The sequence below is a fragment of the Pseudophryne corroboree genome, chromosome 6 (assembly GCF_028390025.1).
Source record: "Pseudophryne corroboree isolate aPseCor3 chromosome 6, aPseCor3.hap2, whole genome shotgun sequence".
In the NCBI taxonomy this organism is placed as follows: Eukaryota; Metazoa; Chordata; class Amphibia; order Anura; family Myobatrachidae; genus Pseudophryne; species Pseudophryne corroboree.
Genome location: NC_086449.1, coordinates 793,554,244 through 793,626,332, shown reverse-complemented (window position 1 = coordinate 793,626,332; position 72,089 = coordinate 793,554,244). Strand labels below are relative to the sequence as shown.

The 72,089-nt window shown below is 45.4% G+C and overlaps 1 protein-coding gene across 4 annotated transcripts; it reads right to left on the bottom strand.

Moving 5' to 3' along the window:
• Positions 1-20,995: 20,995 nt before the first annotated feature.
• On the bottom strand, positions 20,996-36,822 carry RESF1 (retroelement silencing factor 1). 4 transcript variants are annotated; one of them, XM_063928862.1, is made up of 4 exons: positions 36,685-36,822; positions 23,013-27,833; positions 22,601-22,678; positions 20,996-21,722 (listed from the first exon to the last, which is right to left on the bottom strand). In XM_063928862.1, the coding sequence occupies exons 2-4, from the start codon at positions 27,808-27,810 to the stop codon at positions 21,565-21,567; spliced, it is 5,034 nt and encodes a 1,677-aa protein (XP_063784932.1). In that variant the 5' UTR covers positions 27,811-27,833; positions 36,685-36,822; the 3' UTR covers positions 20,996-21,564. The 4 variants fall into 4 exon arrangements, with proteins under 4 accessions (XP_063784932.1, XP_063784933.1, XP_063784934.1 ...); XM_063928863.1 differs by lacking the exon at positions 36,685-36,822 and adding an exon at positions 36,473-36,671; XM_063928864.1 differs by lacking the exon at positions 36,685-36,822 and adding an exon at positions 34,996-36,432.
• Between the last annotated feature and the right edge of the window lie 35,267 nt (positions 36,823-72,089).

Below are 72,089 nucleotides of genomic sequence, written 5' to 3'. Positions count from 1 at the left end.
CATAATGTCTAATGAATGTGTTAATGGAAGACCATGTGGCTGCCTTACGTATCTGTTCAGCTGAAGCACCACGTTGTGCTATCCATGACGGACCTACCTTACGAGTAGAGTGAGCAGAGACATTAGCCGGAATAGAGATTAGCTTGAGAATATGCTTCTGAAATCATTATCCTTAGTCACCTCGCCAGTGTCTGCTTGTCAGCAGGCCATCCTCTATTGTGAAATCCATAGAAATCGATGAGAGTGTCGGTCTTTCTGATGGCACTGGAACGATCCCGTAGATCCTTAAAGCACGGACTATGTCCAATGATGCATCTCCTGCAGAAAGGTCCGGCCCTTAGAAAGCCGGAACTACAATTTCTTTGTTAAGGTGGAATTTAGACACAACCTTAGGACGATAACCAGATTTGGTTCTGAGAACCGCTCTATCTGGATGAAATATCAGAAAAGGAGGATGACATAACTATGCCCCCAAGTCTGAAACTCTTCTAGCTGAAGCAATAACCAGCAGAAATAGAACCTTAGCTGTCAACCATTAAAGATCCACTTGCTTCAGTGATTCAAATGGGTCAACCATACAGTCAATGCTGACACCTGAACTTTCAAGGAAGCAACCCATAGACCTTTTTCCATTCCTGCCTGAAGGAATGCTAGGACTCTGGAAACTCTGAAAGGGTCAAATTTCCTGTCACTGCACCATTGAATATAGGCTTGCCATATTCGGTAATAAATGCGAGCTGAGGATGGTTTCCTTGCTCTGAGTATTGTTTGAATTACCTGTTGTGAGAATCCTCTTGCTTTCAGGATGGAGGTCTCAAGAGCCACGCCGTCAAAGACAGCCGATCCAGGTGCTTGTAAAAGTAAGGACCCTGAGACAGTAGATCTGGACGTTGAGGGAGTAGGAACGGAGTGTCCACCAACAGCCTCTGCAGATCTGTGTACCAATGTCTTCTGGGCCAAGCCGGCGCTATTAGTATCACGGCACCTTTCCTAGTTTTACCTTTCGCATCACCCTGGGCAGCAGGTTGATCGGTGGAAACACATAAGCCAGATGAAAGTCCCATCTTACCGACAGGGCATCCACAAAGGTCGCTCTGGGAACCTTTGTCCTTGACCCGTACGTGGGAACTTTGTTATCCTGGCAGGAAGCCATGAGATCTATCTCCGGTAAACCCCACTTGTCCACCAAAGTCTGGAAGACCTCAGGGTGTAAAGCCCATTCATTTGCATGAATGGCGTGTCCACTGAGAAAATCCGCTTCCCAGTTTAGGACTCCCTGAATGAACACTGCGGTCACGGCTGGATGATGAAGTTCTGCCCACCATAGAGTGCGGCTTACCTCCTTCATCGCTTTTTGGCTGTAAAGTTCCTCCCTGATGATTGAGGAACGCTACTGCCATTGCATTGTCCGAGCAAATTTGAACTGGTTTCCCCTGAAGACTGTCCTTTGTCTGCCTGAGTGCCATATTTATGGCCTGAAGTTTCAATATATTTATCACCAGGCGACTTTCTACCTTGGTCTACTGCCCTTGGAAGCATCTTCTTTCTGACATTGCTCCCAAGCCTTGGCATCCATTGTCAGAACCTCCCAATCTGGGATACAAAAGGGTTTCCCTTTGTCCATATAGGATGTCTGTAGCCACCAGGCTAATGACCTCCTTACTTCCTGAGGAAGGACCATAGTCTGAGTTTTTATTGTCTGATGTAACCCATACCATTTGGAAAGGATCAGATGTTTGTAGAGGCCTCGAGTGGAATTGAGCATACTCCACCATGTCAAATGTCGACACCATAGATCCCATCACATGCATCACTGCATGAATGGATACCCTTTGAGTAGCAGCTCCTGAATCCTCGACTGAATTTTGGATATTTTGTTCAGAGGTAAAATTAATCTCTGAAGACCTGAATCCAATACAGACCCCAAGTGTGTCATCCGTTGTGACGGAACCAGGGATGACTTTGCCCAATTTATGAGCCAACCCTGTCTCTGCAAACAAGTTATTGTCTGTTGCAGATGACCCTGAGATTGTGCCAGGATTAATAAATCGTCGGAAGTATGGAAAAATCATTATCCTCTGCCGACTATAATTTTGGTGAACACTCTTGGAGCTGTGGCCAGTCCATATGGTAGGGCCTGGAACTGAAATTATTGCTGGAGGACACCAAACCTGAGATAGCACTGATGGGACTGTGCTATAGGAACATGCAGGTAAGCATCCTGTATATCCAGGGATACCATAACCCTCCAGCTCCATGGCCAAAATAATGGAACGTAAAGTCTTCATATGAAACGAGGCACCCAAATGTACTTGTTCAGCACTTATAGATTGAGTATGGGCCGGAATGACCCATTTGGCTTCTGAACTAGAAACAGGTTGTAATAAAAACCTTGTCCTCATTGCGCAGGAGGAACTGGAATTATCACTCCTGATTGAAGTAACTTCTGAACTGCCTCTTGCAAAGCCCTGGCCTTTGTTTACACTGAAGAAGGGCTGGTACAAAAAAACCTTTGTGGAGGGTGTTTCTTGAAGGTAAAAGCATAATTGTGAGATACCGCTTCTTGCTCCCAGCATCTGTAGTGGACTGTTGCCAGATCTGTGCAAAATGAAGACGTCTGCTTCCCGCCCTGGGATCTCCCAGGTGGAGGCCTTCACCATCAGGCTGATGGCTTAACTTTTGGCTTGGAAGCCAGCCCTCTGGTAGCCCAATGCTTTTTAGTCTTACCAGACTTGTCAGATTGAGACTGTTTGCCATAACCCTTTCCCTTAGCTTTTCCCTGGGTCCGAAAGGGCCGAAAAGCTGTAAATCTAGGTTTGGATTTGTATGTGGAAGGAAACTTCACTTTCTTGGAGACCGCTTCTGACTCCAAAATACGGTTTAATACTTTACCAAAAAGAATATCTCCAGTAAAAGGCAAAGACTCTAGACCCTTCTTGGATTCTGAGTCAGCCTTCCATGCACGTAGCCAAACAGCTCTGCGAGCTGCTACTGCTGAGGCTGATGCTTGAGAGGCAATAGTACCCATATCCAAGGCTGCTTCTTCCATAAAAATAGCCACCTGTTTAATTTGTGCAATATGGGATATTTGCTCTCTAGATGCCAATGATAGATCATCCTCCAATGCATCAGCCCAGGTTGACACTGCTATTGCCATCCATGCTGAAGCCATAGCTGGTCCTGCAACTGCCCCAGACCAGGAGCATTTTTTTTTAAAAACATCTATTTTCCTATCTGTAACATCATTTTATTATGTTGAAGGCAGAGGCAATGTAGATTTTCACACCAATCAAATGACATGCATATTTACTTTGGGAGCCACCTCCCTTTTAAACAGTCCCCAGAGGATAATGGGAATACCATTTCTTTGGAATTCTAAACTTCTTACTGGGTGTGACCCAAGCCTCTTGCATAATCTCTGTCAGCTGTTCTGACCCAGAAAATTCAGTCCTGAGTGTTTTGGGACTTTTAAACATAGGTGCCTTAGATTTTAACAAAGGCTCTGCTGCCTCCTCTAAGGATAGAAAGGCTTTCATAGCACTAAATAGCTCAGGTATATCCACTGAGCTGAGATCATCATCCTTGTCTCTGTATGCAGACCCGGAATGCAATGAATTCTCATCCTCAGACAAGTATCCATCTGAAACATGTGTAGACTGTGAAGATGTTGTTTCATGTCTGTGTAATTTACTTTGTACAGGCCTTTCAGCCTGTTTTTGTTGAAAGACAGCAGATTCCTGAATTGGATGCAATAAACCCAAGGGGGAATGTTGAATGTAAGGGTTAACAGAGTAACCTATCCATGGTATAGGAGCTGGCATTATCCGCTCAGCTATATTGGATAATGTCTGTGCAAAAGAAGCCCACAGGTATTCAACTTGACCCTGTGCATGCCTTGATTAAGGTGGTTTTGGTGAAAACGAAAACAATTTGCACATAATCCATTTTTAACCAAATCCTGAGAGGTTTACTCAGCTTTGCAAGACAAACATGAAATCAGTGTTGGTGCTGCTGTGGAGAGTGTATCCTTCTCACCCTTGCCTCTCTTAGGGGGGTAATTCCAAGTTGATCGCAGCAGGACATTTTTTAGCAGTTGGGCAAAACCATGTGCACTGCAGGGGAGGCAGATTTAACATTTGCAGAAAGAGTTAGATTTGGGTGTGGTGTGTTCAATCTGCAATCTAATTTGCAGTGTAAAAATAAAGCAGACAGTATTTACCCTGCACAGAAACAAAATAACCCACCCAAATCTAACTCTCTCTGCACGTTATAACTGCCCCCCCCCCCTGCAGTGCACATGGTTTTGCCCAACTGCTAAAAAATTTCCTGCTGCGATCAACTTGGATTTACACCCTTAGATCTTATAAACAAATCACACACCTGTACCATGTTAACTACACAGTTTGTGACTGAAATTAAGAATTTACTTACCGGTAATTCTGTTTCTCGTAGTCCGTAGTGGATGCTGGGAACTCCGTAAGGACCATGGGGAATAGCGGGCTCCGAAGGAGGCTGGGCACTCTAGAAAGATCTTAGACTACCTGGTGTGCACTGGCTCCTCCCACTATGACCCTCCTCCAAGCCTCAGTTAGGTACTGTGCCCGGACGAGCGTACACAATAAGGAAGGATTTTGAATCCCGGGTAAGACTCATACCAGCCACACCAATCACACCGAACAACTCGTGATATGAAACACAGTTAACAGTATGAAACGATGGAGCCTCTCAACAGATGGCTCAACAATAACCCGATTTAGTTAACAATAACTATGTACAAGTATTGCAGATAGACCGCACTTGGGATGGGCGCCCAGCATCCACTACGGACTACGAGAAACAGAATTACCGGTAAGTAAATTCTTAATTTCTCTAACGTCCTAGTGGATGCTGGGAACTCCGTAAGGACCATGGGGATTATACCAAAGCTCCCAAACGGGCGGGAGAGTGCGGATGACTCTGCAGCACCGAATGAGAGAACTCCAGGTCCTCCTCAGCCAGGGTATCAAATTTATAGAATTTTGCAAACGTGTTTGCCCCTGACCAAGTAGCTGCTCGGCAAAGTTGTAAAGCCGAGACCCCTCGGGCAGCCGCCCAAGATGAGCCCACCTTCCTTGTGGAATGGGCATTGACAGATTTAGGCTGTGGCAGGCCTGCCACAGTATGTGCAAGCTGAATTGTACTACAAATCCAACGAGCAATAGTCTGCTTAGAAGCAGGAGCACCCAGCTTGTTGGGTGCATATAGGATAAACAGCGAGTCAGATTTTCTGACTCCAGCCGTCCTGGAAACATATATTTTCAGGGCACTGACAACGTCTAGCAACGTCCTCCAAATCCTTAGTAGCCGCAGGCACCACAATAGGCTGGTTCAGGTGAAACGCTGACACCACCTTAGGGAGAAACTGGGGACGAGTCCTCAATTCTGCCCTATCCATATGAAAAATCAGATAAGGGCTTTTACATGATAAAGCCGCCAATTCTGACACTCGCCTGGCTGATGCCAGGGCCAATAACATGACCACTTTCCACGTGAGATATTTCAGATCCACGGTTTTTAGTGGCTCAAACCAATGTGATTTTAAGAAATTCAACATCACGTTGAGATCCCACGGTGCCACAGGAGGCACAAATGGGGGCTGAATATGCAGCACTCCTTTCACAAATGTCTGAACTTCAGGTACTGAAGCTAGTTCCTTTTGAAAGAAAATCGACAGAGCCGAGATCTGTACTTTAATGGAGCCTAGTTTTAGGCCCATATTCACTCCTGCTTGCAGGAAATGCAGAAATCGACCCAGTTGAAATTCCTCTGTTGGGGCCTTTTTGGCCTCGCACCATGCAACATATTTCCGCCATATGCGGTGATAATGTTTTGCCGTAACATCTTTCCTGGCTTTAATAAGCGTAGGAATGACTTCCTCCGGAATGCCCTTTTCCTTCAGGATCCGGCGTTCAACCGCCATGCCGTCAAACGCAGCCGCGGTAAGTCTTGGAACAGACAGGGGCCCTGCTGTAGCAGGTCCTGTCTGAGCGGCAGGGACCAAGGGTCCTCTGAGATCATCTCTTGAAGTTCCGGGTACCACGCTCTTCTTGGCCAATCCGGAACCACGAGAATTGTGTTTACTCCTCGCTTTCTTATTACTCTCAGTACCTTTGGTATGAGAGGTAGAGGAGGGAACACATACACTGACCGGTACACCCACGGTGTCACTAGGGCGTCCACCGCTATCGCCTGAGGGTCTCTTGACCTGGCGCAATACTTCTCTAGTTTTTTGTTTATGCGGGACGCCATCATGTCCACCTGTGGACGACCCCATTGATTTACAATCATTTGGAAGACTTCTGGATGAAGTCCCCACTCTCCCGGGTGGAGGTCGTGCCTGCTGAGAAAGTCTGCTTCCCAGTTGTCCACTCCCGGGATGAACACTGCTGACAGTGCTAGTACATGATTCTCCGCCCATCTGAGAATTTTTGTGGCTTCTGCCATCGCCGTCCTGCTTCTTGTGCCGCCCTGTCGATTCACATGGATGACTGCCGTGATGTTGTCTGACTGGATCAGCACCGGCTGGTGTAGGAGCAGGGATTTTGCTTGACTTAGGGCATTGAAAATGGCCCTTAGTTCCAGAATATTTATGTGAAGGGCAGTCTCCTGACTTGACCATAGTCCCTGGAAATTTCTTCCCTTTGTGACTGCCCCCCAGCCTCGTAGGCTGGCATCCGTGGTCACCAGGACCCAGTCCTGTATGCCGAATCTGCGGCCCTCCAGAAGATGAGCACTGTTCAGCCACCACAGAAGAGACACCCTGGTTCGTGGATACAGGGTTATTAAACGATGCATCTGAAGATGCGATCCGGACCACTTGTCCAACAGGTTCCACTGAAAGATTCTGTCATGGAACCTGCCGAATGGAATTGCTTCGTAAGAAGCTACCATCTTTCCCAGGACTCGCGTGCAGTGATGCACCGATACCTGTTTTGGTTTTAGGAGGTCTCTGACTAGAGAAGACAACTCCCTGGCTTTCTCCTCCGGGAGAAACACTTTTTTCTGGGCCGTGTCCAGAATCATTCCCAGGAACATTAGACGTGTCGTGGGGACCAGCTGTGACTTTGGGATATTCAGAATCCAACCGTGCTGGCTCAGCACTTCCTGAGATAGTGCTACTCCCACTAACAACTGTTCCTTGGATCGTGCCTTTATTAGGAGATCGTCCAAGTATGGGATAATTAAAACTCCCTTTTTTCGAAGGAGTATCATCATTTCCGCCATAACCTTGGTAAATACCCTCGGTGCCGTGGAGAGTCCAAACGGCAGCGTCTGGAATTGGTAATGGCAATTCTGTACCACAAATCTGAGGTACTCCTGGTGAGAATTGTAAATGGGGACATGTAGGTAAGCATCCTTGATGTCCAGGGATACCATGTAATCCCCCTCGTCCAGGCTTGCAATAACCGCCCTGAGCGATTCCATCTTGAACTTGAATTTTTTTATGTATGTGTTCAAGGACTTCAAATTTAGAATGGGTCTCACCGAACCGTCCGGTTTCGGTACCACAAATAGTGTGGAATAGTAACCCCGGCCTTGTTGAAGTAGGGGTACCTTGATTATCACCTGCTGGGAATACAGCTTGTGAATTGCCGCTAGCACTGCCTCCCTGTCTGAGGGAGCAATCGGCAAGGCGGATTTTAGGAAACGGCGGGGTGGAATCGCCTCGAATTCCAGCCTGTATCCTTGAGATACTATTTGAAGGATCCAGGGATCCACCTGTGAGCGAACCCACTGATCGCTGAAATTCCTGAGGCGGGCCCCCACCGTACCCGGCTCCGCTTGTGAAGCCCCACCGTCATGCGGCGGACTTGGAAGAGGAAGCGGGGGAGGACTTTTGTTCCTGGGAACCTGCTGTTTGCTGCAGCCTTTTTCCCCTGCCTCTGCCTCTTGACAGAAAAGACCCTCCTTTTCCCCGCTTATTTTTCTGGGATCGAAAGGACTGAACCTGATAAAATGGCGCCTTCTTAGGCTGTGAGGGGACATGGGGTAAAAATGCTGACTTCCCAGACGTTGCTGTGGAAACTAGGTCGGAGAGACCATCCCCAAATAATTCCTCCCCTTTATAAGGCAAAACTTCCATGTGCCTTTTGGAATCTGCATCTCCAGTCCACTGGCGAGTCCATAAGCATCTCCTAGCAGAGATAGATAGTGCACTTACTTTAGATGCCAGCCGGCAGATTTCCCTCTGTGCATCTCTCATGTATAAGACTGAGTCTTTTATATGGTCAATTGTTAACAGGATCGTGTCTCTGTCTAGTGTGTCAATATTTTCTGACAGGTTATCTGACCATGCAGCGGCAGCACTGCACATCCAAGCTGACGCAATTGCTGGTCTGAGTATAATGCCTGAGTGTGTATATACAGACTTCAGGATCGCCTCCTGCCTTCTATCAGCAGGTTCCTTAAGGGCGGCCGTATCCTGGGACGGTAGTGCCACCTTTTTTGACAAACGTGTGAGCGCTTTATCCACCCTCGGGGGTGTTTCCCAACGTAACCTATCCTCTGGCGGGAAAGGGAACGCCATTAGTAATTTCTTAGGAATCACCAATTTCTTATCAGGGGAAGCCCACGCTTCTTCACATACTTCATTTAATTCATCTGACGGGGGAAAAACTACAGGTAGTTTTTTCTCCCCAAACATAATACCCTTTTTTGTGGTACCTGGATGTAAATCAGAAATATTTAACACCTCTTTCATTGCCTCAATCATGCAGCGAATGGCCTTAACGGGCATTAAATTTGACTCATCGTCGTCGACACTGGCGTCAGTATCCGTGTCGACATCTACTTGTGCCACCTGAGATAACGGGCGTTTTAGAGCCCCTGATGACTTTTGAGACCCTTGGACAGGCACGAGCTGAAGACTCGGCTGTCCCACAGTCGGCATGTCATCAAATTTTTTATGTAAGGAGTCTATACGTGCACTCATTTCTTGCCATAATACCATCCACTCAGGTGTCTGCCCCGCAGGGGGTGACATCTCTGCTAAAGGCATCTGCTCCCCCTCCACATCATTATCCTCCTCAAACATGTCGACACAGCCGTACCGACACACTCCACACACACAGGGAATGCTCAAATAGAGGACAGGACCCACAAAAGCCCTTTGGGGGGACAGAGTAAGAGTATGCCAGCACACACCAGAGCGCTATATATATATACAGGGACTAACTGAGTTATGTCCCTAATAGCTGCTTATACTGTATACAGTGCCAATTTAGTGCCCCCCTCTCTTTTCCCTCTTACTGTACTGTAGAAATGCAGGGAAGAGCCAGGGAGCTTCCTTCCAGCCGAGCTGTGAGGGAAAAATGGCGCCAGTGTGCTGAGGAGATAGGCTCCGCCCCTTTTTCGCGGCCTATTCTCCCGCTTTTTTTGGGATTCTGGCAGGGGTATTTACCTCATATATAGCCCCAGGGGCTATATATTGAGGTATTTTAGCCAGCCAAGGTGTTTTTATTGCTGCCTCAGGGCGCCCCCCCCCAGCGCCCTGCACCCTCAGTGACCGGAGTGTGAAGTGTGTATGAGGAGCAATGGCGCACAGCTGCAGTGCTGTGCGCTACCTTGGTGAAGACAGGATGTCTTCATGCCGCCGATTTTCCGGACCATCTTCCTGCTTCTGGCTCTGTAAGGGGGACGGCGGCGCGGCTCCGGGACCGAACATCAAGGCTGGGCCTGCGGTCGATCCCTCTGGAGCTAATGGTGTCCAGTAGCCTAAGAAGCCCAATCCGGCTGCAAGCAGGCGAGTTCGCTTCTTCTCCCCTTAGTCCCTCGCTGCAGTGAGCCTGTTGCCAGCAGGTCTCACTGAAAAAAACAAATTCTAAGACTATAACTTTCTAAGAGCTCAGGAGAGCCCCTAGTGTGCATCCAACCTCGGCCGGGCACGAAATCTAACTGAGGCTTGGAGGAGGGTCATAGTGGGAGGAGCCAGTGCACACCAGGTAGTCTAAGATCTTTCTAGAGTGCCCAGCCTCCTTCGGAGCCCGCTATTCCCCATGGTCCTTACGGAGTTCCCAGCATCCACTAGGACGTTAGAGAAATCACTTTAAAACTTGTTAAAGTGACATACAATCCGATCCCTCTCTGCTTTGCACCAGCATTGAGGATCGGTATATACACAGAAACTGACAGAAACCGTAAAGTCAGCAATCAGCCACAGGTTATACATTAGTATTATAAGCAATATGAGCACATTCAACTACAGATACATTTCAAGTATGTACAGTACCAGTCAAAAGTATGGACACACCTTCTCATTCAATGGTTTTTATTTATTTTAATTATTTTCTACATTGTAGATTAAGGGGTATATGCAATTGCGGTCGAATTCCCGAAATTGTCGAATTTCGGGTCATTTTCGACCAAAAAAAAAATTCGCCTATGCAATTCAGTGCTTTCCGACCAAAAAACGGACTTTTAAAATTCGACTTTTTGAAATTCGAATTTTTGCAAATTCGACTTTTCTGCAATGATATAAGTGCTGCAATTCGACCAAAGCATATTCAATTCAAGTTTGGAAATTCGACAGCAGTGCTTTTAGACAGCAAATTCGTCATTTTCAATCCGCCACACTTTGGAGGGTGAAAACAAATAAAAAAATTTTAAACATGTTTTTTTTTGTGTTTTTTTTTTTTTTGGGAATAGCAGATCTATTTATATTAGAAGGGATTAGGTACTTTTTTTTTTTTTTTTGGAGGCACAAATATTATTTATATATTTTTTAAAATATTATTTTTTTTTTTTTTATTGCTGGAACGGTAAAATCCTAAAAAAAAATGGCGTGGGGTCCCCCCTCCAAAGCATAACCAGCCTCGGGCTCTTCGAGCTGGTCCTGGTTCTAAAAATGCGGGGAAAAAATTGACAGGGGATCCCCCGTATTTTTAAAACCAGCACCGGGCTCTGCGCCTGGTGCTGGTGCCAAAAATACGGGGGACAAAAAGCGTAGGGGTCCCCCGTATTTTTAACACCAGCATCGGGCTCCACTAGCTGGACAGATAATGCCACAGCCGGGGGTCACTTTTATGCCGTGCCCTGCGGCCGTGGCATTAAATATCCAACTAGTCACCCCTGGCCGAGGTACCCTGGGGGAGTGGGGACCCCTTCAATCAAGGGGTCCCCCCCCCCAGCCACCCAAGGGCCAGGGGTGAAGCCCGAGGCTGTCCCCCCCCATCCAATGGGCTGCGGATGGGGGGGCTGATAGCCTTTTGTGATCATGAAAAGAATATTGTTTTTTCCAGCAGTACTACAAGTCCCAGCAAGCCTCCCCCGCAAGCTGGTACTTGGAGAACCACAAGTACCAGCATGCGGGAGAAAAACGGGCCCGCTGGTACCTGTAGTACTACTGGAAAAAAAATACCCAAATAAAAACAGGACACACACACCGTGAAAGTAAAACTTTATTTCATACGTCGACACACATACTTACCTATGTTCACACGCCGACATCGGTCCTCTTCTCCATGTAGAATCCAGGGGTACCTGATAATAAAAGATCAATATACTCACCTCAACCAGGCTCCAGAGATAAATCCACGTACTTGGAGAAAAAAACAAACCGAACACCCGCTCCATGTCGGACTGAAAGGGGTCCCATGCTGACACATGGGACCCCTATCCCCGAATGCAGAGAGACCCGTCAGTGACAGCTGTCACAGAAAGGTCTCTATAGCCAATCAGGAAGCGCAACTTCGTTGCGCTCATCTGATTGGCTCTGTGCGTCTGAGCAGACAGCGCATCGCACAGCCCAGTCCATTATATTCAATGGTGGGAACTTATCGGCTAGCGGTGAGGTCACCCGCCGGTCAGCGGCTGACCGGCGGGTGACCCCCCCGCTAGCCGCTAAGTTCCCACCATTGAAAGTAATGGAGCGGCTTTGCGATGCGCTGTCACATCACAGACAGCGCACAGCCAATCAGATGAGCGCCACGGAAGTAGCGCTTCCTGATTGGCTGAAGGGACTTCAGTGACAGGAGTCACGTGATGTCCCGGCATTCGGGAGAAAGGGGTCTGATGTGAAAGCATTGGACCCCTTTCTAGTCCGGTATGGATCGGTGTTCGTTTTTTTGTTTTGCCAAGTACGTGGATTATCTCTGGACCTGGATGTACCTCTGGACGCTGGAAGGTGAGTATAATTTTTTCACAGGTACCTCGGATCGTCGGAGACCGTGGCAGTCGGCGTGTCAACATAGGTAAGTATGTGTGTGTCGGCGTATGAAATAAAGTTTTACTTTCACGGTGTGTGTGTCCTGTTTTTATTTGGGTATTTTTTTTCCAGTAGTACTACAGGTACCAGCGGGCCCGTTTTTCTCCCGCATGCTGGTACTTGTGGTTCTCCAAGTACCAGCTTGCGGGGGAGGCTTGCTGGGACTTGTAGTACTAATGGAAAAAACAATATCTTTTTATTATCACAAAAGGCTATCAGCCCCCCCATCCGCAGCCCATTGGATGGGGGGGGGCAGCCTCGGGCTTCACCCCTGGCCCTTGGGTGGCTGGGGGGGGGGGACCCCTTGATTGTAGGGGTCCCCACTCCCCCAGGGTACCCCGGCCAGGGGTGACTAGTCGGGTAGTTAATGCCACGGCCGCAGGGCACGGCATAAAAGTGACCCCCGGCTGTGGCATTATCTGTCCAGCTAGTGGAGCCCGATGCTGGTGTTAAAAATACGGGGGACCCCTACTCTTTTTGTACCCCGTATTTTTGGCACCAGCACCAGGCGCAGAGCCCGATGCTGGTTTTAAAAATACGGGTGATCCCTGCCCAATTTTCCCCCTGCATTTTTAGAACCAGGACCAGCTCGAAGAGCCCGAGGCTGGTTATGCTTTGGAGGGGGGACCCCACGCCATTTTTTTTCCGGGTTTTTCCCGTTTTTTAAAATAGCGGCAAAATCCGCCAAATCGGCCGATTTTCGCCCGCGATTCTGGCGAATCCGTTTTTCATTTAATATGGTGAATTCCGGAAGCCACCTTCCGGAATTCACCTGGCGAATTTAGTCGAATTAAAAAACGGCGAAAAATTGCCGCGATTCGCCGTGAATTGCATATACCCCTAATACTGAAGACATCAAAACTATGAAATAACACATATGAAATTATGTTGTAAACAAAAAAGTGTTAAACAAATCAAAATATGTTTTATATTCCTCAAAGTAGCCCTCTTTTGCTTTAATGACAGCTTTGCACACTCTTAGCATTCTCTCAATCAGCTTCATGAGGTAGTCTCCTGGAATGGTTTTGCATTAACTGGTGTGCCTTGTCATAAATCAATCTGTGGAATTGCTTTCCTTCTTAATGTGTTTGAGACCATCAGTTGTGTTGTGCAGAGGAAGGGTTAGTACACAGTGGACACCCCTATTTGACTACTGTTGTAATCCATATTATGGCACAAACCACTCAATTCAGCAAAGAGAAAACAACAGTCCATTATTACTTTAAGACATGAAGGTCAGTCGATACGGAAAATGCAAGAACTTTGAATGTATCCTCAAGTGGTGTTGCAAAAACCATCAAACACTATGATGAAACTGGCTCTCGTGAGGACCGCCCAGGTAAAGGAAGACCAAGAGTAACCTCTGCTGTAGAGGATAAATTCATTAGAGTCACCAGCCTCAGAAACTGCTACTTAACAGCACCTCAAATTAGAGCTCACATAAATTCTTCATAGAGTTGAAGTAGCAGACAAATCTCAACATCAACTGATCAGAGGAGACTGCGTGTATCAGGCCCTCTTGGTCAAAAAATTGCTGCGAAGAAGCCACTACTGAGGATGAACAAGAGGAGATTTGTTTGGGCCAAGGAAAAAGGAAATTGTCATTAGACCAGTGGAAATCTGTACTTTGGTCCGATAAACCCAAATTTTAGATTTTTGGTTCCAACCGCCGTGTCTTTGTGAGACACAGAGAAGGTGAGCGGATGGTTTCTGAATGTGTGGTTCCCACTGTGAAGCATGAAGAAGGTGGTGTGATGGTGTAGGGGTGCTTTGCTGGCGATTTATTCAAAATTCAAGGCACAGTTAACCAGCATGGCTACCACAGCATTCTGCAGCGCCATGCCATCCCATCTGGTTTGCGCTTATTAGGATCATCATTTGTTTTTCAACAAGACAATGACCCCAAACACACTTCCAGGCTATGTACTAGGGCTACTTGATCAAGAAGGAAAGTGATGGAGTGCTGCGTCAGATGACCTGGCCTCCACAATCACCTGACCTAAACCCAATTCAGATGGTTTGGGATGAGTTGGAGTGCAAGGTGAAGGAAAAGCAACCAACAAGTGCTCAGCACCTCCGGGGCACTATTTCAAGACTGTTGGAAAGCCATTCCAGATTGTAAACTCCACTGGGGCAGGGACTGATGTGAATGGGCAAATATTCACTGTAAAGTGCTACGAAATGTATACACTACATAAAACAAGATTTATGGTAAGAACTTACCATTGTTAAATCTCTTACTGCGAGGTACACTGGGTTCCACAGGGAATAACATCGGGGTGTAGAGTAGGATCTTGATGCGAGACATCAACAGGCTAAAAGCTTTGACTGTTCCCAGAATGCATAGCGCCACCTTCTCTGTAACCCCGCCTCCGTGCACAGGAGCTCAGTTTTGTTAACCAGTCCAATGCAGTATCACGTAAAAGAGACGACAACAGTTAGTAGCCACATACACCACATTCTCAAGACAGAAGGTGTCAGCGGCTAATGCCATACAAACCCAAAGAAGCTAAGTGCGTCAGGGTGGACGCCCTGTGGAACCCAATGTACCTCGCAGAAAAAGATTTAACAGTAAGTTCTTACCATAAATCACATTTTCTGCAGCGGGATACACTGGGTTCCACAGAGAAGAACATCGGGGACGTCCTAAAGCAGTTCCTCGTGGGAGGGGACGCACTGTAACGGGCACAAGAACCCGGCGTCCAAAGGAGGCATCCTGGGAGGCGGATGTATCAAAGGCATAGAACCTTATGAACGTGTTCACTGAGGACTATGTAGCCGCCTTGCACAATTGTTCAAGGGTCGCACTACGGCGGGCTACCCAAGAAGGTCCAACAGACCGAGTAGAATGGGCTTTGATGGTAGCAGGAGCTGGAAGGCCAGCCTGTACATAAGCATGTGCAATCACCATTCTATACCATCTAGCCAAGGTCTGCTTGGTAGCAGGCCAGCCACATTTGGGAAAACCAAACAGTACAAAGAGAATTAGACTTCCTGATGGGAGCTATCCTCTTCACATAGATACGTAGAGCCCGTACCACATACAAAGACCACTCTTTGGAAGACAATTTAGGAGAGACAAAGGCCGAAACCACAATCATGATTAAGGTGGAAAGACACCACCTTAGGTAGGTACCCGGGACGTGTCCTAAGAACCACTCGGTCACGGTGAAAAATCAGATAGGGGGACCTACAAGACAATGCACCCAAATCCAACACCCGTCTAGCAGAGGCAATAGCCAGTAGAAATACCTTAAGGAAAAGCCACTTAAGGTGTGCAGATTCAAGAGGCTCAAAATGGACACTCTTCTAATACCTCTAGAACCACCGACAAATCCCAAGGGGCCACAGGCGGGATGTAAGGAGGTTGAATCCGTAACACACCCTGGGTGAACGTACGATCACCCGGCACAGTGGCAATTTTTCTCTGAAACCAAACTGACAAGGCAGAAATATGAACCTTGATGGAGGCCAGACGAAGGCCCAAGCCCAGGCCCTGTTGTAGAAAGACCAAAAGTTTGGCCATACTAAACTTGTAAGCATCATGATTATTAGATGTGCGCCAAGCATAGTAAGAATTCCAGACCCTATGGTAAATCCGAACAGAAGCCGGCTTACGGGCCTTCAACATAGTCTGAATGACCGCCTCAGAAAAACCTTTGTCCCTCAGTACGGAAGCTTCAAGAGCCATGCCGTCAAAGCCAGACGGGCCAAACCCTGGTAAACACAAGGGCCCTGAACTAGGAGGTCTGGTCGTTGTGGAAGCAGAAGAGGACGCTCTAACGAGAGACCCTGAAGGTCTGAGAACCAATGCCTTCTGGGCCACGCTGGAGCGATCAGAAGTAGGATTCCTCCTTCTTGCTTGAACTTACTTATTACTCTGGGCAGGAATGACACCGGAGGGGACATGTATGGCAGCCGAAAGTTCCATGGAATTGCCAGAGCGTCCGCGAACGCTGCTTTAGGATCTCTTGTCCTTGATCTGAAGGCCAGAACTTTGTGATTGTGTCGAGACGCCATCAGGTCCACATCTGGGAAGCCCCACTTGTCCACTAGGAGTTGAAATACTTTTGGATGGAGGCTCCACTCTCCGGCGTGTACGTACCGACGACTGAGGAAGTCCGCTTCCCAGTTCAGGACCCCCGGAATGAATACTGCTGAAATGGCTGGTAGATGGCGTTCTGCCCACTGAAGAATTCTTGATACTTCCTCATTGCCATGCAGCTTAGAGTGCCACCTTGATGATTTATGTACGCCACCATGGTGGCGTTGTCCGACTGTACTTGAACAGGTCTGTTATGTATCAAATGCTGGGCCAAGTTCAGAGCATTGACCACCACCCGCAGTTCCAGAATGTTTAAAATCGGGAGTACAGATGACTCCTTGGTCCACCGACCCTGAAGGCAGTGTTGCTCCAACACCGCACCTAAATCTCTCAGACTGGCATCCGTCATCAGAAGGACCCTGTTGGAAATCCAGAAGGGATGACCCCTGCTCAATCGTTGGTCCTGCAGCCACCAGCTGAGTGACAGACGGACCTCCGGAGACAAGGAGGAGATCATGTGAGACCCGATACGGTGAGGTAGGCCGTCCCGCTTGGCAAGAATCAATTTCTGCAGAGGGCAGGAATGGAATGGAGCATACTCCACCATGTCGAAAGCTGACACCATGAGACCTAGCACTTGCATCGCTAAACATATCGACACTTGCGGATGAGATAGTAAGCATCAAATCCTGTCCTGAAGCTTCAGGACCTTCTCCTGAGACAAGAACCACTGCTGGTTGCGAGTGTCCAACAACACCTCCAGGTGCACCATGCTCTGAGCAGGGACCAGGGAAGATTTCTTCCAGTTGATGAGCCACCCGTGGGCTTGCAGAAACTTGAGCGACATATCCAGATGGCGAAGGAGAATTTCTGGGGAACTCACCAGGATCAACAAATTGTCTAGATACGGGAGGATCCTGACCCCTTGATGGCGGAGCACAGCAGTCATTACCGCCATGACCTTCGTGAAGACTCGCGGGGCCATGGTCAAACCAAAACGTAAAGCCCAAAATTGATAATGGATGTTGCCCACAGCAAACCTCAGGTACTGCTGATGCGACATGCAATAGGAATATGCAGGTAAGCATCCTGAATGTCCAGGGAGACCATATAGTCCCTGGGCTCCAAGGCCAGAACAATAGAGCGAAGAGTTTCCATATGAAACTTGGAGACTCTCACAAATTTGTTCATGGACGTGAGGTTGAGAATGGGCTGAGGACCAATTCAGTTTCGGGAATAGCTGTGAATAGTACCCCTTCCCTCTCTGAGCCAGAGGCACCTGTACCACCACTCCTGTGTCCAGGAGGAACTGTACCACCGAATTAAGTTTTTGCCTTCCTGATCCGAAGGGACGTCTGTCAGGCAAAATCGATGAGGGGGACGATTCTTGAAGGATATGGCGTAACAGTGAGTGACGACTTCCCATATCCATGCGTCAGAAGTGGTCTTCAACCCTAGAAGTCAGCCTCCCACTCTGGGATCCCCCAGTCCATCATGCAGCAGGCTTGTCAGTTTTGGAAGCATGCCGATGGGCAACCCAGGCACGATTAGGTTTGGGCTTAGAGGTTTTGGAAGTGCGAGCCTGTTTCGGGTATGCCGTTTGCTTTACCTGAAGAATGAAAGGAGCGAAAGGAAGTACTCAACCTTCGGCACCGAAGGAGCAGTACTAGGTAGACATGCTGTTTTAGCAGAAGATAAGTCAGCCACTATCTTGTTGAGGTCCTCTCCAAAAAGAATGTCTTTCTTAAAAGGGAGCAACTCCAGGGTTTTCTTTGTATCCAGATGCAGAGACCAGGATCGCAAACATAAAATCCGGCAAGCCAAAATGGACGTAGTAGAAGCATTGGCCTCCAGAATACCGGCATCAGAAGCCACCTCCTTAATGTTATGAGAGGCTGTGACAATATATGAAAGGCATTGTCTAGCATTATCAGAAAAGTTGGAAGGCAGCTCTGCTTCCACCTCCACCTCCTGAGCCCATGCGTCAATAACCTCTGCAGCCCATGTCGCTGCAATAGTGGGCCGATGCACCGCACCTGCTAGGGTGTAAATTGCTTTTAAACAACCCTCCACATGCTTATCCATCGGTCCTTTCAGAGAAGTGACGGTAGTGACAAGTAGAGCTGAGGACACCACCAGCTGTGCCACTTGCAAATCCACTGGCGGGGGTGTTTTCTAATTTTTACTTAGCTCCGCAGCGATGGGATAGCGAGCCAGCATCTTCTTGTGAGGTGTGAATTTCTTTCCTGGATTTTCTCAGGATTTCTGACGTATGTCAACTAAATGGTCAGAAGGAGGTAAAACTTGTTAAATAACCTTCCGACTTTTAAATCTGTCCGGTTTCTAAGAGGTAGCATCAGGCTCTGGGTCATCAGTAATTTGAAGAAGGAGCCCGATAGCCTCAAATAAGTCAGGAACATCCACCTGAGAGACAGACTCCCCATCAGAAGTATCTGGATCAGTATCTGTGGGTTCAGTATATACGGCATCTTCATCAGACGAGGTGTCTGGGACGTGAGTGGATTGGAGGAAGTAATGGCACACTTAGAGGACCCCTTCGTCTTAGGCGGGCGAGGGTTTGACTTTTCTGTTTAGTCAGCGAGTGGTTCAATTGCTGTAACTGAGTGGACAGGTGATCTGCCCATGGCGTATTAACCGCAGGGACCATAAGCTGTTGTACCGGCACGTGATGTCCCATAGGGGGAGCAAGTCTAGTTCTCAGCGTACTTAACGTGGAGAAAGTAGCCCAAGGTGGGTCGTTATGAACCCCCGCTGCTACAGTTCCACTGGGGGGCAGGGAATCCCCAGAACCTGAACCCTCGGCTGCTATGTTTTCCTCGAATGTGTCTGCAGCATCTCCCCCATGCAATGTGGGATCAGCCCCAGTTTTGTCGCCGCTTGTAGCGGACATAACTGAAAACAATTCACAGGCAACCCAGTACAATATCAGCAGCCTAATACCTTAACAAGAACCCCCTGTGCAGTGTATTGGCACAGATAGAGAATTCAGGATGTATATGGTGACTGAAAATCAGAGGGGGAAAAAAAAAATAAAAAGTAAACCACAGCAAGTATATCCTGTGAAGCGCCTATATTAAACAATAACCCTGATGCACTTAGCCCACCTCAGGGTACAGAATATAGGGATAGCAGTCTGAATGAGATACACAAAATGGAAGTCACACAGCAGCTGTATATGCACACATACACAGTCACATATACAATGCAGACATTATGACATGCAATAAAACTGCACTGGACTAGCAATACAAAGTAAGGCTATACAATCAATAGATATATCAATGCACAGTAAATACTGTATGTATATCACAGGGTAATTGTACTATATAACCCTGACTAAATGCACCGTTTCTTAACGAACACTGTCAGCAGACATGTAGAATACTTAAGGCTCTTGTAAAATGCACAGTGCTGACATGAAGGAGGCTTTACAGAGGAGGATTTGCCCAAACAATCTCAGGATTAGCTCGGCTTGTGGAAATGGCACCCAAACATTGACAGGGAGAGATGCAGCTCCAGGGCGGGAACATTTACTCTAAATAGCGCCCTGGGGCTGGGGGAGGGGCTACAGGTCAGAGCCTTATCCCCTTGCTGGACTTCACACCCAGGTACTGTGGGCCATATAACAAACGTTTTTTTAATAAAAACGAACCTGTACCCATGCCCTGGTGGTCTAGTTGGGTCTCCGTACTGCCACAGTGTCTACGCCAGCACGCGTGGCCCGCCTCCCACCAGATCACGGTTTCCAGCAGGTCCCATCTGGGGGACCCTCTTACCTTCTCCCTAAGGTGCGGCCACGCGATCCTGGAGCACTTCAGTGGGGTGTGTGACTGACTGATGAAAACCGGAGCCTCCACTGTAGGTACCCAGCAACCAGGGCATGGGAGTATACAGCGCCACTGGGGGAGGTGATGGAACCCTTGAAGTCTTCAAATTTCAATTAAAAAAAAAAAAAAAAAGCTCTTCTTAGGACTACTTGGAGCAGCCCTGCCTGTCGTCTGCCTGCACCAACTACAAAACTGAGCTCCTGTGCACGGAGGCGGAGTTATAGAGGAGGCGGCGCTATGTATCCTGGGAACAGTCAAAGTTTTTAGCCTGTTGGTACCTCGGATCAAGATCCTACTCTACACCCCGATGTTATTCCCTGTGGAACCTAGTGTACCCTGCTGCAGAAACAACTGGTAATAATCCTGTTGGATGATTACCTCTGCCCTCGCATCATCAGAATATACCAGCCAGACAGAGTTTTGATGCTTCAGCTAGGAAGACAATGACCTGCGAAGTGTTACACTGTGGACTAACTAAGGAAAAACCACATGGGGGTAAATTTACTAAGGTGGGAGATTTTTAGAAATGGTGATGTTGCCCATAGCAACCAGATTATATCTATTATCTGCAAGAAGCAGCTAGATAAATGGTAAGTAGAATCTGATTGGTTGCCATGGGCAACATCACCAGTTCTAAAAATCTCCCACCTTAGTAAATTTACCCAATGGTTGGAGTTTTATGGCAGATGCAGGCAGTCATTATAAAATCAAAGCTTTCCAGATATATACAGGAAATATTAGAACTTACCGATACATTAAAATCAATTTACGTATTGTACAACACTTAACAGAATTTTTTTTTTTTTTTTTAAACCATTGGAGGTAATAGATTTTTTTTTAAATAATCACCATCAATACAAATTTGAAAAAATAATATTTAATCATGAATATAGAAAAACCAAATAAAAAAAAAATAAAAAAAAAAAACACTTTTCCAAACAACCTGTTTTAGAACATGTATCAAGAAATGTACAACAAATCTGTACAGTGGAAGTAGTAAGACTTCAATATACAACTGCCGAAGACCGCATCCCAGTTCAACTGTCGGCTGCGTATGATGCAAAAAAAAAAAAAGTCTGTACAGTATGTAGAACGGCTTTGTGACTCCACTTTTAAAACTCTGAATGTGGACAGGTCAGACAATTACATTAGCAGCAGGTCACAAACAAGATAAACACCGAACAGTAATGCTGTTTCAATTGGGGGGAGAAATATTTACAAGTTTTATTTATTGTCAAGAGAAAAACAAATCTACATAAGAACATAGTCCATCGAGCGTTAATACTGGATTTGAGATGCCATTTTGATGAAGTCCATGAATTTTGCAAACCAGGCTCCTGCCACCAGTACCACCCCCCCTCATCTGTTTTGTAGGAGGGAGTGTTCCTCTTTTGGTCTTGAGAAATGCAGCAGATTGTGAAACCTAGGTTTCACAATCTGCCATCAAGGCTCTTGCTTCTCTGTTCATGATACATCTGTTTAAAAGCGTTGAATGTTGCCCGAGAGTCTTGAGTTGGCCGTGTTGTACCTCTCTGAATTGGTTTATAGGTTGGAGTTGAAATTGGAGACACCGATGGAGCACTGCCCCCTACATACAAAGAAAATAGAGCGGTTAGGAGACTAGACCCTAGAATTCCATTAAAAGTACATGTTGCGAACATTAATCACTCTCCCCCTCCTAACACAGTAAAAAGAATTTGTGTAAGTCACCGAAATTTCGTTTTGCGATTTAACCCATCTCCTTGGTTGTTACACGGTAGTGCAAGTTAAAATACACCCTAGTGACACAATGATGATCTGGTTAGAAAGATTTATGGATAGATTTGTAGGATAACATATTTAACAGTTCTTCAAAGCATATCATAAGCCAGTATTGATCAAGAGAGCAATTTAAAACATGTTTATAAGAGTAGCCTTACAAAGAACAAATTGGGTTTAAGTTAGCCAAAGGATACAATAGAAGAAAGGGGTAGACTAGATGGGCCAAGAGGTTTAGGTCTGCCGTCAATTCTAATGTTCAACTGTTAGAGATTCTGTAATGTTCAAGAACCACTCCCTGAAATAATGAGAAGGGCCAGGAACAAGTGCGTCACTCACTAGGGAATGCTAATAGGCAACTATTTTAGAAGAGAGACTTAAGAAAATATGCATGGGCATGAAATAAACAGCTGCCAAGTGAACAACTCAAGTTCCATTTCAGAACGGGGGCTAGGCTACTTAGAGGTTGTTGCAAAAATATTTGCTTTCTGAAGTCAATAACTAGTTGGAGACCAATTTTCAGGAGCACTGGTCACGAAGGACTGATTTAAACAAAAAAAAAAAAAAAAAAAAAAAAAAAAGAGCCAACCTTGTTGGCCAGGTGTCGAGAAGGTTTTAGAACTTTAAAAAACAAAAAAACAAAAAAAAACTTTTTTTATTTAAACTTTGAACAAATGCTATGGAGGGGGAATATTAATTCCACTTTACCTTTATCTTCAAAGCTTTCCAACTTTCGCTTCTTAAATGGAATAGTGCTGCACCAAGCCTCTTTTTTGCTTTTAATGCCTACGAAAGGAGCAAACACAAAAACCACAATGAAGTAATTCTTTTGCCAATTTCAACTTTCATTCTTTGTTGTAAAAGCAACATGGTTATTGTAAATTTATACAATTAAACATCTAATTTAGCCCCCTGCCTCAATCCAAATTGTTTACATGGCTGCACCACTCTGGTAAAGTAGGAGTATTCTTGAACTTAGAGTGCGCATCACACTATACAATTACAGGAGACTAGTGGCAATCTTCGACCATTGTCAAATGGACTGTTCAAGACTATACTAAACACACGAGTTCATTATGAAAAACGTAGAATGTAGCTTGAATGTTTAAGATAAAATTACCTTCCACTACACTTTTTGATTCAGAGGTTTTCGGCTCCCCAGGATTCTCTTGTGTAGCCAGACTCCTGTGGACAAACTCTGGATATAATTTGAACTCAAGCATTTTTGGAGACTCCGTCTTCTTCACCTCAGACTTTGAAGACTTCCTATGTATCGAACTTTCAAGAGATTTCCTTCTTTCATAATAGTCACGTTTGTCGGGAGAGCACCTAATTTGCAGTTTAGTTAAACTTAACCCTTCATAAGAAGGACCCCTGGAGCCTGTACAAGGAGACAAATAGATTTTATCTTTGCTGGAAGAACGCATTTGCTCCTTAGCGCGATTTACGGTTTCATATGGACCACTGCTTTGTGGCCTATCTTTCGATGTTCGGTTGAATACTTTGAAGAAATCAGACTCAGAGTTTCCGGTCTTCGAAGACACATTCATTTTTACAGGCGACAATGGTCTCTTTAGATTAGGCAAGGAATTGTACCCACTTGTTCTCAAGGAAAGTTTATCGTCAAATGTACGTCTCTCTTCAGTCTCCTCTTGTGTTGGTTTGGTTTCATACCTTTTGTTGATAAGATCCCTTTTTCTTTGTAAGTATTCCGGTACAGATTGAACTTTCCTCATCTTATCATAATGGCTCTCTGGCCGTTTTTTTACTCTTTCGTGACGCCTATGTCCAGTGTCAGTAGGAGTAGATCTGGCCAAGCTGAGGGATGGCATTGACTTGTTCATACTCCGATCCATATGTTTAGTGGTATAGGAAGACTGTTTGGATTTGACGCCCTGGGCCATTTCCCTCGTATTACTTTTATCCAGTTCATCTATTTTTTCTACTGTTTTCTTGATGTTACCTCTGGTGTCATAAGCGCCCTGTGCATCTTTTGCCTTTTCCTTTGTTTTATGCCTTCTCTTCTCTTTCCTTGAGTGCTTGTTTTTTAGAAAATCTGTTTTTACGATGAGCTTTTCAGACTTTAGAGAATTAGATTTTGGTTTTTTAATTTGAAAATGATCTCTCTCCTTACTGGACTGAAAACTCTTCTCATGGGTCAGATCTTTATTTTTCTTCAGGCCTCCTTCAGGAGCTCTGTTTAAAATGGAAGCAGTTTTCGATTTAGTATCTTCCTGGGAATTCCAACGGTGATACTGTAAGCCACTCCTATGCTGTGAACTTGACGGTACTGGGGAAAGTTTGTCATTGTGCGGCAGGATTTTACTTTTTAATCCATTGACTTCAGCGTTACTTGAGTTTGATAATGAAGTTTCATTGAGATTTCCTGAAGACTCAGTTACAACGGCATTAAAGTCTCCAGAATTAATGTATGGCTGATCGGCCTTAGGGGATTCCGCCAACTTGCATTCGCATTTTGGTGCATTCCCGTTAATGTGGGCTGACCAACTTAAAAAACAGCAAAAAAAGTCCTTATCTGGCAGAACTGTGGTCTCATTGGCAAAGGTGTTTTCTGTCTTCAGAGGATTAAGCTGGACATTCAAAACAGGATCTTTGGACTCCTCTGTACAAGTCGGTTCCAGACAACTCTCCGTCTCTATTTGTTCACATTTAGGAGTAAGCAGCTGCTCAGAATCATCTGGGAAAAGCTTAGGTATATCATCCTGATCCAATAAAGTAATCTGAATATCATTCTCAGGACTATCACATATTTCAAAACAATCATCCGTAGGTGGCAGAGATATCTCCTCTAGAAGAGTCTGATCATTCTTGGTTGGTGTAGGGAGTTGTTCAACTACAGGCTCCGGGTCCGCTGTAGGCTCATGTAAGCTTTTGAATTCCATTTCTTTGTCCAGTGTGCACACATTCGCACTTGTAGGCGGCATGTCCTGGTTTTGCCCATTGTTGTCAAAAGCAGGCTGAGGGACTTCTACAGGCAAAGATACTTTACAAATTACAGGCTTGTCAGCCAAATTCTCCATAGACTCCTTTTCTTCAAATTTATTTTCAGACATGTAATTTTTAATTCCAAAGGGAAAAGCAGTCAAAAGTTCAGACAATTGGTCAGATCCAGGGCTGTCTTCTAGGTCACAGAATGCATCAGAAGCAGACAATTCACTGTGGTCATTTTGCATTTGAAAGCACGGAACACCTGACCCATGCAGATTTTCATCATTCGTCAAGCCAAACCCAGCTTCCTCGTTTCCTAAAGGCTGTGCATCAATTGCAACATCTGTGTTTGGTGAGTTACTGTCTGTGGCTTCAGGATCACAAGATGAATCTATCATGTGCTCTGAACGTTGCAGGGCATGGTCATCTCCAGTGTCAGGGTCTGGAAAGGTTTCATTGGCTTCAGTTTTTATTGCATTGTCAAATATCAATGCAATAGAAGAGTCATAATAAGAATTCCCTTCTACTAGAGTACATACTCCAGAGATTTGCAAGTCATTATCAGCAATGTCTTCAGTAGAGTTCTGTTCAACTTCCTTTTGAGGAACTTCAGCACTAGATGGTATTGACTGGGTTAGAATGCTAGTTGGTGATTGAGGTCTTTCCACTGCGATTAAGCTTTCAATATTCTGAGGAACGTTAATAGATTGCAGTGCATGCAACAGTTCTTTAATACATTCATTTTCTTTAAGATTAAAGTCTAAACGGTCATTGCTATGGATTTCTAGGTCTTCATCTTTTAGTACAAGTTTAGGAAGCGGAGATTCCTTATGGACCAATTCCTTGGACTGAACCAATGGAGAGACTCTAGCAACACACTTTGATGCGGGAGTAGCAGGCAATTTTGGTTTCTGTGGAGACACTACTGAAGTGGTCTCGTTCTTTGAGGCCAAGGTCTGTTCCAGGATGTTGAAGGCATTAACTGTAAGGCCTACAAATGCTTGCTTGCCTTCAGGTCCTTTAGCTACATCTTTATTTAGAGGAGAGAACTGTGGAACAGATTTCCAGAGAGGTAAAGCAGCTTCTATTGCCTCTCGAGAATGAGTCTCTGCATTTATTAAAGCTGCATAATAAGATCCGTAATCATAACTAGTTTTTGTTGGGCAGGTAGCAGTATTAAGATGCTCAGAAACCACTGGATTTGTTTGTTCGCGACTGTGCAGAGTATTTACAGGATGCTCATTTTGCGATACATTTGCATTACATGAGCTCCCACTAGAAAGACACCGATTGTTCGAATTTGCATGTACTATGGAGTCTTTTCCAGCCACATTTTGATCCTTAGTATTCAAGTTCTTGGGGCTTTGTGCCTGATTAATTGAATTAGTAAAGCTTCCAGTATTCATCTGACCACCATCGAACACCAAATAATTGTTCTGATCAAGTACATTTCTATCACTCGACGTACAAACCTGGTTGGGAATGCAACCATTTACAGGGAACGTTTGGCTAGTTTGTGCGCTATTCTGGGAAGGAACATTAATGGCATTTTTGTATGTATTTTGGGCTGGAAAGCCACTGGCAGTAGCTAATGGAGATGGATTTTGCAGAGGTTCCGTTTGTGTTAAGTTTTGTTGTGCAGCAACAGCCTCGTTTGCAGGTGCCGGAGCATTCTGAAGGGTGCAAATTAAAGGGGCCGAGATAGCCGGACTGGCGTTTTCTTGTGATGCGTTAGCAGCTTTCAGTTTTTGCCTTAACAGGTTATTCTCGTGATTGAGCAATAAATACTTCTGTTTGACACTTCGGTAGACGTGTAACAGCACAAGCAGCTCTCTCCGTCTCATAGCGTGTTCTTGAGACACGCCTCCACCTTGGGTTTGAGGCGGTGGAGCCGCCGAGCTCTGATCCTGTGGCCCTTTAACAGACTGGATGGGCTGCTGCACGTTTTGCGCAACATAATTTTGGTTCACAAATTGAGGGTTTATGGGACCATTTAAAACATTTGATTGACTGGTTATTCCCTGCGTGTACGGAAGTGGCATTTGCACAGCAGGTGCATTGGTACTTGTAGCCACAACCTGTGAGGAATTAGGAACGGCACTTTGAACTTCTTGCATCAATGCTCTTTGAGGCCTTTGGACATAGTTCATTCCATTACCATTCCACTGTAGCACAGTCTGTTGCTGCTGTGGAAGAATATTTACATAGGATCCAGTCGAGAAATTGCCCCCTGTCTGACTATTTCGATAATCAGGAGAGTTAACCGGCACATTGGTTTCAGTAGGCATTTTGTGGGAATTAATATACGGCCCAGAACCTCCGTTTTGTAGGGAATACGTGGGTGGAGAATTATTATTATTATTAGGCACTTGCCGGTAAGGCGTCTGTACAGTGTTTGCAGGTTGTCTTATGTTAGAATATACATTCTGCACTGGCTGTGCAACATTTTGGTGTGAATAAGTATAACCGGCAGTGGCTTGACCATTTTGCATTGACTGTTGTCTCTCTCTAACATGGTATCCGCTTGCATCATACTGTTGCATAGCTGGCACCAACTGCGGCTGCTGCGGGGTCTGTTGTACAGTGTTCTTGTAAGTAACCATTAGGTAGTTGGAGGTTCCTGGGTTCTGAACATTAAGGCCACTCTGATTGCTTGCAGTAGGGACGCTATAGGAATTATACTGCCCCATTGACGCCTGATTAACTTGTTGCATTGGGGCAATTCGCTTATGAGATTTGATGGCCGACTGCTGAATATGTAGAAGCTCTTGGGAGGATTTGGCTTTTAGCAGCTTTTTGAGATAACGATCTGTAGGTTGGAGCTGTACAGGTTGAGTCATGGTTCTATGTGGCACGTACGCAGCATTGCTCTGGATGGTGGAGACGGTGGATGAGGTAGACACTGGTAAATACTGATGGTTGTCATGGCTGGAAATCACGCCGTTCATGCCATTTCTGTTCCAATCCATCCCGAGCTCCGGTTCGTCAGCTTCTGCACATACAAGGGACGAGAAAAGAAGAAGACCAAATTTAAGTGGACAGCCATCTGTTAAATGCAGTACAGTTTTAAAATCATCGTTCTATAGGGATATATTCCTTAAAAAAAAAAAAAAGAAAGAAAAACAAAAAACACACAAAAGAGGAAGACTCAAAATGGAAAGGAAGATTCAGTTTTCCACAATCAGTAGCGGATCTTGCCACGGGCAAGCAGGACCTTTGCACGGGGTGCCGCACCAGGGCAAAATGCGCTGCTGTGCCCCCCGCTGCCAAGGGAAACTAGACGCTACGCGTCTAGTTTCCCTTCATGGAGAGGACCGTTGCTGTGCGCGATGACGTCCTCACGCACCGCACATCATTTCAGCGGCGCTACTACTGTACAGGGGGCGTAACTGACCACGCCCCCTGCATGAAGCCACACCCCTATTGCCACCAGGGGCACAAAAAGCCCCTGAACCTGCCCACTATACACCGATGCAATGCCCAGCTGTGCGCAGGACCACTTACCATGGCAAGGTATCCCTGATCATTTTGCTTCACCACCTCTATGAGATGAAGGGGTGGGGGGAGAAAGAGCAACTATACATAGTTGCAAAGTACCATCGTGGAGAATTGACTTGATCCCAAACAATGACAGCCTAAGAAAACTCTCTAAAGCAGATGTTTGCTTGCTTGGACTTGATACAACTAGCTTGACATGGGACAAGAAAGTTGCAGTTCCAGGGACAAGTTTAAAGTCGCTGGGGTAAATTAAGCAGAATTTAGACTTTAAACCCTAAAGTTTTTTTTCTTTTTTTTGGATTGGATTGTAGCAGTGGAGGTCAGAAAGAGCACAGTAATTTGCCAGTCATATCATAAATGGGGTGCTTCTATGCACTGTACTTTCTATGCGACTGGGAGGTTTAGCACAGCAAATGAATATTACTAGCGGACCTTTTCTGGAATCCAGGTACAAGTCTCCATGATCACGTGGAAACTATTGTTTTCTTTTGCCAACAGAGCTAACAAAGCAATAAAAGGGACATTAAAACAAATTGGTAATCTTTCAAGGTTTAGAACAGGGATGGGGAACCTTCGGTCCTCCAGCTGTTGAACAACACATCCCAGCATGCCCTGCAACAGTTTTAGCATGGCCAAATAGCAAAACTGTGGCAAGGCATGCTGGTATATGTAGTTCAACAACAGCTGGGAGGGCCGAAGGTTCCCCATTCCTGGTTTAGAAAATGGTAGGTCAATCACTGATAGGCCAACGTTATAGACCTGTACTTCTCATACACAGGTAAAATATAGAAAGCTGTGCTCAGAGTTATGCTGATGTTATATTGCCCCCTAGTGGGGGCAGGAGAAAATTTCTGGGGATAATTTGGATGAATAAAATGATAAATTTCTACTATATCCATCTCACTCTCTATCCCTATAAAATCATGACATATATAGATGTCAGTTCTGATAAGTTAACCCTTTAGAGATATCATGAAGATACAGATCTATAATAAACTGTAATAACCCCAGATAGGCTATTAACAGGCAGAATATGCACAGGCAGCTCAAGTTACATGATTAACATTTGTCCAATACTTCCTTTGGGACCAACATTTTTTTATTGAAAAGGTAGACAGTATAGCAAATAAAATACTAGTTTAATCTTTGTTTAGAATTTTCTATTTTTAAAAACACTTTTCCCAAATAAGAATATGTATACACAGAGTAATATCGCAAGAGGTCAGATTGTTACAGGATGTGAATGCAGTGGGAGGGAAGGAGCGGGGGTATGGAGAACTTGAGGACTGGACTTTTTTGGGTGGGAGCATGGGAACCACACACACTAAACCATTGAGCTGCCAGATAACAGTTTCCAATGCATAGCATTTGCAACAATGACCCATTATGGTTAGATGTACTTTCATGTATTTAAGAAGATTTTCTTTTTCTTTTTTTTTTTTTTTAAATAGCCTCCATGAGTTCTTATAGATGACATTACAAGTAGCTCATTCACACAGAGGACAAACATGCATCAGATGAAGGCCATAACAGACCCAAAAAGCCTGAGGCTGAACTGTACCATGAAGTATTTAAATTGCTTTAGTCCAAGTGACTGACATAACTGGACTTCAAAACATTTTTAACTACTTCCATTACTTGAATAGAAATCACGGCTTTGCATACATGGGACTTCTTGATCTATCTAGGCCAGGGGCAATGCCACAGAGTCGAATTTAGTAGGCACTGGAACCTATTCGAAGCAGTTGAAATGACTGCCTGCCATGGGCAAATCAACCATAGCTATGGCCAGTTCGACACACTCCACATAACCAGCTGTCTAGGTTGGAGTCCACAGAGAGTATACACATATAGATCAAGAGGAACAAACTGAAGCACTCAAGTCTAAGAAAATATCTGTAGACTGGTCACCGGAGGTTGCAGCCTAAAGATAGAGACGTGATAAGTCTTCCATTTGCACTTTGGCGTGAAGAACACTTCTTGCACACTGGGTGTAAAACATAAGTATTGTCTTGTGAGTGCAAGAAAACACAAGAGCGGAACCAAAACTTTGACGAGTCCTACAAGTTTTCTCAAGGTTCCCATGGCTGAATATGGGAACTCTGTAGATTTGAGGAGAAGCCAAAAGAACAATGCACCTTCAAGAGAAGCCCAGTGTAGAGCCATTCCTACCGAGATCCAAAGTAATATATTCTTGGTAAATACCCAATCGTTGTTAGTCATCCGACAAGCATACATGGCAATTTTATTGTACCAAGTCTGGTCATGTTATAAAACCTTTGTCCACTCTTCCAAAACCCTACAAATGACCCGAATACAGTTTCAAGCTGCATACAAGAGGTTAGACTCTAGCTTAAATCTTGCAAACCCCAGTTGTATTGCAAGAAAAATCACTGACTACAGACACCTACTGTAATTTTATGGCACTCCAAAAAATTACGAGCATAGATATTACTTATTGCTCAAGCACCCACAGAACTACCTTGTAGGATATTATGTATTATCCTCAATACAACTGAGTCTGGAGTTTGCCTGGCTAACTCAAGATAACAGCTAGACCAAAAGATGTCCACCATAAGACAAAGATATGTCCACAATGCAGTGGTTTCCCAGGCAGATGGCAAGAAAAGTCATGAAACAATTCTCTAGTATTATGGTTTACAAAAATAAACACGATCTTTTCTGCGGAACTACAGGTTACAGGTTCTGCAACAACGACAACTAAAAGCAAGCTACATATGAGGAAGGATGCCTGTGAAGGGAAAAGAGGAAGTGTGTACGTGACATGTTGAAATCGTGGTTAAGAGCAGATTATGGTTGCTGGGTCGACTAGAAGAGATACACTAGCAAACCCAATGTTAAAAAAAACAAAAACAAAAAATATATATATTATATACACACACACCTCAACTGTTTTTGGCAGGTGTGGAAATAATGCGGCAAAAGTAAGAATGCTTTCAAATATAGAAGTGTTCATAGTTTATTTTTATCAATTAACAAAATGCAAAGTGAATGAACAAAAAGAAAAATCTACATCAAACCAATATTTGGTGTGACCACCATTTGCCTTCAAAACTGCATCAGTTCTTCTAAGTACACCTGCAGTTTTTGGAAGGAACATCTCGGAGAACTGATAGCGCTAGGCTCGTTAGCGCCGTCTGGTCACTTAAGAATGTCCTTCAATTATCAAGTCACTTCTTTAAAGCAGGGACCAACGCGATGGGAGAACACTCAATGAAGACAAACATACGGGATATGTCTCATAAGCATTCTGCTTTACAGAGTTAGAATACACATATTTATAGTGTACATCTGGTCTTAATTGTCCAGCTGACATTTCTCTCTCCAAAAGGAGGGGGCACAGTTATTTTCCATTCTTTTTGTAACATACTTTGCACGCTATCCATACTTTGCACGCTATCCAGTAAATCCTATAGCATAATCATCTCATACATCCTTCCTTTAGCACATCCTGTTCATTGTTCCTACATTCTTTCCATAGACTGCATACAGCCATTTCCTGCCTTTGTTGACAATATATAATGAATACCAGATGTTAGTTTTTCTCTAAAAAACCAGTATGAAGATTTTAGCTTAATCTTCATATACCTTCGTTTAGAATATGTCCAAGCTTTATTTAAACACATTACTTTCTTATATAAAAAAGCATTTGATTATTATAACCCAATATAGTGGCTAACTATTAACTCTATCACATCTTGAAACAATTATTGGGAGTTATGTTCCATACATTTCGTAACATACATTGCACAATATCCAGTAAATCCTATAGCATAATTATCTCATACATTGCCAGTTCTTTTCTGCCACATTAGAATTCTTTCGCAACAGGCTATTTATTGTTCTTAATTTTTTCCATAGACTGCATACAGCCATTTTTTTGTCCTCGTGGACAACACATGATGAACTCCAGATGTTAGCTTTTTCTGAGAACCAGGGTATAGATTTCTTAGCTTACATTTCATATACCCAAGTCTAGAATATGTCCAAACTTTATTTAAACACTTCTTTCTTATATAAAAAGCATTTGATTATTATAACCCAATATGGTGGCTAAATATTAATGCTATCAGAACCAACCACAATCTTCTGTGGATGTAGGCTTGCTCAAATCCTTCTGTCTCTTCGTGTAATCACAGACAGACTTGATCTTGAGATCAGGGCTCTGTAGGGAAATATAATCACTACCAGGACTTCTTATTCTTGTTTACACTGAAAATAGTTTTAATGACATTAGCTGTATGTTTGGGGTTGTTGTCCTGCTGTACAATAAATTTGGAGCCAATCAAAGCCCTTCAGCGAACAAACTGCCTTCTGTTACGTCCAAATATTTTACATTTTGACTCATCAGTCCAGAATACCTGATGCTATTTTCTACTCCTTAGTTCCTATATTTTCTTGCATAGTTGAGTCACTTGGACTTGTGTCCACATTGTAGGTATGGCTCTTTGGACCCAATTCATCCATGAAGACTACTTCGGGCAAGACTTCTCCCAACAGTAGATGGGTGTATCTGGGTCCCACTGGTTTCTGCCAATTCTGAGCAGATGGCACTGCTGGAGATCTTCTGGTTTAGAAAGGAAGCAAGTATGATGCAGCTTTCGTCTGATGCTACAAGCTTCCTTGGCCGTCCACTGCATCTACAGTTCTCAACACTGTCAGTTTCTTTGCACTTCTCCGAAAGAACTTGAACAGCACATCTTGAAACCCCAGCCTGCTTCGAAATCTTTGCTTGGGAGAGACCATCCTCATGCAGTATAACTACCTTGTGTCTTTTTACTGTGCTCAGTCTTGCTATGGTGTATGACTGGTGACATGAAATGGTCTTCCACAAACTCATCTTTGTAGCACAGTTTGGCTGTTCCTCACCGTTTTAAGCCTCCTATACAGATGTTTCTGTTTGACTGTTTCAACCTACATATGAAAATGATCATTATCACCTATTAGGTGTATGATTAATTAATCATACACCCAATTATAATATTACAAAATCCCTGACCTTGTGCAAGTGTACTTAGAAGAATCAATTCTGTTTGGAAGGCAAAGTGTGGGCACAACTAAAATTGATTTTATTTAGATTTCTCTTCATTCACTTAGCATTTTGTTAATAAATAAAAATAAACACATACGTACATTATTATTATTATATTAAAAGTAATTGGATTTCCAGTAGCAATGCCTCCAAGTCAGCACAGCGGAACATAATAGTCAAGTTCTTGACAATCATATGCCGGACTTGTTACTTTTAAAGGAAAGAACATAAAATGTTAGTTAATATAAATCTATTCAGACTATGCTAACCAGCATATGACCTACACATCTGCAAACAACTAAGTGTTCTTCACATACGGTACTATGATGTATCATTCCTGACAAGAAAACTAAGTAATAATTTCCAGATGTTCCATACAGTCCGTTAGTGTTTTTAAGAAAACCGGGAAAAAAAAACGGAAAAAAAAGTACAAGGTTTAATCAGTAGCAGAAGTGCAATTCTTTGTTAAATATGGATTCTTTGTTAAATATGGATGACCAGTAACAGACCGGAGGAAAATAAGATTACCGATTTGCCAGAACTCACCCCACCATCTAGATGCCATTGTCAATTCCTTCTTCCACTAGTCCAGACCAAACTGGAAAATGCCACTTACACTCTAGCTTAATAGGCTTTTAATGAAGAAACCACACCCATTGTTCCTTTACCTAGATTCTTATTGGACCAGTTATGGCCACACCCCATGCCTGCTGTGGCGGGGAGTAGAGCATTGATACATAAAAGGTCACGGATGGGGGAGTAGCCAACGTGGAGTAGAGCGGTTCAAGTAAAGAGTTCAACCCAACATTAGAAGCCATTCAATACACATCACTAATATAACCCATGGCCCCAGAGCTTGCTTTCCTCCACAGCCAGCAGTTAGGGTTAGGAGATGAGAAGATAGTCTTAATTCATGCCAGTATAGATTCAAACAAAGCCTTTAAAAAGGTTCTATAAGCTTTAGATGGGGAAACAATTCTCTTATCAGCAGCACACATTCTTTTCTCTTTAGTAATCACTCAAATCTTACTAGGCACGAGACTATTATTAAGTATCCGAAGACAGTTACTATTCTTTAGACAAAAACCAATGGACCCAACTAAGCATATCCCCTTAAGCAACTACATCAATTTTTACAGCGTCAAGTACTGATGTTATCACAAAAAACCTTAACTCATTGTGGTCAGGTTATTAAACCCTACTTTTACAATACATACGTATGTGGTAAAGCACAAATCTGATTTCACAGTATGGGTTTAAAAAAGTTCTTGTAACAACTTTTCATGGTATAAACCACAAAGCATCATAACCATACTGAGAGAGTTACGTGCAAAGGGCACACTTGTGTCGTGTGCAAAAACAATCAGATTAAACAGTTTCTCTTATCTTTGGAAGATTACAAAGAGTTAAGATAAGTAAAAATGACTAGGGATACTGCTCGGGTGTGTCTCCGAGCCAGAAACATTTCCCCTGTAATCAAAAGACATCAGGGAAAACCTATATAAAAATGTGAGCAGGAAGAAACACAAAATAAGTGGTCAAAAAGACCAACTTAAATAAACACTATAAAAACAAGATTTTAGGAGTATCAATTAGATCTTACCTGGATTAGAACAAGGGAGCGTTTATTTTTATTGGTCACTTAATCTTATATGCAAAACAGCTTCTCAAATATTCCTTCCTTATTTTATTATCCATTCCCAAGAGGCAGAGAAAACAAAATCACAGATGGGGCGCTCAACCGGGTGTCTCGATAACCAAGGAATTCTCTTATAGATCACTTTTCAATGCCACTAAATGTTGGCACCAATACGGAGATATCTTTTGCTCTCTCTTCACCGGCGAGGTCTGATGCGGACTACGTTCTCATCCAGAAGGGAAGACTAATAAACTAGGGTTTTAAAACACACCCATTTCTTATCACAACGCCCTGTGGTCCATAGATAAAAGTCACATGCACGTCCGGGCGTACTTGCAGAGTTCTGTACATTCTGTTACATATAGATAAGCTTCTTTTTTAAGCTCACACATATTTCTGTCCAAAGTCAATATGACTAAGCTAAATAAAGTCTAACAAGATAAGGACATTCGTTTAAGCCAGTTCAAACCACCAACTTGTGGTACCAGGAAACAATTTTAACTCAAGTGGGTAAACTTTCAAAAAGACAGGCACCATTGCACGCAATGTGGGATCACCTCCCACATGTTAACAAAAGTGCCCGTGTTGCTTAAAGACATCTAATCAAGTCCAATACAAAACTAATAGAGGAAGACTTAATTGTACCGTAGCGTTTGGCACTATAACATGGCATTTTATGCAGATGTTAAATAAAAAGGATTATAAAATACAAAACAGAAATCTGGACAGTTACTAACACCTATCCGCTAAAAAGTCACCATGCGCCAGGTGAATATGACATTTTAGTAGAAGGAGCTACATAGATTTTACAGAGTCCAACACCATACACAATAAGACTCGTTTCAGCATGAATCGAAAACCACCAACAAGTCAGACTCTGTAGATCACGAGATTCTACATCACTATTTCCAGACCGCAGCCGGCTGACATCTCAGCCAGCACAGCTGGGGGCGCCTCCAGAGACCAAAATACTCTGCCAAAGAGAGAGAAAGACACAGCTCAGATTTCCCAAAAGGGGGAAGGGGGGAGTTGCAAGCCACAAGACAAAAAGCTCAGTAACACCACCATTGCACACATGGGCTCCTAAAAAAATAGGGAAGAGAGTTTAAATAAATAAAAATAAAACAAATATAGCAGTCATAACAAACTGCTACATAATAACTTACACAGCAGGAAACAATCCATAGAAGTCAAAATGCAAAACAAAACAAAAAAACACCACTTCAAGGATCTGCAGCTCTCATGCAGAATGCAATGCCATAGAAATGTGCTGCAGATTTACTCTGCAAAGTTCCAAGGTGATGTACTGTAAGGGATAGAGAAAAATAATATATATATATATATATACACAGACACACACGTGAAGTTCTGCAAAAGCACTTATAGTCCAGGGACGGGGATTCCCAGATCGTGCAGGATCTCCCGGTATCAGACCCTGTACCTGCAAAATGTATAAACCAAGCCTGAGCATTGCCGTCCGGGGGTGATCACTGATGAAGCCCGGCGCAGCCAGTTGTTGCACATACACCCATAGATGGAATCCGGCCCCGGGGCTGCCGCGCGCAGAACATAGGGGAGTGATACAAAATATCCAGCGCCGGCTGATGATGATACAAAGTATCAGGGAGAAGCCACAGAGCGCGAGGCACTTACACGTGTGTAACCGTCGCCTAACGGTCAGCAACAGCAGCGGCGGGAGAAGGCAGCATCCCGGGATCAGCCATACACTGGCTCTGAGTCCCAGCAGCAGCGCTCGAGTCTGTACAATAACTTCACAGGCTGGGGAAGAACAGAAGAGGGCGTCGCACAATGTAATCCACCAATCATGATGAAGGGAGGGCGTGGCGCCTGCGGGGAAGGAGGGGGTGAGGAAATAATATCCTCACGTGCTGCGGCTCACCTATGGAAAGCGGTTTACTGATAATGAGTGCGGGCGGGAGACGTAAACCACAAACCGCCATCTTTAGTGAGGGCAGACTTTATAAAACAAAGCATGAAAATGCCGCTGACTGCTGCAGAATTATTATTATTTTTTGTAAACTATGATTACTATATAGTGACATTACTGTGGTCCCGTAGTTGTCATGGTAACACGTCATATGAGTTACCTTTAATCAAGTGTATCTGTGCTCTCCTGTTACGTGTAGCTGCTTCTCGGTGATAAAACAATAGTGATAGCGACACCTCCAGGATCTCTGCTGGAACCGCATGGCATGAGCAAGTGAGGGTTACCCTCCAGTTGGTGCTCCCTGCAGTTGGTGGAAATAATATATATATATTATACTCACTTTTTCCAGGTAAAGAAAAAGAAAAAAGAAACTCAGCACTTTTAAAGCTGAAATGTGTGTGTATGCTTTTCTTCTATCTATCTATCTATCTATCTATCTATCTATCTATCTATCTATCTATCTATCTAGAACTCACTTTTTCCAGGTAAAGAAAACAGTAGAAAACCCCCCGAGCACTTTTAAAGCTTTTATATATATATATATATATATATATATATATATATATATATATATATATATATATATATATATATATATATATATATACACACTGCTCAAAAAAATAAAGGGAACACTAAAATAACACATCCTAGATCTGAATGAATGAAATATTCTTATTAAATACTTTCTTCTTTACACAGTTGAATGTGCTGACAACAAAATCACACAAAAATTATCAATGGAAATCAAATTTATTAACCCATGGAGGTCTGGATTTGGAGTCACCCTCAAAATTAAAGTGGAAAAGCACACTGCAGGCTGATCCAACTTTGATGTAATGTCCTTAAAACAAGTCAAAATGAGGCTCAGTAGTGTGTGTGGCCTCCACGTGCCTGTATGACCTCCCTACAACCCACACAAGTGGCTCAGGTAGTGCAGCTCATCCAGGATGGCACATCAATGCGAGCTGTGGCAAGAAGGTTTGCTGTGTCTGTCAATTTCGTTCATTCAGATCTAGGATGTGTTATTTTTTTGAGCAGTGTATATATATATATATATATATTAGAGATGAGCGCCTGAAATTTTTCGGGTTTTGTGTTTTGGTTTTGGGTTCGGTTCCGCGGCCGTGTTTTGGGTTCGAACGCGTTTTGGCAAAACCTCACCGAATTTTTTTTGTCGGATTCGGGTGTGTTTTGGATTCGGGTGTTTTTTTCAAAAAACACTAAAAAACAGCTTAAATCATAGAATTTGGGGGTCATTTTGATCCCAAAGTATTATTAACCTCAAAAACCATAATTTACACTCATTTTCAGTCTATTCTGAATACCTCACACCTCACAATATTATTTTTAGTCCTAAAATTTGCACCGAGGTCGCTGTGTGAGTAAGATAAGCGACCCTAGTGGCCGACACAAACACCGGGCCCATCTAGGAGTGGCACTGCAGTGTCACGCAGGATGTCCCTTCCAAAAAACCCTCCCCAAACAGCACATGACGCAAAGAAAAAAAGAGGAGCAATGAGGTAGCTGTGTGAGTAAGATTAGCGACCCTAGTGGCCGACACAAACACCGGGCCCATCTAGGAGTGGCACTGCAGTGTCACGCAGGATGGCCCTTCCAAAAAACCCTCCCCAAACAGCACATGACGCAAAGAAAAAAAGAGGCGCAATGAGGTAGCTGTGTGAGTAAGATTAGCGACCCTAGTGGCCGACACAAACACCGGGCCCATCTAGGAGTGGCACTGCAGTGTCACGCAGGATGTCCCTTCCAAAAAACCCTCCCCAAACAGCACATGACGCAAAGAAAAAAAGAGGCGCAATGAGGTAGCTGTGTGAGTAAGATTAGCGACCCTAGTGGCCGACACAAACACCGGGCCCATCTAGGAGTGGCACTGCAGTGTCACGCAGGATGTCCCTTCCAAAAAACCCTCCCCAAACAGCACATGACGCAAAGAAAAAAAGAGGCGCAATGAGGTAGCTGACTGTGTGAGTAAGATTAGCGACCCTAGTGGCCGACACAAACACCGGGCCCATTTAGGAGTGGCACTGCAGTGTCACGCAGGATGTCCCTTCCAAAAAACCCTCCCCAATCAGCACATGATGCAAAGAAAAAGAAAAGAAAAAAGAGGTGCAAGATGGAATTGTCCTTGGGCCCTCCCACCCACCCTTATGTTGTATAAACAAAACAGGACATGCACACTTTAACCAACCCATCATTTCAGTGACAGGGTCTGCCACACGACTGTGACTGATATGACGGGTTGGTTTGGACCCCCCCCCAAAAAAAGAAGCAATTAATCTCTCCTTGCACAAACTGGCTCTACAGAGGCAAGATGTCCACCTCATCATCACCCTCCGATATATCACCGTGTACATCCCCCTCCTCACAGATTATCAATTCGTCCCCACTGGAATCCACCATCTCAGCTCCCTGTGTACTTTGTGGAGGCAATTGCTGCTGGTCAATGTCTCCGCGGAGGAATTGATTATAATTCATTTTAATGAACATCATCTTCTCCACATTTTCTGGATGTAACCTCGTACGCCGATTGCTGACAAGGTGAGCGGCGGCACTAAACACTCTTTCGGAGTACACACTTGTGGGAGGGCAACTTAGGTAGAATAAAGCCAGTTTGTGCAAGGGCCTCCAAATTGCCTCTTTTTCCTGCCAGTATAAGTACGGACTGTGTGACGTGCCTACTTGGATGCGGTCACTCATATAATCCTCCACCATTCTATCAATGTTGAGAGAATCATATGCAGTGACAGTAGACGACATGTCCGTAATCGTTGTCAGGTCCTTCAGTCCGGACCAGATGTCAGCATCAGCAGTCGCTCCAGACTGCCCTGCATCACCGCCAGCGGGTGGGCTCGGAATTCTGAGCCTTTTCCTCGCACCCCCAGTTGCGGGAGAATGTGAAGGAGGAGATGTTGACAGGTCGCGTTCCGCTTGACTTGACAATTTTGTCACCAGCAGGTCTTTCAACCCCAGCAGACTTGTGTCTGCCGGAAAGAGAGATCCAAGGTAGGCTTTAAATCTAGGATCGAGCACGGTGGCCAAAATGTAGTGCTCTGATTTCAACAGATTGACCACCCGTGAATCCTTGTTAAGCGAATTAAGGGCTCCATCCACAAGTCCCACATGCCTAGCGGAATCGCTCCGTGTTAGCTCCTCCTTCAATGTCTCCAGCTTCTTCTGCAAAAGCCTGATGAGGGGAATGACCTGACTCAGGCTGGCAGTGTCTGAACTGACTTCACGTGTGGCAAGTTCAAAGGGCATCAGAACCTTGCACAACGTTGAAATCATTCTCCACTGCGCTTGAGACAGGTGCATTCCACCTACTATATCGTGCTCAATTGTATAGGCTTGAATGGCCTTTTGCTGCTCCTCCAACCTCTGAAGCATATAGAGGGTTGAATTCCACCTCGTTACCACTTCTTGCTTCAGATGATGGCAGGGCAGGTTCAGTAGTTTTTGGTGGTGCTCCAGTCTTCTGTACGTGGTGCCTGTACGCCGAAAGTGTCCCGCAATTCTTCTGGCCACCGACAGCATCTCTTGCACGCCCCTGTCGTTTTTTAAAAAATTCTGCACCACCAAATTCAAGGTATGTGCAAAACATGGGACGTGCTGGAATTTGCCCATATTTCTCTAACGTCCTAGTGGATGCTGGGGACTCCGTCAGGACCATGGGGAATAGCGGCTCCGCAGGAGACAGGGCACAAAAGCAAGCTTTTAGGATCACATGGTGTGTACTGGCTCCTCCCCCTATGACCCTCCTCCAAGCCTCAGTTAGGTTTTTGTGCCCGTCCGAGAAGGGTGCAATCTAGGTGGCTCTCTTAAAGAGTTGCTTAGAAAAAGTTTTTAGGTTCTTTATTTTCAGTGAGTCCTGCTGGCAACAGGCTCACTGCATCGAGGGACTTAGGGGAGAGAATTTCAACTCACCTGCGTGCAGGATGGATTGGATTCTTAGGCTACTGGACACCATTAGCTTCAGAGGGAGTCGGAACACAGGTCTCGCCCTGGGGTTCGTCCCGGAGCCGCGCCGCCGACCCCCTTGCAGATGCTGAAGATTGAAGAGGTCCGGAACCAGGCGGCAGAAGACTTTTCAGTCTTCCTCAGGTAGCGCACAGCACTGCAGCTGTGCGCCATTGTCTGTCAGCACACTTCCCACAGCGATCACGGAGGGTGCAGGGCGCGGGGGGGGGCGCCCTGGCAGCAATGTAGAATACCTGTATGGCGAAAAATACATCACATATAGCCCTTGAGGCTATATGGATGTATTTAACCCCTGCCAGACTTCACAATCTCCGGAGAAGAAGCCCGCCGAAAAGGGGGCGGGGCCTATTCTCCTCAGCACACAGCGCCATTTTCCCTCACAGAAAGGCTGAGGGGAAGGCTCCCAGGCTCTCCCCTGCACTGCACTACAGAAACAGGGTTAAAACAGAGAGGGGGGGCACTGATTTGGCGATATACATATATATTAAATGCTATATGGGAGGAACACTTATATAAGGGTTGTCCCTGTATAATTATAGCATTTTGGTGTGTGCTGGCAAACTCTCCCTCTGTCTCCCCAAAGGGCTAGTGGGTCCTGTCCTCTATCAGAGCATTCCCTATGTGTGTGCTGTATGTCGGTACGTGTGTGTCGACATGTATGAGGAAAATGTTGGTGAGGAGGCGGAGCAAATTGCCTGTAATGGTGATGTCACTCTCTAGGGAGTCGACACCGGAATGGATGGCTTACTTATGGAATTACGTGATAATGTCAACACGCTGCAAGTGGGTTGACGACATGAGACGGCCGGCGAACAAATTAGTACCGGTCCAGGCGTCTCAGACACCGTCAGGGGCTTGTAAAAACGCCCATTTACCTCAGTCGGTCGACATAGACCCAGACACGGACACTGATTTCAGTGTCGACGGTGAAGAAACAAACGTATTTTCCTTTAGGGCCACACGTTAAGGGCAATGAAGGAGGTGTTACATATTTCTGATACTCCAAGTACCACAAAGAAGGGTATTATGTGTGAGGTGAAAAAACTACCTGTAGTTTTTCCTGAATCAGATAAATTAAATGAAGTGTGTGATGATGCGTGGGTTTCCCCCGATAGAAAATTATTGGCGGTATACCCTTTCCCGCCAGAAGTTAAGGCGCATTGGGAAACACCCCTCAGGGTGGATAAGGCGCTCACATGCTTATCAGAAAAATATCCTAAAAAGTATACACACACATGCTGGTGTTATACTGTGACCAGCGATCGCCTCAGCCTGGATGTGCAGAGCTGAGGTGGCTTGGTCGGATTCCCTGACTAAAAATATTGATACCCTTGACAGGGACAGTATTTTATTGACTATAGAGCATTTAAAGGATGCATTTCTATATATACGAGATGCGCAGAGGGATATTTGCACTCTGGCATCAAGAGTAAATGCGATGTCCATATCTGCAAGAAGATGTTTATGGACACGACAGTGGTCAGGGGATGCAGATTCCAAACGGCACAAAGATGTATTGCCGTATAAAAGGGCAGGAGTTATTTGGGGTCGGTCCATGGGACCTGGTGGCCACGGCAACTGCTGGAAGATCCACCGTGTTTTACCCTAAGTCACATCTCTGCAGAAAAAGACACCGTCTTTTCAGCCTCAGTCTTTTCGTCCCTATAAGATATCTGCCCAGGGATAGAGGAAAGGGAAGAAGACTGCAGCAGGCAGCCCATTCCCAGTAACAGAAGCCCTCCACCGCTTCTACTAAGTTCTCAGCATGACGCTGGGACCGTACAGGACCCCTGGATCCTACAAGTAGTATCAAAGGGGCACAGATTGGAATGTCGAGGCGTTTCCCCCCTCGCAGGTTCCTGTAGTCTGCTGTACCAATGTCCCCCTCCGACAGGGAGGCAGTATTGAAAACAATTCACAAGCTGTATTCCCAGCAGGTGATAATAAAATTACCCCTCCTACAACAAGGAAAGGGGTATTGTTCCACACTATAGGGTGGTACTGAAGCCAGAAGGCTAGGTGAGACCGATTCTAAATCTGAAAAATTTGAACACTTACAAGGGTTCAAATCCAGATGGAGTCACTCAGAGCAGTGATAGCGAACTGGGAACAAGGGGACTATATGGTGTCCCGGGACATCAGGGATGCTTACCTCCATGTCCCAAAATTTGCTTTTCTCACCAAGGGTACCTCAGGTTCGTGGTACAGAACTGTCACTATCAGTTTCAGACGATGACGATGCCGTCCAAGGCACCCCGGGTCTTTACCAAGGTAATGACCGAAATGAGGATTCGTCTTCAAAGAAAATGGACGACCTCCTGATAAGAACAAGGTCCAGAGAACAGTTGGAGGTCGGAGTAGCACTATCTCAAGTAGTTCTACGACAGCACGGGTGGATTCTAAATATTCCAAAACCGCAGTTGTTCCGACGACACGTCTGCTGGTCCTAGGGATGATTCTGGACACAGTCCAGGAAAAGGGTGTTTCTCCCAGAGGAGAAAGCCAGGGAGTTATCCGAGCTAATCGGGATTCTCCTAAAACCAGGAAAAGTGTCAGTGCATCATTGCACAAGAGTCCTGGTAAAAAATGGTGGCTTATTACGAAGCGCTTCCATTCGGCAGATTTCACGCAAGAACTCTTCAGTGGGATCTGCTGGACAAATGGTCCGGATAGCATCTTCAGATGCATCAGCGGATAACCCTATATCCAAGGACAAGGGTGTCTCTCCTGTGGTGATTACAGAGTGCTCATCTTCTAGAGGGCCGCAGATTCGGCATTCAGGATTGGATGCTGGTAACCACGGAGGCCAGCCTGAGAGGCTGGGGAGCAGTCACACAGGAAAAAAAAAAAAAATTTCCAGGGAGTGTGATCAAGTCTGGAGAATTCTCTCCACATAAATATACTGGAGCTAAGAGCAAATTTGTAATGCTATAAGCTTAGCAAGGCCTCTGCTTCAAGGTCAGCCGGTATTGATCCAGTGGGATAACATCACGGCAGTCGCCCACGTAAACAGATAGGGCGGCACAAGAAGCAGGAGGGCAGTGGTCAAAACTGCAAGGATTTTTCGCTAGACGGAAAATCATGTGATAGCACTGTCAGCAGTGTTCATTCCGGGAGTGGACGACTGGGAAGCAGACTTCCTCAGCAGGCACGACCTCCACCCGGGAGAGTGGGAACTTCATCGGGAAGTTTTCCGCATGATTGTGAACCGTTGGGAAAGACCAAAGGTGGAAATGATGGCGTCCCGCCCGAACAAAAAACGGGACAGGTATTGCGCCAGGTCACGAGACCTTCAGGCGATAGCTGTGGACGTCCTGGTAACACCGTGGGTGTAACAGTCGGTGTATGTGTTCCCTCTTCTGCTTCTCATAACCAAGGTATTGAGAATTATAAGACGTAGAGGAGTAAGAACTATACTCGTGGCTCCGGATTGGCCAAGAGGGACTTGGTACCCGGAACTTCAAGAGATGCTCACAGAGGACTAATGGCCTCGGGAGCTAAGATGGGATTTGCTTTCAGCAAGAACCATGTCTGTTCCAAGAGGAACCGTGGCATCTGCCTCTAAGAAAGGACCTGCTCCAGCAGGGACCTTGTCTGTTCCAAGACTTACCGCGACTGCGTTTGACGGCATGGCGGTTGAACGCCGGATCCTAAGGGAAAAGGCATTCCGGAAGAGGTCATACCTACCCTGGTCAAAGCCAGGAAGGAGGTGACCGCACAACGTTATCACCACATGTGGTGAAAATATGTTGCGTGGGTGAGGCCAGGAAGGCCCCACAAAAAAATTTCAACTAGGTCGATTTCTGCACTTCCTGAAAACAGGAGTGTCTATGAGCCTCAAATTGGGGTCCATTAAGGTTCAAGTTTCGGCCCTGTAGATTTTCTTCCAGAAAAAATTGGCTTCAATTCCTGAAGTCCAGACGTTTGTCAAGGGAGTATTGCATATACAGCCCCTTGTGTGCCTCCAGTGGCACCGTGGGATCTCAACGTAGTGTTGGGATTCCTCAAATCATATTGGTTTGAACCGATCAAATCTGTGGATTTGAAATATCTCACATGGAAAGGGACCATGTTGTGGCCCTGGCCTCGGCCAGGCGATTGTCAGAATTGGGGGCTTTGTCTTAAAAAAAGCTCATATTTGTTTTTCCATTCGGACAGGGCAGAACTGCGGACTCGTCCCCAGTTTCTTCCTAAGGTGGTGTCAGCGTTTCGCCTGAAACAACATATTGTGGTGCCTGCGGCTACTAGGGACTTGGAGGACTCCAAGTTGCTAGACGTTGTCGGGGCCCTAAAAATATATATATATATATATATATATATATATATATTTCCAGGACGGCTGGAGTCAGAAAGTCTGACTTGCTGTTTATATTGTATGCACCCCAAAAGATGGGTGCTCCTGCTTCTAAGCAGACTATTGCTCGTTGGATTTGTAGTACAATTCAGCTTGCACAGTCTGTGGCAGGCCTGCCACAGCCAAAATCTGTCAATGCCCATTCCACAAGGAAGGTGGGCTCATCTTGGGCGGATGCCCGAGGGGGTCTCGGCTTTAAAATTTTGCCGAGCAGCTACGTGGTCAGGGGGGAACACGTTTGTAAAATTCTACAAATTTGATACCCTGGCTGAGGAGGACCTGGAGTTCTCTCATTCGGTGCTGCAGAGTCACCCGCACTCTCCCGCCCGTTTGGGAGCTTTGGTATAATCCCCATGGTCCTGACGGAGTCCCCAGCATCCACTAGGACGTTAGAGAAAATAAGATTTTACTTACCGATAAATCTATTTCTCGTAGTCCGTAGTGGATGCTGGGCGCCCATCCCAAGTGCGGATTGTCTGCATTACTTGTACATAGTTATTGTTACAAAAATCGGGTTATTATTGTTGTGAGCCATCTTTTTTAGAGGCTACTTCATTGTTATCATACTGTTAACTGGGTTCAGATCACAAGTTGTACGGTGTGATTGGTGTGGCTGGTTTGGGTTTTACCCGGGATTCAAGATCCTTCCTTATTGTGTACGCTCGTCCGGGCACAGTACCTAACTGAGGCTTGGAGGAGGGTCATAGGGGGAGGAGCCAGTACACACCATGTGATCCTAAAAGCTTGCTTTTGTGCCCTGTCTCCTGCGGAGCCGCTATTCCCCATGGTCCTGACGGAGTCCCCAGCATCCACTACGGACTACGAGAAATAGATTTATCGGTAAGTAAAATCTTATTTTAATGCACACACAATATTGCTGGCGTTGTCCGATGCCACAAATCCACAGGAGAGTCCAATTGGGGTAAGCCATTCCGCGATGATCTTCCTCAGTTGCCGTAAGAGGTTTTCAGCTGTGTGCGTATTCTGGAAAGCGGTGATACAAAGCGTAGCCTGCCTAGGAAAGAGTTGGCGTTTGCGAGATGCTGCTACTGGTGCCGCCGCTGCTGTTCTTGCGGCGGGAGTCCATACATCTACCCAGTGGGCTGTCACAGTCATATAGTCCTGACCCTGCCCTGCTCCACTTGTCCACATGTCCGTGGTTAAGTGGACATTGGGTACAACTGCATTTTTTAGGACACTGGTGAGTCTTTTTCTGACGTCCGTGTACATCCTCGGTATCGCCTGCCTAGAGAAATGGAACCTAGATGGTATTTGGTAACGGGGGCACACTGCCTCAATAAATTGTCTAGTTCCCTGTGAACTAACGGCGGATACCGGACGCACGTCTAACACCAACATAGTTGTCAAGGCCTCAGTTATCCGCTTTGCAGCAGGATGACTGCTGTGATATTTCATCTTCCTCGCAAAGGACTGTTGAACAGTCAATTGCTTACTGGAAGTAGTACAAGTGGGCTTACGACTTCCCCTCTGGGATGACCATCGACTCCCAGCAGCAACAACAGCAGCGCCAGCAGCAGTAGGCGTTACACGCAAGGATGCATCGGAGGAATCCCAGGCAGGAGAGGAATCGTCAGAATTGCCAGTGACATGGCCTGCAGGACTATTGGCATTCCTGGGGAAGGAGGAAATTGACACTGAGGGAGTTGGTGGGGTCGTTTGCGTGAGCTTGGTTACAAGAGGAAGGGATTTACTGGTCAGTGGACTGCTTCCGCTGTCACCCAAAGTTTTTGAACTTGTCACTGACTTATTATGAATGCGCTGCAGGTGACGTATAAGGGAGGATGTTCCGAGGTGGTTAACGTCCTTACCCCTACTTATTACAGCTTGACAAAGGGAACACACGGCTTGACACCTGTTGTCCGCATTTCTGGTGAAATACCTCCACACCGAAGAGCTGATTTTTTTGGTATTTTCACCTGGCATGTCAACGGCCATATTCCTCCCACGGACAACAGGTGTCTCCCCGGGTGCCTGACTTAAACAAACCACCTCACCATCAGAATCCTCCTGGTCAATTTCCTCCCCAGCGCCAGCAACACCCATATCCTCCTCATCCTGGTGTACTTCAACACTGACATCTTCAATCTGACTATCAGGAACTGGACTGCGGGTGCTCCTTCCAGCACTTGCAGGGGGCGTGCAAATGGTGGAAGGCGCATGCTCTTCACGTCCAGTGTTGGGAAGGTCAGGCATCGCAACCGACACAATTGGACTCTCCTTGTGGATTTGGGATTTCGAAGAATGCACAGTTCTTTGCTGTGCTGCTTTTGCCAGCTTGAGTCTTTTAATTTTTCTAGCGAGAGGCTGAGTGCTTCCATCCTCATGTGAAGCTGAACCACTAGCCATGAACATAGGCCAGGGCCTCAGCCGTTCCTTGCCACTCCGTGTCGTAAATGGCATATTGGCAAGTTTACGCTTCTCCTCCGACAATTTTATTTTAGGTTTTGGAGTCCTTTTTTTTCTGATATTTGGTGTTTTGGATTTGACATGCTCTGTACTATGACATTGGGCATCGGCCTTGGCAGACGACGTTGCTGGCATTTCATCGTCTCGGCCATGACTAGTGGCAGCAGCTTCAGCACGAGGTGGAAGTGGATCTTGATCTTTCCCTAATTTTGGAACCTCAACATTTTTGTTCTCCATATTTTAATAGGCACAACTAAAAGGCACCTCAGGTAAACAATGGAGATGGATACTAGTATACAATTATGGACTGCCTGCCGAGTGCAGACACAGAGGTAGCCACAGCCGTGAACTACCGTACTGTACTGTGTCTGCTGCTAATATAGACTGGTTGATAAAGAGATGTCTATGTAACTATGTATGTATAAAGAAGAAAGAAAAAAAAACCACGGTTAGGTGGTATACAATTATGGACGGACTGCCTGCCGAGTGCAGACACAGAGGTAGCCACAGCCGTGAACTACCGTACTGTACTGTGTCTGCTGCTAATAATATAGACTGGTTGATAAAGAGATGTCGTAGTAGTATGTATGTATAAAGAAGAAAGAAAAAAAAAACACGGTTAGGTGGTATACAATTATGGACGGACTGCCTGCCGAGTGCAGACACAGAGGTAGCCACAGCCGTGAACTACCGTACTGTACTGTGTCTGCTGCTAATATAGACTGGTTGATAAAGAGATGTCTATGTAACTATGTATGTATAAAGAAGAAAGAAAAAAAAACCACGGTTAGGTGGTATACAATTATGGACGGACTGCCTGCCGAGTGCAGACACAGAGGTAGCCACAGCCGTGAACTACCGTACTGTACTGTGTCTGCTGCTAATATAGACTGGTTGATAAAGAGATGTCTATGTAACTATGTATGTATAAAGAAGAAAGAAAAAAAAACCACGGTTAGGTGGTATACAATTATGGACGGACTGCCTGCCGAGTGCAGACACAGAGGTAGCCACAGCCGTGAACTACCGTACTGTACTGTGTCTGCTGCTAATATAGACTGGTTGATAAAGAGATGTCTATGTAACTATGTATGTATAAAGAAGAAAGAAAAAAAAACCACGGTTAGGTGGTATACAATTATGGACGGACTGCCTGCCGAGTGCAGACACAGAGGTAGCCACAGCCGTGAACTACCGTACTGTACTGTGTCTGCTGCTAATATAGACTGGTTGATAAAGAGATGTCGTAGTAGTATGTATGTATAAAGAAGAAAAAAAAACCACGGTTAGGTGGTATACAATTATGGACGGACTGCCTGCCGAGTGCAGACACAGAGGTAGCCACAGCCGTGAACTACCGTACTGTGTCTGCTGCGACTGGATGATAAATGATATAAAAAATATATATATATCACTACTGCAGCCGGACAGGTATATATATATATATTATGGGCAGTACGGACGGTGTAATGGTTAGCATTACTGCCTCACAGCACTGAGGTCATGGGTTCGATTCCCACCATGGCCCTAACTGTGTGGAGTTTGTATATTCTCCCCGTACTTGCGTGGGTTTCCTCCGGGTACTCCGGTTTCCTCCCACAATCCAAAAATATACTGGCAGGTTAATTGGCTCCCAACAAAATTAACCCTAGTGTGAATGTGTGTACATGTACATGTGATAGGGAATATAGATTGTAAGCTCCACTGGGGCAGGGACTGATGTGAATGGGCAAAATATTCTCTGTACAGCGCTGCGGAACATGTGTGCGCTATATAAATAACTGGTAATAAATAAATAAATAATATAATGACGGACCTGCTGGACACTGTCTGTCAGCAGAATGAGTTTTATTTTTATAGAATAAAAAAAAAAACAACACACAAGTGAAGTCACACGACGAGTGTTTAACTTTTTCAGGCAATCACAATATAAGTATACTACTAACTATACTGGTGGTCAGTGTGGTCAGGTCACTGGTCAGTCACACTGGCAGTGGCACTCCTGCAGCAAAAGTGTGCACTGTTTAATTTTAATATAATATTATGTACTCCTGGCTCCTGCTATAACCTATAACTGGCACTGCAGTGCTCCCCAGTCTCCCCCACAATTATAAGCTGTGTGAGCTGAGCAGTCAGACAGATATATAATATATATAGATGATGCAGCACACTGGGCTGAGCCTGAGCAGTGCACACAGATATGGTATGTGACTGAGTCACTGTGTGTATCGCTTTTTTCAGGCAAAGAACGGATATATTAAATAAACTGCACTGTCTGGTGGTCACTCACTATATAATATTATGTACTCCTGGCTCCTGCTATAACCTATAACTGGCACTGCAGTGCTCCCCAGTCTCCCCCACAATTATAAGCTGTGTGAGCTGAGCAGTCAGACAGATATATAATATATATAGATGATGCAGCACACTGGGCTGAGCCTGAGCAGTGCACACAGATATGGTATGTGACTGAGTCACTGTGTGTATCGCTTTTTTCAGGCAGAGAACGGATATATTAAATAAACTGCACTGTCTGGTGGTCACTCACTAGTAAACTCTCTGCACTCTCTACACTTCTACAGTACTCCTCCTAGTCCTAAACTCCAGTAAATCTCTCTCTCTTATAATCTAAATGGAGAGGATGCCAGCCACGTCCTCTCACTATCAATCTCAATGCACGTGTGAAAATGGCGGCGACGCGCGGCTCCTTATATAGAATCCGAGTCTCGCGAGAATCCGACAGCGTCATGATGACGTTCGGGCGCGCTCGGGTTAACCGAGCAAGGCGGGAGGATCCGAGTCTGCTCGGACCCGTGAAAAAAACCATGAAGTTCGGGCGGGTTCGGATTCAGAGAAACCGAACCCGCTCATCTCTAATATATATATATATATATATAAGCATACACACATATAGATGTTACGTTCCTGATGCTCAGAACTAGAAAGATGTTGCGAAGTGAGTCCAGAGCACCAGGACGTGACGCTGAAATAGGGAGGGAACGGGAATAGCCCCTAGCACCCTACCTCCGTTGTTTTACCCGTGTGGTCAGTTCACGCCTGAGTGACTATGGTTTCTTGTGCCCACGGCAGCCGCGTTTGAAGGGCGGATTAGGTCTGCCCAACTCCGATGCCCCCAGGTCTTAGCGTGAGACAAAGCGTGAACCGAGACAGGATAATAACAAGGGGACCTCTAACTAAAGCAAACAGAAGCTAGGGGCTACTGACTACCCTAAAACTAAATTTATGTGCGGCACGCCGCCAAAGGAAAAGAACAACAAAAGATATCACTGTCCACTCCCCCACACGGCACCGCCGAGTTCCGGGGAGGACAGTGAAAAGTGGAAACCTCCGCAAAAACCACCAATACAAAAAGTACCAAAAGGACTAAGCGGCCTAGGCCGCAACACGCGGCAGATGCCGCTACTCACGAAACCGGGAGAGAACCCCAACAAACGAGAACCCCCAGATGACTGCAACAGGTTCACTTGAACAGGAAGGATTCCCAGGACCGGCTTCAGAACTCCAGGACTCAGGAGCACAGGGAGCAGGATCGACCAGATACAGCTGACCAGGAACAGACGTTACAAGGCAGGAACAGCATACAGGAAGCTATCTCCGGCATCTGTGCCAGGTAGTGAGGGAGAATATAACAGGGAGCCCTCCAATAGCTGTAGCGAAGCTTAATTAGTAATGTCGTGCAGCTGCCCTGCTGCACGACCAGAGCTAACAGGTGTATAGATTGACAGGAAGCAACGGGGAACGCGGTTCGTCTGTGGCGTCCCTGTTGCTAAGGGTCCGGCGGCTACGCGCGCACGGCGTCCCAGCGTTGCCAGGGACCCGGCGGCTCAGCGGGCACGGCGTCCTGGCGTTGTCAGGGACCCGGCGGCTCAGCACACACGGCGTCCTCGCGTTGCTAGGCGCCGGGCGGGCAGGAAGGGAGGTGCGGCGGCCGTGAGCGTCGTTCGGAAGCAGACCGAGCGGCGCCGCGGACCGCGGCATCTAACAATAGATAGATAGATATATAGATAGACAGACAGACAGACAGATAGAAAAATAGATAGCTAGATAGATAGATAGATAGATACTGTGTATATACACACACACACACACACACACACACACACACACACACACACACACACTTCCTGATAAACTGGAAACTTCCTGATGACAATTTGATAGTCAAGTCTGTTCTGGGGCCTGAGGAAAGGGCTGATGCCCTGAAACAGCTGTAGCCCACAAGAGCAGGGCCCTCTTCCCTCATTTGCTTATCCTTTCTTACTTTAATAATCTTCAACTGCACCAACTCCATCAGTCTTCTGCCACCTGATACTTATTCCAGTGTCATCTACTCATGTAGCTATGTGTATTTACCCTGTACTTGTCCTATACTGTCATCAACTGTAAGTTGCAGTTTTCCTGTTTGATTATTTATGTACTCTGTAATTGGGCGCTGCGGAACCCTTGTGGCGCCATATAAATAAAGGATAATAATAATAATAATAATAATAATACAGGATTTTTTTTGTATTATACAAATGCCTCCTTGGTCGTTTCTTTATTGGAATTTAGAAATGGGTCAGTAAATCAGGCACGGAGTTCCTATTACTATTGCAGTGAGTGCCAGCTGTTTTATATATATTGTAACACTGTAGGGGTGCAAGGCGCCTTTTCCTGGGGAATATGGCCGCACGCAGCAGCTGAGGAACAACACAAGTCCAGTTTCTGGTACAACTGACCCCGGCCAGTTTTATTGAAACAGAAAATAAAATAAACCCCAAAATAAAAATACCTTGCCTGTCCGGCACTAACTAAACATAAGATGTTCCTAACTGTCACTAAACAAAACACAGAGTTCTTCAGTACATACTGTATAGCTTACTTGCATCAGAAAGCGTGTCTCTCACACACAGATCCTGCAGCCTTCCCAGGCAGTCTGCCCATACTAATCAGGTTAGAAGCACTATATCACTCTTACACAGCTGAAACCCTGATTAGCCCTCTGTGAGGCCAAAGACCCGAACTGGGCCCAATGTCTAGAACTCGCCTTATCTCTCTCTCAGAGCCTTTACCCAGCTTTTACAGCAAACTGAAAAGGTTCAGACAAAACAAAAAGCATTTTTCCTAGAAGTTAACATTTTCTAAAACATGTAAGACAAGAACCTGGGACAAATATACCTGCCCTCAAACACTATCCCAGTGTTCTTGTCACATATCCCCCTCCCCTGTTTCGACCTAGGGGCCGGAACACTTGTAGCCCCCAAACAGAAGATGCGAGACAATGCATCTGCGTTGGCCAATTGTGTTCCCGGTCTATGTTCGACAGTAAACTTAAAGTCCTGCAACGCTAGAAACCATCTAGTTACACGAGCATTCTTGCCTCTATTTACATACATCCATTTTAAAGGGGCATGGTCTGTCACTAGTCTGAATTGTCTACCCAAGAGGTAATATCTCAAGGTATCTAGTGCCCACTTAATGGCCAAAGCCTCCTTTTCCACAATGGCATACCTTTTTTCATGCTCATTGAGTTTCCTACTCAAATAAATGATAGGGTGTTCGTCCCCATCTCTGGTTTGGGACAGCACAGCACCTATCCCTACCTCTGAGGCATCTGTCTGTACCACAAATTCTTTTGAAAAATCTGGTGTTATCAACACCGGTTGTGAACACAAAGCCACTTTTAACGCTTGGAACGCCTTTTCTGCATCAGGGTTCCATTTCACCACATTTGACTGCTTCCCTTTGGTAAGGTCTGACAACGGCACCGCTGTGGTCGCAAAATTAGGAATAAACCGTCTATAGTACCCAGTAATTCCCAAAAAATCCCTTACCTGTTTTTTATTCACTGGACGAGGCCAGTTTTGAATAGCATCAACTTTATTCAATTGGGGCCTAATCAGACCTCTGCCTATGGTGAAGCCCAAGTATTTGACCTCCTCCATTGCGAGGCAGCACTTCTTTGGGTTAGCAGTTAACCCTGCCTCTCTGATTGAGTCCAGTACTGCTTGTACTTTAACCAAATGTGACCCCCAGTCTGTACTGTGAATTACCACATCATCCAAATAGGCAGCTGCATATTTTCTATGGGGCCTCAAAATTTTATCCATCGCCCGTTGAAAGGTTGCTGGAGCCCCATGCAACCCAAAGGGTAACATCTTATACTGGTACAGCCCCTCCGGAACCGAAAAGGCTGTTTTTTCTTTGGCGCTATCAGATAAAGGTATTTGCCAGTAACCTTTGGTCAGGTCCAATGTGGTGAGAAACCTGGCTGTTCCCAGCCTTTCTACAAGCTCATCCACACGGGGCATGGGGTATGCGTCAAACTTGGACACCTCATTTAACTTACGAAAGTCATTACAGAAGCGTATGCTACCGTCGGGCTTCGGGATGAGCACTATGGGACTGGACCACTCACTGTTAGACTCCTCTATGACTCCAAGTTCTAACATGGTTTTAACTTCCTTAGAAATAGCTTCTCGCTGAGCTTCAGGAATCCTATATGGCTTTAAATGAACCCTGACCCCTGGTTCTGTGACAATGTCATGTTTTATTATGGTCGTTCGGCCAGGCAGCTCTGAAAATACCTCCCTATTTTGGATGAGAAATTCTTTAACCTGATTGTTCTGATCAGCTGATAATGTCTCTGACACCTTCACTGCGGGAAGCAACCGGGGTGAAGACACCGAAGGGCAAGGCTCCGCTGACAGAGACAACCTATCTTTCCAGGGTTTGATTAAGTTAACATGGTAGATCTGTTCGGGTTTTCTCTTTCCCGGCTGGTATACTTTGTAATTAACCTCATTCACTTTTTCCCTAATCTCAAATGGACCCTGCCATTTAGCTAGGAATTTGCTTTCCACAGTGGGTACCAAAACAAGAACTCTATCTCCAGGAGCAAATTCCCGTATCTTGGCACTCCGGTTATAGACCCTCTGTTGAGCACTTTGGGCCTGTTCCATGTGCTCTCTGACAACAGGTACCACGGCTGCAATCCTATCCTGCATTTGTGTTACATGCTCAATAACGCTTCTATAAGGAGTGGGCTGTCCTTCCCACGTCTCTTTGGCAACATCCAACAGCCCTCTGGGGTGTCTACCATACAACAAATCAAATGGAGAAAACCCCGTAGAGGACTGAGGAACTTCTCTGATGGCCATTAACAAGTAGGGCAACAAACAATCCCAGTTTTTCCCATCTCTCTCAACAACCTTTTTTAACATACTTTTTAATGTTTTATTAAACCTTTCCACCAACCCGTCAGTTTGGGGATGGTAGATGGACGTCCTGAGGTGAGTGACCTTAAATAACTTGCACAATTCTTTCATGATCCTTGACATAAATGGAGTACCTTGGTCAGTCAAAATTTCTTTTGGTATTCCCACTCTACTAAATACCTGCACCAGCTCCCTAGCTATCGCCTTGGTTGTGATAGTGCGTAAAGGGACAGCCTCAGGATATCGAGTGGCATAGTCCATAATTACCAGGATATACTGATGGCCCCGAGCAGACTTTAACAAGGGCCCCACGAGATCCATGGCTATTCTGTCAAACGGGACCTCTATAATAGGCATGGGAACTAGTGGGCTCCTGAAATGGGGTCTAGGGGCATGATACTGGCATTCAGGACAGGAAGAACAATATTCAGACACTTCTTTATAAACCCCTGGCCAAAAGAACCTTTGTAAAACTCTTTCAGTGGTTTTTTCTGCCCCTAAATGTCCTGCGGTAACGTGACTATGAGCTAAATCTAGTACCGTTCTCCGATAAGGCTGGGGAACTACCAGCTGTTCCACCACATCCTCACCCCTTTTGACAATGTGGTACAAGAGCTCATTACAGATGGCCATGTGGGGATACGTAACCCTGTCGCCTGGTACCACAGGTTCCCCATTAACAATCTTAACATTCTCTCTAGCCTTTATTAAGGTAGGATCCTTTAACTGTTCAGACGCAAACAGATCCTTCTTTACCTCCAGGTCAGGCACGCTTTCAGTTCTAACTACTATGTCTCTGTTCCCGGCAAGAGGGTCCTCACTGGACTCCCCATCTGTCACTTCCCCAGCCAAACTAGCAAAAGGCAAAGGGCCAGAAAGTTCCGAAGACCCACGTACATCCAAAAAATCACCGGTATTATCAACTGGCTTTTTACTTCTCACATCTGTTGATAACCGTGATTCCCACAGTTTCCAAAAATGAGGAAAATCCCTCCCTATTATGGCCTCATGCACCAAGGTAGGGACCAGTCCCACTTTAACCATTGCTGACCCACAACAAGTTTCTATATTCACCTCAGCAGTGGCATAATATTGGGTATCCCCATGTATGCAAGTTACCCCAATAGGTATTTGCTGGACCTTTAAGGGGTTCACTAACCCAGCTTTCACGAGGGTAACTAAACTTCCTGAATCTAGCAAGGCCTCTACCCGGTTACCTTCTAAGAACACATCACACATTTGTTTTTCCAGCTCAGGTGAAGGTACCACAGTACAGGCTAACCTAGCAAAGAAAGACATTCTGCGACATTCAAAGGCAGCATCACATTGCATGGGTTCTTGCGTGACTGGGCAATTGGCAATAACATGACCTGGCATACCACACCTAAAACATTTAACCACACGATTACCAACCCATTTGGGCAGCATAGACCGTTCTAGCCCCATTGGCCTGTTTCCAGGGCCAGTGTTTACAGTCTCTCCAGCCTTGCGTTCTCTTAACCGCCCAGCAACGTTTTCCCACGGAACAGTCTTACCAGTCTTTACTGAAGGGCGCTGTCGAGGATCTATGGGTTGCTGGGTGGTCATCAGTAGTTCCTCTGCTGCCAAATACCTCTCTACCATGTCCACTAATTGGTCAGCAGTACCCGGGTTTCCATGGCTCACCCACTTGCGCAGGACCATGGGCAAAGATCTCAAGTAGCGGTCCATGACGACTCTTTCCACCATCTGGGGACCAGTTAATGTCTCTGGCTGCAGCCATTTTTTTGTTAGCTGAATAAGGTCGTGCATCTGGGAGCGCGGAGGCTTCTCCATGGCGTACAGCCAACGGTGCACCCGTTGCGCTCGTACTGACAGCGTGACTCCCAGGCGGGTCAGGATCTCAGTCTTTAGTTTATCATAGTCCCGAGCCTCAGCAGGGCTTAAATCAAAGTAAGCTTTTTGGGGCTCACCTGACAGGAAAGGTGCCAGCAGACTGGCCCACTGTGCTTTCGGCCAGTTCTCACGCTCGGCAGTCCTTTCAAACGTGGTCAGATAGGCCTCCACATCATCAGCCTCTGTCATTTTCTGCAGGAAGTGACTGGCCCGTATAGAACTAGAGCTGGTTGGAGCACTGACGGCCACATCTCCAACCCGAGCTGCAAGTCTCTGCACCACTTCTGCTAAGGCCTCTCTATCCTGACGCTGTAGTCTCCAATTTTCCTCCATTGCCACCTGCTGCTGTCGGTTGGCCTCCTGCTGAGCCGCTGTAGCTTGCAGCAAGGCTTTAAGCAGATCCTCCATGTCAACAGATTTTTCAGGCGGCTTTGCAGCTGCTTTCACCCAGGACATATATCAAACCCTCAGGGGTGAGTCTCAGTAACTTCACACTGGGCTGTATCTGCATAAACCACCGTTTTCTGCAGGCCTCACAAAGCTGCTGCTTTCACTTATGCGCAGAACGGCCTGCTCGCATTCTCCACCAAGTTGTAACACTGTAGGGGTGCAAGGCGCCTTTTCCTGGGGAATATGGCCGCACGCAGCAGCTGAGGAACAACACAAGTCCAGTTTCTGGTACAACTGACCCCGGCCAGTTTTATTGAAACAGAAAATAAAATAAACCCCAAAATAAAAATACCTTGCCTGTCCGGCACTAACTAAACATAAGATGTTCCTAACTGTCACTAAACAAAACACAGAGTTCTTCAGTACATACTGTATAGCTTACTTGCATCAGAAAGCGTGTCTCTCACACACAGATCCTGCAGCCTTCCCAGGCAGTCTGCCCATACTAATCAGGTTAGAAGCACTATATCACTCTTACACAGCTGAAACCCTGATTAGCCCTCTGTGAGGCCAAAGACCCGAACTGGGCCCAATGTCTAGAACTCGCCTTATCTCTCTCTCAGAGCCTTTACCCAGCTTTTACAGCAAACTGAAAAGGTTCAGACAAAACAAAAAGCATTTTTCCTAGAAGTTAACATTTTCTAAAACATGTAAGACAAGAACCTGGGAGAAATATACCTGCCCTCAAACACTATCCCAGTGTTCTTGTCACAATATATATATATACACACACACACACACACACACACACACACACACACACACACACACACACACACACACACACACACACACACATATAAATAATGTCCTCTTATGTTGCAGTACTATGCCTCAAATCCTCCAGGCAGGCATAAGAGTCTGCTCCTTTCTGTGGTGCGGTCCTCACAAACAGCCTTTTCCCATCAGGGTTTATAGTCAGTGTGTAATAGAAATAAATCAGAGGCGCACAATAGTGAAGCATATTAAAACACCAAATGTTTACAAGAACACAATGAAAATCACTCACATAGAACCAGTTGCGTAAGTTCGTCCCAGTCGCCCGGAGGCATGATAAATGTTGGTGCCCCCTACATATACACACACATACCATATGTAGTTATCCGACACTCAGGGTGAACAGTAGTAGCGTGCTCAGGTACCTTTCCCAATAGTAATATAGATACACATACAAAGTGGACGCACTCCAAGTCAGTCATCACAACAAAACAGACACCAGCATACCTTTATAGAACACCTACAGCGCTCCCTCACACGCCAGCAGGTCTCGATGGAGATTCTTTGGCGCAGCGGTGTGCCGATATACATAAAAAACACACAAACACCTCATTCACTTAAAAACACACAAACACCTCATTCACTTAAACATACACACACGCCTCTTTCACTTAAACACACACGCCGCTTTCACTTAAACACACAACCGCCTTTCACTTAAACACACAACCGCCTTTCACTTAAACACACAACCGCCTTTCACTTAAACACACACACATGCCTCTTCCACTCACACACACACACCTCTCACTTAAAAACACACACACGCCGCTTTCACTTAGACACACGCCACTTTCACTTAAACACACACACATGCCTCTCACTTACACACACGCCTCTCACTTACACACACATACACACACACACGCCTCTCACTTACACACACATGCCTCTCACACACATGCCTCTAGCATACACACACACATGCCTCTCACACACATGCCTCTCACTTACACACACATGCCTCTCACTTACACACACACACACACACACACACGCCCCTCTCACACACACACATGCCTCTCACACACATGCCTCTCTCACACACACACACACACACACACACACACATACACACATGCCTCTCACACACATACCTCTCACTTACACACACACACACACACACACACAAACACACACACACGCACACATACACACACACACACACACACACACACACACACACACACACACACACACATGCCTCTCACACACATGCCTCTCACTTACACACACACATGCCTCTCACACACATGCCTCTCACTTACACACACACATGCCTCTCACACACATGCCTCTCACTTACACACACACATGCCTCTCACACACATGCCCCTTTTACTTGAACACACACCTTTCCTTAAAAACACACACACATGCACCTCACTTAAAAACATGCACACACAAAACACAGTGCTTCCAACATTTATTAAAGCCCCCCAGCACCCCCAACTACACCTTCCCCCCCACACAGAGTGCAGCTTGAGGCAAGTGCTGCCAGTGCCTACCTTTGGCTATCGTCAGCCTGACAGAGGAATAAAGAGCTTCACTTGGCTGGCTTGCTTAACTGGAAGGGTGTCAGGGCCCGGGAGGAGCTGCGCTCAGGAGCTCCCCCTAGCTGCTCCAGTGCCAGCGCTCTGTATATACAGGAGGCAGCTTCCGTATCACTGACACAGCTCCTCCGTCTGCAAGAATGATTAAAAAAAAAAGTGGCAGCAAGCGATCGTCAGGCAGCGGGAGACAGTGGTGGAGATGTGCCCCCTTGAGGCCAGGAGCCCGGCGTCAGCCGACTCCACTGCCTCCCACAGTTCCGCCACTGCATAGAACGTGTGTGATATCTGAAGAGACTACCCCAATAAGCGCTTTGCAGTTAATGTATAAGAGTTTTAGTTTCGCATGGGCCGCTTCTCCTGGTCTGCAAACCGCGCTCCTATTTGGTGTTGTAATATACTTCATTATTGCGCACCTCTGATTTTTTTCTATTACACATATATACACAAAATGTGTGGCGCTCCAGGCTATGTAATAAATGAATGCCAGACCGATCAGTTTGAACATTGTCATCAGGATACGTCATGACACATGAATATCAATGCTTACATGTCGACGTTTCGTTGTGCTTATACTCTGTCATCAGGACCATAACTTGCTGCTTGTTTGCTTTTGTACAAGTTATGGTCCTGATGACTGTATAAGAACATCGAAATGTTGACATGTATCGATCAATATTTTGAATATACACTAGCATCCAGCAATCTTTTTTTTTTTTTTTAAAGACACTGAGTGCCGTCCTTTTTGTTGTCTATAGATAGATATCAATTTATAAATATCTTTCTGATTGATCAATTGACCGATAGAAATAGATAGACATATAATGGGCCTAATTCAGACCTGATCGTTCCTCAGCGAATTTGCAGAGGTTTGCGATCGGATAGTCGCCGCCCAGACAGAGTGAATACCCGCCCCGTGCAAGTCTGCGTACACCGTGCAAAAATCTTTGCAAACGCCGGTCAGCTGCAAATCCGTTCACAACTCACTCACCATCGAATGATTTTTCCAGTCTGTGCGCAGCCCAGGACCTACTCCTACAGTGCGATAGAAACAGGCTGATCGGGGCCGGAGCTGACGTCACACACCCTCCCTGAAAATGTTTGGGCACGCCTGCGTTTTTCCTGACACCCCCAGAAAATGGCCAGTTACCACCCCCAAATGTCCACTTCCTGTCAATCAACTTACGTACGCCTTGCGATAAAAAAAGACGCAGGATTTTTTGCAGTTTGGCCCTGCGCGTGCCATTATGATCCGTACGCACGTGCAGCTGATTGATAATGGTCCGCCTTGCAAATTCGCACAACAGCGATCAGGTCTAAATTACCCCCATAGATAGATAAATACCTATCTATATACTCTATCCTACCATGTATTTTTCATATATAATATTTTTCCACCATGTGTCATATACAGTATCCCCCACCATGTCAGTTTATGTATAATGCTAATATATTGGACCAGCTTGTGTAAGCTACAACTTCTCCGTAACATTAAGTGCAAAGCATAGGGTGCTTCACACTATAGAAGGGGACAGGGGGGGTCATTTATCAAAGCATAGAGAGCGAGATAAAGGGGGTTATTCTGACCCAATCACTCGCTGCAGTTTGTCACAGCGCAGCGATCGGGTCGGAACTGCGCATGCGCCGGCGCATGGCAGCTTTCGTTGCCTAGTAATCGCCTCTGAGACAGAGGCGGTTGCTGGGCGGGAGGGGGCTGAATGGCGGCGTTAAGCAGGCATGCCCGGACCATTGGGGAGGCAGGCTGCGGCGGCTGCGTGACGTCTCACGCAGCCACTGCGGCCAGTGGCAGCAACAATTAACTCCTGGCCAGCTCAGGAGTTGCGCTGGCCGGGAGTTACACCTCAAATACAAAGGCATCGCCGCTGTGCGATGCTTTTGGAGTTGTGCGGGGGGCGGCACTGACATGTGGGGCGGACTAGCCCTGTGCTGGGCGTCCCCACGCATGTCAGGGAAAATGATCGTAGCTTTGCTAAATTTAGCACAGCTACGATCAACTCGAAATGACCCCCAAAGCACTAACCAATCAGCTCCTGTCTTTTTGCAAACAGTCTGTAGAATGAAAGTCAGAAGATGAATGGTTAGTGCTTTCTCTCTCTCCACTTTTTTCTCTCTCCTTGCTTTGATAATTACCCCCCCCCCCTCCCAATTTTAGTGCTGCATTTACATTTCACCTGAGAAGTAGTGGCCATTCATAAATATAACTATCACTTTCATTGATTGATTGATTGATTTATTAACAGTTATTCATACAGCAGGGGTGTCTGCAAAATTCAGCGCTGTAATGTAATCTGTACCAAAGTACCCAAGCGATTCTGTTTGTATATAACGGTACTTTGGGGGTAATTCCAAGTTGATCGCAGCAGGATTTTTCTGAGATTTCTGCACTGCTAAAAAAAAATTAGAGTTAGATTTGAGTGGGGTGAGTTCAATCTGCAATCTAATTTGCAGTGTAAAAATAAAGCAGCCAGTATTTACCCTGCACAGAAATAAAATAACCCACCCAAATCTAACTCTTTCTGCACATGTTATATCTGCCTCCCCTGCAGTGCACATGGTTTTGCCCAACTGCTAAAAAAAAATACTGCTGCGATCAATTTGGAATTACTCCCTTTATTACAATGAGATTATGATGCTAATGTGGCACTAAATACACAGCTTGTAAAATTGTGAACAATAAAAAGAAAAAGTTTTGATTTATGTATTTAGCTTCGGTTTTCAGAGTAGATAAAAGCAGAATACCCCCCCCCCCCCCAAAAAAAAGGATGAATAGAAAGCGCTGGCAAATAACAATGTATTTAAAAAAAGAATTCTTTACTTGTTATTTATTTTTTATTTTATTTCTTAAGTGGAACTATAAAACCAACACCTGTTTCAAGAAGTGGATACAAATGACCTAACCATGGGGGTCATTCCAAGTTGATCGCTCGCTAGCAACTTTTTGCTGTGCTGCGATCAGATACTCGCCGCCTATGGGGGAGTGTATTTTCGCTTTGCAAGTGTGCAAACGCTTTTGCAGCCGACGGCACAAAAAAGTTTTTTGTAGTTTCTGAGTAGCTCTGGACTTACTCAGCCGCTGCGATCATTTCAGTCTTTTGGGTCCTGAAATTGACGTCATACAAACGCTTGGACACGCCTGCGTTTTTCCAAACACTCCCAGAAAACGGTCAGTTGACACCCACAAACGCCTTCTTCCTGTCAATCTCCTTATGATCGGCTGTGCAAATGGATTCTTCGTTAAATCCATGGCCCAGCACTGATCCTCTTTGTACCGGTACGACGCGCCTCTGCATTGCGGTGCATACGCATGCGCAATTTTGCCAATATTTAACCTGATCGCAGCGCTGCAAAATGTTGCTAGCGAGCGATCAACTCAGAATGACCCCCCTATGGGTTGCTTCTGTGTGAAGCTTTATTGTTGCTTCAACACAGGGATGGGGAACCTTTGACCCTCCAGCTGTTGTTGGACTACACATCCCAGCATGCCCTATAACAGTTTTAGCATGGCCGAATAGCAAAATTTTAGCAGGGCATGCTGGTATGTGTAGTTCAACAACAGCTAGAGGGCCAAAGGTTCCCCATCCCTGCTGTAACAGAATTGAAAATCAATTAACAGCTGCTTACTAACTGAATACAAAGTATCCATCCTGAGAGATCTCATATATATATATATACATATATATATATATATATATATATATATATACACTGCTCAAAAAAATAGAGGGAGCACTAAAATAACACATCCTAGATCTGAATGAATGAAATATTCTTATTAAATACTTTGTTCTTTACAAAGTTGATTGTGCTGACAACAAAATCACACAAAAGTTATCAATGGAAATCAAATTTTTTAACCCATGGAGGTCTGGATTTGGAGTCACCCTCAAAATTAAAGTGGAAAAACACACTACAGGCTGATCCAACTTTGATGTAATGTCCTTAAAACAAGTCAAAATGAGGCTCAGTAGTGTGCGTGGCCTCCACGTGCCTGTATGACCTCCCTACGAACGCCTGGGCATGCTCCTGATGAGGTGGCGGATGGTCTCCTGAGGGATCTCCTCCCAGACCTGGACTAAAGCATCCGCCAACTCCTGGACAGTCTGTGGTGCAACGTGGCGTTGGTGGATGGAGTGAGACATGATATCCCAGATGTGCTCAATTGGATTCAGGTCTGGGGAACGGGCGGGCCAGTCCACAGCATCAATGCCTTCGTCTTGCAGGAACTGCTGACACACTCCAGCCACATGAGGTCTAGCATTGTCTTGCATTAGGAGGAACCCAGGGCCAACTGCACCAGCATATGGTCTCACAAGGGGTCTGAGGATCTCAACTCGGTACCTAATAGCAGTCAGGCTACCTCTGGCGAGCACATGGAGGGCTGTGCGACCCCCCAAAGAAATGCCACCCCACACCATTACTGACCCACTGCCAAACCGGTCATGCTGGAGGATGTTGCAGGCAGCAGAACGTTCTCCTTGGCGTCTCCAGACTCTGTCACGTCTGTGACATGTGCTCAGTGAGAACCTGCTTTCATCTGTGAAGAGCACAGGCGCCAGTGGCGAATTTGCCAATCTTGGTGTTCTCTGGCAAATGCCAAACATCCTGCACGGTGTTGGGCTGTAAGTACAACCCCCACCTGTGGACGTCGGGCCCTCATACCACCCTCATGGAGTCTGTTTCTGATCGTTTGAGTAGACACATGTACATTTGTGGCTTGCTGGAGGTAATTTTGCAGGGCTCGGGCAGTGCTCCTCCTGTTCCTCCTTGCACAAAGGCGGAGGTAGCGGTCCTGCTGCTGGGTTGTTGCCCTCCTACGGCCTCCTCCACGTCTCCTGATGTACTGTCCTGTCTCCTGGTAGCGCCTCCATGCTCTGGACACTACGCTGACAGACACAGCAAACCTTCTTGCCACAGCTCGCATTGATGTGCTATCCTGGATGAGCTGCACTACCTGAGCAACTTGTGTGGGTTGTAGACTCCATCTCATGCTACCACTAGAGTGAAAGCACCGCCAGCTTTCAAAAGTGACCAAAACATCAGCCAGAAAGCATAGGAGCTGAGAAGTGGTCTGTGGTCACCACCTGCAGAACAACTCCTTTATTGGGGGTGTCTTGCTAATTGCCTATAATTTCCACCTGTTGTCTATTCCATTTGCACAACAGCATGTGAAATTGATTGTCAATCAGTGTTGCTTCCTAAGTGGACAGTTTGATTTCACAGAAGTGTGACTGACTTGGAGTTACATTGTGTTGTTTAAGTGTTCCCTTTAGCAGTGTGTATATATATATATATATATAGACACAGCTCCTGACGAAGTCCCCAAGTGACGAAACGCGTTGGGCGTGGCTTACAAGTGCAAGACGAATCCTGTCTTCCGCCAGATACAGAGCAGACGGCATCTCCGGGAAGAATACCCCGCTGACTGAAGGACTGTACTGTGGCGGCGGTTATCGGAGAAAGTGGCTAAGTGCATGAATTTTAACCTTGATGTACGTGGATATTTACATGAGTAAATTGTTACTTTTTACTATTATTCACTGGTGCGCTCTCCTTATTTTTAATATATATACATATATATATATAAAGAACATTATATATATATGCATGGCATTGTATAAAAGGATTTTTTTCTGATATGCATAAAGTGTCTCATGTACTGTACACAGGGAAACGGGATCGGTATGAAATACCTCCAATGAAAATCCCGACTGTCGAAATCCCGACAGCAATTGACCGATGGGTCAAAATCCCAACAAGGTCAAAATCCCGACATGGACAAAATACCTACAAGGTCAAAATACCGACATGTAAAATGCGACAGGTCAAAATACCGACATGCATTTTTCATTGTTTTTTTGTGTGTTTGTATGTCGACATAGGTCGACATGGACACCATATAAGTGTACCGCTGCGCTCGCCATGCTTCGGGCACGATGCCTCGCTGCACTCGGCACACTATTATATTCCCCCTCCAGGTCCCCTGGGATGGTAAATTATGAACAAGTCGGTTTCAATTAAATAATCATGAAAAACTCATGTCAGCATTTTGACCTGTCGCCATTTTACATGTCAGTATTTTGACCTTGTCGGTATTTTAAATGTCGGTATTTTGTCCATGTCGGGATTTTGACCTTGTCGGGATTTTGACCAACGGTCAATTGCTGTCAGGGATTTCGACCGTCGGGATTTTGATTGGAGGTAAATTGACTGCATCCCAGGGGAACATTGTATGTATCATCAGTGGTAAATTTCATAAGCAATGAGTATTTGATATTAGAAGTGAAATGTGGGATGTCATATAAAGGTCACTATGTAAGGTACTGTAAGCCTTGACCAACTGAAATTTATTAAGTAAATTTTTCTTTCTTTTTTATTGATATTTTATATGGAAAATAAAATTTAAATAAATAACAAATAAATAATTATTTTTTTTTAAATATATTGTTGTTTGCCAGCGCTTTCTATTCATCCTCCCCCCTCCCCCTTTTACAAAAAGGTTGAGTATTCCCTATTACAGTGGTTCTCAAACTCGGTCCTCGGGACCCCACACGGTTCACGTTTTCCATGTCACCCGGCAGCTGCACTGTGTATGACCAACTGTCACATTTTAAAAATGTACAGGTGACCTGCAAAACGTGGACCGTGTGGGGTCCTGAGGACCGAGTTTGAGAACCTGTGCCCTATTATAATAGAAAGCTGCAGGCAAAACAGATTTAATTCATTATTTAATGGGCGCCAGGTGATAATTTATGTTTTATTTTTTTGTTTTAAAAGCAGAATACAGTTACACAGCCCAGGGATCTCCGTTCCGCCTTGGCCCTAGGAGCGACAGTCTGGCACTTTCAGAAATTCCAAGATTTAGGCAGAAGGTTAGACGCAGCCCCCTGTTATTATATCTAATCAGAGACACACAGAACTGATGCTGCAAGGACACAGTCCACAGATACAGATATATAGTTCTCTGTGGTCAGAATTAGCACCATCAGCAAAACCAAAAAAGATAACACTGTGCAAACAAGAGCATCCTAGGGAAACAGAGAAAACCTGTAGACCGTGTTATGCAAGAATCACACAAAGGGGACAACAAAGTCCGTATTGTTTGCTGGGGTTGAGGTTGGGGGGTAGGATTCTGAGATACCACCACTACTACATATATTATGACATAACAAGAATGATACTCAGCAAATAAATGCTATAAGGCCTGATTCAGATATGGTCGCAACTTCAGTGGTGTTGCAACCGAGCGATTATCGGTAGACTGCGCATGCATCGCAGCTGCAGTGTGTACACGCACCAAGGTAGCTTTGCAATGTTGCTCGCAGACAGAGCCGGCCCTAGCCAATTTGATGCCCTAGGCAAAATTTCGGCTTTTGCCCCCTAGCACCGCCGCTAATTCTGCATATGACCAAGCAACACTCAGGCAGTGGGTCCCACCGGGGTGTTACCCTGTGCCCCTGTGGGCCAGTTCAACCCTGCATAATGCCTACAGTAATGCCCCTAATACACACAATTCCACACAGTATGCACCTTACACATATGCCCTACATTAGTAATGCCCACAATACACATAATGCCACACAGTACTTCACCTTACACATATGCCCCACATTAGTAATACTAATAGCTTTTCTATTTCGTCCTAGAGGATGCTGGGGACACCAAAAGAACCAAGGGGTATAGACGGGATCTGCAGGAGACATGGGCACTTTAAGACTTTCAAAGGGGCGTGACCTGGCTCCTTTCCCTATATCCCTCCCCAGACTCAGTTTTAGAAATGTGCCCAGGAGACTGGATGCACTCGGGGGAGCTCTACTGAGTTTCTCTGAAAAGACTTATGTTAGGTTTTTTATTTTCAGGGAGGCTGCTGGCAACAGTCTCCCTGCTTCGTAGGACTGAGGGGAGAGAAGTTAGACACACTTCTGATGAGTTCCAGGGCTCTGCTTCTGCTGACAGGATGCCTCCTGCACCTGAAGGGAGATGAACGCCGGGTACGCTCGGGTGCTCGCTCCCACAGCCTGCCGTCACCCCCTTTCAGAGCCAGAAGTCAGAAGACAGGTGAGTAGAAGAAGAAAGAAGACATCTCTTCACACTGACGGCATTCAGAGGTACCGCACAGCGAGGAAAGCACAGTGCGCGCCATGCTCCCACACAGACACCACCGCTGGGTGCAGGGCGCTGGGGGGAAGGGGGGGGGGCGCCCTGGGGAGCATATACCTCACTATACTAGCCAGAGGGGACATTAAGTGCCTGGGGCACTGTCCTAACCCACGCCAGGATAAATAAATTATTAAATAAAGCGGGACAGTAGCGCGCCATTACGGGGGTGGGGCTTCATCCTCACTGCTCACTATACTCGGTGCCATTTCCTCCCTCCTCAAGCCGCAGCCACGCTGGTCCTTTCTCCTGCTCAGCAAGTACCAGGGGGCTAAAAAAACAAGGGTGGGGGGGCACATTTATTAATATATATAAAAGCGCTGCAGCTCTGAGGCACTCAAGGGTGTTTACAGACCTGTGATTTAGCGCTGGGGTGTGAGCTGGCTAATTCCCTCTGTGTTCTCTACGGGCTTATATTTGTGTATCTGTCCCCTATAGGCGACATGTCTGAGGCAGATTATTCCTCTAAGGGGGATAATATGATAGGGACACCAAGTATTATGGGGGTGGCCCTGTCGGCACCGCCGACTGCTGATTGGTTGACTACTTTGAATGCTAATGTCTCCCTTCTTAATCAGAAGTTTGAACAGACGGAATCTCAAAACCTAGCTTGGAAGAGATCTGTGGAGGACACTTTATTGCAGATCCAAGACCCCTCAGGGACGCACAAACGTGGTAGTGACCAGTTAGTTGACACAGGCACCGACACGGACTCTGATACCGATGTCGACTATGCTGATTCTAGATTAGATCCAAAATTAGCAAAGAGTATTCAGTATTTGATTGTTGCAGTGAAGGACATTTTACATGTCACAGAGGACCCTTTTACTCCTGAAACAAGGTTCCTTATGTTGTCAAAGTCGAAAAATATTGTAATGCATACCCCATGTACTAGCCCCACACACATGCCCGCTGCGCGTGCACTTATTCCGCCGTGAGGGTGCATATCCGCAATTTGCGTAAAGTAGCTCCCCACGGCCATGCGCCTTAGCGCGTGGTATGCACATTTACGGTAAAGTTTGTGAACGCATAGAGGGTTATTAGAACATTACATATTTAACCCAAATAGTGTACATTTTAGATATAGCTCCCTTGTACCACATCAGCAAGAATCAACAGTTTAAATGATTCCAGAACAAAGGGATTCACCTTTGCAGGATAAGAGGGGACAGACTAAGGCTATAAGGTGATGTTTGGTATCCAGCTGTAGGGTATTTTAAGGGAAACATTCTAGTGTTGGTTTGAGGAAGATCGCATGTTCCTGAGGATAGTTAGATGCAGAAGTGGAATATAGATATGAACTGTGTTTACTGTATGTTATGTATGTGGAGGGAAAGAGAATGAAAATCAGTCACACATAAATTAAATCTCCCAGAGACTAGAATACAATGGCCTAATTTACACTAAGCTTTGAGATTCTATGAAGAGGGCAAACACCTTTGTTTACTAAGATGGCCAGGTTTCTATTTAGAACAATGAGTGCTGAGTTGTCATTGTCTCACCTGAAAGGAAGGGACAAACAGAGTGACAATGCCCAGGAGCCGAGGCTGTTTGGAAGATCAGAAACAATAGCTAACCACAACAAGACCAGACAGATAGAAATTTAATATATTAACATTCCTAGTCTAAAACCCATGGAAATATAGGTGTTTATATATATATATATATATATATAACCAGAAATCACGGCAGCACTCAGGAGACTCTTATACTTGCAGTAATATTTTATTGCAAAATGTGCATCCAACACATGTTTCGGGCCGTGGCCCGTCGTCAGGGATGAAAGTGCAATGATACAAATGTGCCTTAAATACATACAGAGACATACACCAATAAACATAATAATGAACAAACCAAGCTCACCTGTGTGACCGCTATTGAATCCAAACACCCACGTTCCTTGCCGCGCACGTGTCACGGCGGATGACGTCATCAGCCGCCGCCTGTTCGTGACCTTTCCTGTCTCATCCAAAAGACGCATACAGTGAGTCATACTCCTCACACGGCCGCCGACGCGCTCCCTTGCCTCTGACACTAGCTGTCTGAACCGTTCTGTCTTGTCTATGTGGGTTATACTACGTGGGCAAGACAGAATGTCAGTTTAGGGAGAGAATGGCTAATCACAGATCTGCCATACGAGCAGCATTAGAAACTGGTAGAAGTGATCAACCTGTAGCCCGTCATTGCATACAGGCATCACATAGTATAGCTAGTATTCGCTGCAAATTAATTGATCAGGTGCCTGCTTCCAACCGGGGGGGGGGGGGGTAATAGGGGTAAAAAACTCCTCCAGCTGGAAAGCAGATGGATCTATAGGTTGGACACTCTTGCACCCAAGGGATTAAATGAGGTTTTGGGGTTACACTGTTTCCTGTAATGTGTTTTTTAAATACTCCAACTAATATTGTTCATTTATTTTTCTTAAGCATGATCTGGTTTATATTATTCACTATGTGAAGAGTAAAGTATTTGATATCATTATGTGAAATGTAGAGATTATATGATGATGTGCAATGCAAAAAATAGATGCAAAACTTTTCAGTGATATATCTTGGGGATATATTTATGGTCCAGGTTCTTGTGCTGCTGTTTTTAACTTGTTTTTAATATTTGGTGTAACATACGTTGCATGTTTCTTTAAACATGTTGCATTTGTTGTTGGCAGTTACTATGGTGATGGGTATGCTGTCCTGGTGTGGGCCGCTGTTGATGACATCACCCGGTTCAGACAGCTAGTGTCAGAGGCAAGGGAGCGCGTCGGCGGCCGTCTGGGGAGTATGACTCACTGTATGCGTCTTTTGGATGAGACAGGAAAGGTCACGAACAGGCGGCGGCTGATGACGTCATCCGCCGTGACACGTGCGCGGCAAGGAGCGTGGGTGTTTGGATTCAACAGCGGTCACACAGGTGAGCTTGGTTTGTTCATTATTATGTTTATTGGTGTATGTCTCTGTATGTATTTAAGGCACATTTGTATCATTGCACTTTCATCCCTGACGACGGGGCACTGCCCGAAACATGTGTTGGATGCACATTTGGCAATAAAATATTACTGCAAGTATAAGAGTCTCCTGAGTGCCGCCGTGATTTCTGGCTATGTGCAGTCGTGCTGACTGAGGGAGGGCACCGGAGCAGGTAATGGACTGATATCTTTGGAGTGCCGGCTGTAACTGTTTGCTGTGGGGGGACAAGTGACACCGTTGAGTGAGACTTCTCTCTAGCAAGGCACCCTCATTACATATATCATACAAATCGGGGGATTTGCACCTTACAGCACGGACACATTGGGACATTAGTGACTAAGATTTCCTGTCTGTCCATTATGACAGAGGATCAGGATTCTGGATTTGCTTTTGCACAGCTTCATACAAGTGAATGTTTCAGCTTCTCAGATGTGGAGGCTGAACATATATTGAAGGCCTGCAAAGTTCAGGATGAATTGGATAGACCAGAAAATGCGGATTTATTTAAAGATTGGTATTATTTAAAAAGACGAGAGTTGGACTATTTTTATCATGCAGCTACTCTGTCTGAGTATTACAAAGACAAACAATTACCCAGGGGCTTCAGGGTGCATAATACACCTACGATTGGTCGGCACAGTGTTCCATTTTGCAAAAAATGGGTGGGCATACTAAATAAATAATTCTTATAAAACACAGCGCTTACTAAACCACCAAGCAAACCATAAAATTATCAATTAATGACCACTATTAGTTAATATCCGGTTTTTGCAGCTCCTAATGGTGGTACTGTTCCACCAAATGAAACAGACAATTATACAATAAACAAACAAGGAGCGCTGAAACCAGATATAAAAAATATATTTTGTACAGCTTTATTAAAATATAATCCACATATATGACCACATTTAAAATAAATATAAGAATTACTTAAATCCTGTGCCTCTGACTCAATATAAATGTCCGTTTAAGATTTTTATATAAATCCATCCATATATGTACTGCGGTAAGTCTATATCAACTTCTCATGAGGATATATTTGGCATCCAAATTATATAGTCTCTGTGACCCAGTTTCTTATAACCACATATGCATGTGTGTCCACGGGGGAGAGCGCTGTGATGTTTAGATGTCTCCAGCGGTATGCTACGACCCCGAATTAGCAGTGTGAGCTGATGGATACTAACGGCAGCCGCAGCTGTAATAGTTAGATGTCTCCAGCGGTATACTGCGACCCCGGAATGATATAGCCGCAATGTGAGCTGATGGATACTCACGGCTGCCGCAGCTTGTGATGAGCGGGGAGCGTGCCTCTTTAGCCAGGTC

Excerpts from the sequence above, each read along its gene's own strand:
- RESF1 (XM_063928861.1), bottom strand. Across the intron at positions 22,679-23,012 it reads ATCAAAAAGTGTAGTGGAAG|GCATTAAAAGCAAAAAAGAG; the intron begins GTAATTTTATCT and ends CTCCTTTCGTAG. Across the intron at positions 21,723-22,600 it reads GGAAAGCTTTGAAGATAAAG|GGGGCAGTGCTCCATCGGTG; the intron begins GTAAAGTGGAAT and ends CTTTGTATGTAG.